The sequence below is a fragment of the Astyanax mexicanus genome, chromosome 13 (assembly GCF_023375975.1).
Source record: "Astyanax mexicanus isolate ESR-SI-001 chromosome 13, AstMex3_surface, whole genome shotgun sequence".
In the NCBI taxonomy this organism is placed as follows: domain Eukaryota; kingdom Metazoa; phylum Chordata; class Actinopteri; order Characiformes; family Acestrorhamphidae; genus Astyanax; species Astyanax mexicanus.
Genome location: NC_064420.1, coordinates 9,457,631 through 9,529,719, shown reverse-complemented (window position 1 = coordinate 9,529,719; position 72,089 = coordinate 9,457,631). Strand labels below are relative to the sequence as shown.

The window sequence follows — 72,089 nt, the reverse complement described above, 5'->3', positions numbered from 1 at the left end:
GTATACATATTTTATTTATTACCATCATTATCACCCTTTCTCTTCCACTTAATTTAGCTTAAATTGTTTGCTTTTATGCCACTGCTCTGAAATAGACCCAAAAGAGTGCATTTCAATGAATTATTAAGAGTTGGCATCTGTACCTTAAAGGTGTACCACAAGGTTAATTTTTGGTCCAGGTTTATTTAATATATATATACATAAATTATAGTGCTGGCTCTGCTTCTCAGATTGCAAACTTTACCATTATGCAGATGAAACAATTTTATATTGCTTAGCTGATTTTGTTTATGCTGGAGCTAGAAAATTTCAGAATGCATTTGCTTTATAGGTGGCACTGTATAAGCATGAAAACTAAATTTATGCTGTTTTCCAGATCTTTTCTAGTCTAATTTAATACTATACAGAGAGAAAGTAAAGCAAGTTCTTCATTGCAGAAGGTAAAGCATATTGAAAGCAAAATAGAAAGCTCATGTTTTCAACATTTGATTATGTCTCCTTATCAGAAAAATACCAAATTCCCTGTAGCTTGAAATAGATGCAACACTGCATTTCCTTAGAAAATAATAATAATAATAATAAAAATAAGGTCTTTCCTCACTGTTTTCCGAAATCTACTATCGCTCTTAAGATAATCAAAATATTAACATAGACGGATATCCATGAGATCATAGAGAAATTAGATATTACATCTGTCTTATATAAGTGTCATTCAGCTAGCACTGAACTCAGATCAGTCTGAATAAGAAACGAATAGTATGATAATTGACTAAATCACCTTATAGAAAAAGCTGTGTTTTGAATGGCAAACTTATTAACACATTCACTATTCACTATGTAGAATTTTTCTATTTATTGAACTGATTATTTAAGAATCAAACAAGAAACCATGTTTATTTGTCCTGCTCTGAGTACAGCTTATACAACAGTGCTGCATGGCATAGTATATTTTGGAATTTCTAGCATACATCTTCTGTACAATATTATTATAATATAATTTAATTAATAGGGAACTATATGGGGGGAAAAAATGTACTGCTAAGTTTCGACAGAGCATTGTAAAAATGGCAAATCCAAATTGCTTAGTATTTCTGCAATAGGAAACGATTCCGAAACAGCCACACACCTTCATTATGTTCATTATTAGATTTGCTTATATAATATAGAGTTAGACATATGTCCCTGTTAGGTTAGGGCCCCCAAGATATAGTCTAATACCCAAGATTAAGGTAATTATGGTCCTCAATTCTGACTCCCCTTTTTCTTTTTCTCTTTTACTTTGTATTTGTGTTGCTAACCAACCCCAAACTCCCTTTATTAAATTCTCTAAATTCTCTAATTATGTATCCAGTCACACACCATTATTCAACAACTTAATTATCAATATTAACCTTCCCCAACCTCGCTTACATTAAAGTACACTGTACTCATGATTGGGTATTCACAGTTTCATATTTTCATTTTAGAACTGTCTTATAACCTATGCATATATTATATTATATTATAGTTATATTTAGCATCAGTCACTTTCGTAATCGATGTCATCACACTTTACTCTTTTATTTATTGAATTATTTATGATCATTAGTAATATCTACTGCACTGCTCCGTTTACAGATAGATCTTTACCTTGTATAGTTAGGTTTTGTATATCCTTATATTTATATATATATCTATCTACCCATACAAAAGCCTTTTCCCCCTGTTCACCTCTGTCCCACATATTAACTGTGTATTACTCTATTTCCCTACTGAACTGATGTTCTATGTTCTATGATGTCTCACAAGTGTTAATTCACAAATAGCCAACCTCTCAGTCTAAAGCCAATAGACTGGACCAACTCCACCTACTTCACCTTGGACTCCTCCCCTGCAGTGGGACTCATCCATTCCTATTTCGTTTACACACAAGAGTTCGTACACTCAACCAATCACACCGCACACACAGTTCCACACACAGTCTAACACATACGCACACACATTTCAGTAGCACTCACTCTGTCTCACACACACTGTAACGCATACGCACACACTTTTGTTGCATTCAGTCTGTCTCGCTCACACTGTAACGCATACGCACACACTTTTTCCAGTCACTGCCACACACACATTTTCTGTGTCTCCGTCAGGAGAACTGGACACAGACGCTTTCACACAGACCGGTACACTTTTTAATTTTTATAAAATGAATACGAAAGCCTGCTACAGGCCCGGGAGATCCCTCAACCGTCTTTGGACAAACACAAAAGCCTGCTACAGGCCTCGGGAGATCCCTCAACCGGATTAAATAAACACGTAAAATAAAAAAGAGCCTGCTACAGGCCTCGGGAGACCCCTCAACCGGATTAAATAAACACGTAAAATAAAAAAGAGCCTGCTACAGGCCTCGGGAGACCCCTCAACCGGATTAAATAAACACGTAAAATAAAAAAGAGCCTGCTACAGGCCTCGGGAGAACCCTCAACCGGATTAAATAAGCACGTAAAAAAAATTAAAAAGAGCCTGCTACAGGCCTCGGGAGAACCCTCAACCGGATTAAATGAACGTAAAAATAAAAAAGAGCCTGCTACAGGCCTCGGGAGAACCCTCAACCGGATTAAATGAACGTAAAAATAAAAAAGAGCCTGCTACAGGCCTCGGGAGAACCCTCAACCGGATTAAATGAACGTAAAAATAAAAAAGAGCCTGCTACAGGCCTCGGGAGAACCCTCAACCGGATTAAATGAACGTAAAAATAAAAAAGAGCCTGCTACAGGCCTCGGGAGAACCCTCAACCGGATTAAATAAACACGTAAAATAAAAAAGAGCCTGCTACAGGCCTCGGGAGAACCCTCAACCGGATTAAATAAACACGTAAAATAAAAAAGAGCCTGCTACAGGCCTCGGGAGACCCCTCAACCGGATTAAATAAGCACGTAAAAAAAATAAAAAAGAGCCTGCTACAGGCCTCGGGAGAACCCTCAACCGGATTAAATGAACGTAAAAATAAAAAAGAGCCTGCTACAGGCCTCGGGAGAACCCTCAACCGGATTAAATGAACGTAAAAATAAAAAAGAGCCTGCTACAGGCCTCGGGAGACCCCTCAACCGGATTAAATAAACACGTAAAATAAAAAAGAGCCTGCTACAGGCCTCGGGAGACCCCTCAACCGGATTAAATAAACACGTAAAATAAAAAAGAGCCTGCTACAGGCCTCGGGAGAACCCTCAACCGGATTAAATAAACACGTAAAATAAAAAAGAGCCTGCTACAGGCCTCGGGAGACCCCTCAACCGGATTAAATAAGCACGTAAAAAAAATAAAAAAGAGCCTGCTACAGGCCTCGGGAGAACCCTCAACCGGATTAAATGAACGTAAAAATAAAAAAGAGCCTGCTACAGGCCTCGGGAGAACCCTCAACCGGATTAAATGAACGTAAAAATAAAAAAGAGCCTGCTACAGGCCTCGGGAGAACCCTCAACCGGATTAAATGAACGTAAAAATAAAAAAGAGCCTGCTACAGGCCTCGGGAGAACCCTCAACCGGATTAAATAAACACGTAAAATAAAAAAGAGCCTGCTACAGGCCTCGGGAGACCCCTCAACCGGATTAAATAAGCACGTAAAAAAAATAAAAAAGAGCCTGCTACAGGCCTCGGGAGAACCCTCAACCGGATTAAATGAACGTAAAAATAAAAAAGAGCCTGCTACAGGCCTCGGGAGAACCCTCAACCGGATTAAATGAACGTAAAAATAAAAAAGAGCCTGCTACAGGCCTCGGGAGAACCCTCAACCGGATTAAATGAACGTAAAAATAAAAAAGAGCCTGCTACAGGCCTCGGGAGAACCCTCAACCGGATTAAATGAACGTAAAAATAAAAAAGAGCCTGCTACAGGCCTCGGGAGAACCCTCAACCGGATTAAATGAACGTAAAAATAAAAAAGAGCCTGCTACAGGCCTCGGGAGAACCCTCAACCGGATTAAATGAACGTAAAAATAAAAAAGAGCCTGCTACAGGCCTCGGGAGAACCCTCAACCGGATTAAATGAACACGTAAAGATAAAAAGAGCCTGCTACAGGCCTCGGGAGACCTCTTGCTCAACCGGCTTAATGTATTTTAAATAAATACTGTGGCACGCCTCGTGCCCCACTCCGCACAACCGCCAGACGGCCGGTCCACCCAAATTTAAAATCACCAATATGCAGAATTAGATTAAACAGGCTCTGCTCACCTTTTCTGAGGTTCGGCCGTGGGTGGATCAGCGTCCGGTGCTGTCCTTCTGTCAGACTCGGCGGGGTCCAAAATGTCGGGGGTCACCAACTGTTGTAGAAATGAAAAATGAAAGGTGGGTCCGCACCCACCTCTCGCCTTGGGCTACAACTCCCTTACGCGTTCGTTGAATAGAGGAGTCTAGACAGATGGAGTGAAGTTAGAAGCAAAACAAGTATTTATTGCAAAAGACTGGATCCAGGAGAACATACAAAAGAACGGTTATCCACCGCTCCAACATACGCTCTGACCCCCGTAATGATCTGACTCCATGTATATACGAAAAATGACGTGATATCTGCCGATGAGGCGTTGCTAAAATCATCTCCTGTCAGCATGCATGGTGTTACGTGTTAGCGCTCAAGATTCGCTAGTCTTTGGCCTTGAGTGTGCGCAGACAGTCCGGCATTTGTTCAGTAATTAGACAGTGTTGCACTCCCTGTGCGCATCCCCTCCTCAATTTGACAGGTGAAGGACTTTACGTGCACGGAGAGAGAAAGACCGTATTGTTTGCCCAGAAGCCTCCTTTGTATTAAGTTAGGTCATGCAGAATGCACTATCTGATAATTTGTAGCGGTTAGTGAGAAAAACATGCAATCACACAATGGGTTTCAGTGAGGTGTCAGTGGCGCGTGATTCGTCCGCCATACAATGGGTCTATACGTTTATGTATCATGTGGTTTAGTTTGTCAGACTAAGGCCTGTGTTTAGTCACATGCTTGTTAAAAAACAATGTTTCACTATATACGTGAAGAATACATGGTGGTTAATGGTTAGTTTTCTATATAAATGTGTGTAAGATATACTGTGAGTAATAAAATGGTCAATATGGTGTTAATATAAATGTGTGTAAGATATACTGTGAATAATAAAATGATCAAATGTGGTGTAAGTATTGGTTAATGCATACAAAATACAGGGTTTCACAGATGATTATGTAATTTTAGATACCAAGATAAGTAATCATGATTGTGAGATACTTGTCAATATATTCAAGGTAAAACAAGGTTTCTTCGTAAGATTTCCCACAAACCTTAACACTTACACATATAAGGCTATAAGATAACAGGTTTGCTGGATAGTGGGAAACTTAGAGGGGAAACACATTTCAGGGTTTAATAATGGCTTGGTACGGAAAAAGGGGGTGGGACAGGTCAAGATACGGACATTATAACGAATCAGCATTTCCTCTAGTTATTCCAATATGGCTCCAGATAATCATAACCATTACCATCATGGGTATAATGATAATAACACTGGCCATTGTCTCCAACCAAGAGCAACTAACAACGGTAGAAGGAACAATTGTAAACACTTCGGCAATCGTACGCCCGACAAACGCAACAACTACAGACCAACCCACACAGCTTAATAGAACCAAACGATCAACCATCAGCCAGTCTAACTCAAAATGCATCAGGCGCTGGGGAGGTATAGAATTAGACTATCATTGGGGGGAGACGACCGCATGGACAGTAAACTTATGCGACGTGGTTACTTGTGGTAAGCAGGGGTCCAAGAGGGAAGCGGTGTACTTGTGTTGGTCCCGTGATGATAATCTCAAGTGCAACCATAACTCCGACCAAGCAGCTTATATGGCCAGACCGTGTAACAAGTGGGAACACGTAATTAGGTCGACACATGTCTATTGGGATCCAAGCGAACGCTGGGCTACTCGCGAGCGGGAAAAATGGAATAAACTTAACATACAGAGAGATAATGACCCAATAAAGAATCTAATAACCATCGCACTAGAGTGGCAATCCGATCCTAATGGGGAAAAATCTTCATCATTTTTCATGGGGTCGGGGTGGATGTAAATGGTAACGACCCTGTGGGATGGATCAAAGTTAGAGCTACAGATAAACCGACCATTGACACCGACGACGCTGAAAAGACTGCAGTAGACAATAATGGGAGGGATGGGTCAATACTGGGAACGGATTATTCTACATGGACAACTGAACAGATCGTAAAGCTAAGTACAGGGTTTGAAGGGAGCAATTTATGGATAAAATGGATAAATGCACAAGCCAGAGAAGCCAACATGGACGGGTGCGTAGCCTGTGCCGCAGCTAGACCTACATTATTTCTAGGTCCAGCGCCACTTTTTCCAACAGAAGACCCGATAGGATTCCAGTGCATGATCAAGTTAACACGTATGCCTAACCCCGCTAATTGTACCGCCCTGTCACATATTTTCCCAGTCATAGCCAACAACACCGGCTCAGGACAATTTCAGATTCCCGATTCAGGTAACTTTACCTGTTTTAACCACACTGCAGGGGATGAGACAAAGAACCCGAAACACTAATTTGTGTCACACTATATTAAATGGCGATTCCGGTAACTCCATAGGCCCATGGGCTAGAGCGGGACTGTATTATTATTGCGGAGGATCAAACTTACTGTTGAGGCTGCCCACACGTAGTCAAGGCCTCTGCGCTATGGTAAGACTAATCTCGCCAATCACTATGTACGGCGCACACAAAAACGCTAAGAACTATAATAGACCTAGGAGATCAGATGCCGATGATTTCGACTTGACCAAAAATACACCTACATACATAGACGCAATAGGCATACCTCGGGGCGTACCGGACGAGCATAAATTAGTAGATCAGATAGCCGCCGGGTGGGAAAGTATCTTAATTTGGATCACACCAAACAAGAATGTCGATAGAATTAACTACGTAAATTGCCAAGTAATGAGACTGGCTAACATTACCGGAGCAGCAATAACAGGCTTATCAGAACAGTTGTCTGCAACTTCGCTAATGACCATACAAAACCGTATTGCCTTAGATATGATACTCGCTAATCAGGGTGGCGTCTGTCATATGTTTGGAGACGTATGTTGTACCGTAATCCCTAATAACACGGCCCCAGACGGAAAAGTAACTAAAGCGTTAATTGCCCTAAAGGCACTGTCTAGAGAAATGGCAGAAAACACGGGGGTAGATAATCCGATCACTCAATGGCTGGAGAGAACCTTCGGGCAGTGGAAGGGGGTAGTTATATCTATGGCTTCGGCAATTGCTGTATTCGCTGCCATTTTAGTTACATGCGGATGCTGCTGCGTGCCATGTATTAGATCCCTGATAGAAAGAACGATAACACGAATGATGGAGGGCAAAGACGATAAACCGCCATATATGTTACCTATACTGGAGTGTGAGGAAGAGCAAGAGGAACTGCTGTAAACTAACCAGTCTTGGGGATGACTTTAAGGCAACGATGTCACTTCCTCCTTGATAGGGTTAACCTGGACCGCCTGGGGGGCAGAGGGGTCGTGGGAGAATTTTTCCTGTCAAAAATTGGTTGGAAGGCTGCCTCACAGGTTTTCGCTCCCACATTTTAGTAAAATGTTCATACACATGTTCTCAAGTGTTGAACATATGTAAATACATGATTTGGAGGAATTACGATTTGTTGACGTATCTGTTTGATACGTCAAAAGGGGGAATTGTGGGAAAACTTATGAAGAAACCTTGTTTTACCTTGAGTATATTGACAAGTATCTCACAATCATGATTACTTATCTTGGTATCTAAAATTACATAATCATCTGTGAAACCTTGTATTTTATATGCATTAACCAATACTCACACCATATTTGATCATTTTTATTACTCACAGTATATTTCACACACATTTATATAGAAGACTAACCATTAACCACCATATATTCCTCACGTACATAGTGAAACATTGTTTTGTACGAGCATGTGACTAACACAGACCTTAGTCTGACAAACTAACCCACATGATACATAAGGGGTTTACTAACGTATAGACCTATTGTATGGCGGACGGATCACGCGCCACTAACACCTCACTGAAACTCATTATGTGATTGCATGTTTTCTAACTAACAGCTACAAATCATCAGATAGTGCATTCTGCATGACCTGACTTAATACAAAGGAGACTTTTGGACAAACAATACGGTCTTTCTCTCTCTGTGCACGTAAAGTCCTTCACCTGTCAAATTAAGGAGGACATGCACGCATGGGAGTGCAACACTGTCTAATTACTGAAACAATATCTACTGTCTGGCTGAACACAGCCAAGGCCAAATACCAGCGGTCCAGTCAGACAGTGAAATCTTGAGCACTAACACGTAACACCATGCATGCTGACAGGAGATGATTTTAGCAACGCCTCATCGGCCGATTTCACGTCATTTTGGGTATATACATGGAGTCAGATTAACAGGGGGGTCAGAGCGTATGCTGGGACGGTTGATGACCGTACTTTGTATGTTCTCCTGGATCCAGTCCTTTGTAATAAATACTTGGCTTGCTTTCAACTTCACTCCACCTGTCTTGACTCTCTATTTAACGAACACGTAGGGGAGTTGTACCCCAGGCGAGAGGTGGGTGCGGACCCACGGTTCATTCTCATTTCTACAACACCGCCTACTCATTTAAATAACCCCGCCCCTGAGGGCTGCCTCGCGGTCACAGACTGCAGAGCGGGGCGGAGCGGAGCTGACTGTCTGTTATTGGTCCCGCCCATAAGCAGCCCTTTTACCATAACCACACCTTTTTTGAATAGAGCCGAATAAAGTTTTAAAAACCGAATTCTGTGGGGATATAAAAATTTGACAATATAAGCAGAGGTTACACTAGCTGCTGCATTTAAATAATGGACTTAGAATTACAGTATATTAGAAAAAAACGTGATTGAAAGTTGTCTGTTTTGCCATTGAAACCTATGGGGATGGGTGGGGTTACACAGCTTTCTGCAGCCGAACAGCAGGGGGCGCCCGACCTGTGGTGGCTTCACTTTTAAGAGACGATGCTCTGTCCAGCTATACACAGTCTATGGTATTTCCATACATGTCCATTACGCATGTCACAATTGCAGACATACAAAAACACAGAAGACTCAAGCAGCAGTGTCAAAGTTCCCTTATACCCCAATCGGTTTGATTGATTGATTTTTCAGGATTTTGAGTTTTAAAGTTGAATAATCATTTATTTAATATACAGTAGTATTAGCCAAATATTATATATGACCATTTAAGGAACAAATAATACTAATGGATTGACAGTAAGTACATAAATAATAAATACATTTGTTAATAGAAAACCTTTATTCTTTAATATATTTTTATATTTCCTAGATTAAAAATGTTTGTGGAGCTTTTGGTGTATTTTATTTCAAAATGTTTGGATTTTTTAAGAATAAAGTGTTCAGCGATAATTATTATTGAATAGACAGTTTGTTCAGGTTTTTCCTCTTTAAGTAAAAATGTCCCCAGGGTTCTAAGAGAGTCCCAATAGTCAATAGGAGAGCACTGGCAGACGCTTTTTTATAAATTACATCATCATAGTCCAGCACTGCTAGTATAGTTGCCTCCACTGTTCTTTTTCTAGCGTGCACAGGTAAACAGGACAGGCTTTTGTCTGCACTTAATGGCGAGTTTGTCAATATGGAATTTAAAAGAATGTTTTAGTCAAATGCCGATATATACATGACGTTTTCCTATTGCAGCATGTGTAGAACCTGCTGAGCAGTATAAGATTGAATCATCTGCATAAAGGTGTAATTTGCAGTCTACGGTAGAGGCGCCAAGATCATTGATAAAAATATTAAATAAAACTGGACCCAGGATTGAGCCCTGTGGGACTGTTATGGGCTGTAGTTCTGATTTATGGTTACCAATAGACACACATTGCTTCCTGCCAGAAAGGTAATCCTGGGCCCACAGGGTTGCATTATTGCTAAAACCAATCTTATGTAAAGAACCTAATAGTAGATCATGAGCAACATCATCAAAGGCTTTTGTGAGATCAATAAAAATGGCAGCACAGTACTTCTTCTTGTCTAGGGCCATGTATAGATCATTTAAAACCAGAGTGGTTGCAGAGATGGTACTATGTCTTTCTCTAAATCCAGATTGATAGTTATGCAGGATAGAATTTTCATAAAGAAAAGACTTGAGCTGGTTATTTACTAGGGATTCTAAAAAGTTCTCTCTCCTCCTTTATGCAGAGGAATAACATGAGCTGTTTTCCAGATACTGGGAATTCTGCAAGATAAAATAGAAAGATTAAAAATGTATGTAATATGTACTAAAATAACTGGTGGTCAGAGATAAAAAAACTGTTAACTACAATTTTAGTTGGGATTTGTTGGGAGTTGTTTTTGAGGAAGTTTACTGCTTTCCACAAATCTTGTGGATTAGAGGAGCTGGTAATTAGGTCGAGAAAATAATCTGATTTGGCTTTTCTAATTGCAGAGGTGCATATGTTTCTCAATTGTCTAAATGTAAGCCATTTTTTTACCTTCCCCTGTGCATCTGGCAATTGACCAGGCTTTATTTCTTGACTGTAGCAGTGAGGAAATTTCTCCTGAAAACCAGGGGCTAGATCTGTCTCTTTTCCATAAGGGTGTAGGAGCGGGTTTGATATTGGGGGGGACACATTTGCTGATATGAACCAAAGCCCACCCTATAGTTTCCCAGAGCAACATTTGTGGAATTACTTTTAATCACAAATAATCCATTTTTCTGTATTCTGTGTATTACTGGAACATCCAAGTAAAGGTGATTTTACAACCTAAACATGTTACTCCACATTACATTTACTGTTGTTAGAAAAAAACATGCGTGAAATTTCTGAATTACATACATATGATAAAAACTGATCAATTATCACACAATATTTAAAATAATATAACAACAGATTTGGTTATTATTATTATTATGTATTGGCATGTCAATTCTGTGGTATATTTACATTTTCTTACAAAAAATTAGTAGCATTGGGTCCTGTGTTTTTATTTTTTTCTGCTGAGAGCACGATGGTGTCCTTTCATGAAAAAGAATGTAACTTTATGTTTCATAGACATTTTTGGCAGAAGTTAATATAAACATTAGACGTCAGGACCTGTGTTCTTACTGTGAACTACAAATGAACAAAAGTCACGTTAGATCGTACATATTCTACTGCATATTCCCACTGTTCTGCATATTGTAGAGCTGTTTAGAGGCACTTAATAAATTAAGTGTTGGTATGATGATATATATAATGATAAATTAAGGCTCCATAGGCGAGCTACATTTTAACAGGTAGGGGGATTTTAACAGGTAAACTCAAAAAAAGATTGTTCATTAGCTGATCAGCTGGAAAACACACAATTTTAGTCTATCCACAACATCCTTTTGCAGTAGATCTCGCCATCTTTATCAGCCAGAGTGGTGGATTCCAGACCCTTTCCGCATTTAGCACAACGGAAACAGCTCCTATGCCAGGACTGGAGGAGAGATTACAGTTTTTTTGTAACCAAACAAGTAAAAGCTGAGTAATTATAAAAAAACGCTTGATTGCTGTTGTTGCTACTAAGGGTGCTACACCCAAGTTATTAGGTTTCGGGGCTAAACACTTTTTCACACAGGGCTAGATTGATTTGGATAGTTATTTTCTTTTAATAAACAAAATTATCATTTGAAAAGTGTGTTTTATATTTAATCAGGTTTTCTTTGTCTGATATTTACGTTTGTGTGATTACTATGATTTAAAAACAAAAACAGGAACTCACGCCATTTTTTCACGCCATTGTATAATGCACTAAAGATTGTTTTATACTAGAGAAAAGGTGATAATTCACCTCAGAATATTACTGAGTGTGAGTTTTCACAACTATTATTTACCAAAAGTAGTTTATTTTGATAGTTAATTTTAGTTCTACTGTTACATCAGTGTCAAAAACTTAGTTTCACACTTACATTTCCTGCTCCTATGACCTTCTCAGCTGCATACACAGCTTTGCTACAGCGTGGGCATATCTCAGACCCGCCACACCTCTGGGCAAACTTGGAGCTGTTTGGGTTGTTAGTGGGCTGGTGCGGTTGAGCACTGCAAAATGGGAAGAAAGATTTTCATTGTCTTTTAATACCCAACCCATTGGATGTTTTCCAATTTTATTGCATTTATATATTAAGTTTTTTTTTAAATCCAAAAATACACTTTTTAACGTCAAAGTGAAAACAGAAATGTTCAAAATATATGTATAATATGAAATAAATTATATAAATTATTTCCTTCTTCTTTTATTTATTTTAAGTATAATCCATTTTAGTTATATATAGTCAATATCATTCAAATGCCATTTTTTAATTACTTTTTATTGTATTTATTATTATTGGGGTTTTCTATTTTTTTTTCTGTTGATCTTATTTGTTTTACTGACTCCTACTTTTGGTTCTATTTATCTTTTTATAATTAAATCTGTGGCCATAATTGATTATAATTGATAATTGATAATTTACTATGTCTTTAATTATATTTAATACTATTTTCATGAATATACTTATGTGTTATGGTGTAGTGTTTGGTGCTTGCCAAAGATACTGTCTATAGAGAGACTTTAGTCTGGCCAAAAAGTCTCATCAGACCAAAGACATTTTTAAGCTTGGTTAAACTCTCCCACATGCCTGTGGGTAAACTGATTGAATCCTTTGCTACTCTCCCATAAAGCTTTGACTGGAAGTGGAAGTTTCTCTTTCACGTTTTGGGAGGAGAAACATGCCTTGAGCCTTTCCTCCCTCCTAGCATCCAATACATACACTGTATCCGCCTGCCTGCATTGTGTTTGGTGATGTAAGCTTCCATGAAGTTCTCTACACTCTACTGTTCTTGATCTAATCGGAAGATCACATAAAGTTTGGAGGTGCACTATGCTCCTCAGCATCCACTGACCCTGCTGTTATTTTACACTGACAGAGCGAGTTGTTTTCATTTCCAGTTGCTTCCACTGTGTTATAATAGCACTGAAAGTTGGCTGTGGAATATTTAGTAGTGAGGAAATTTCCAGACTAGTTGCACCGGTTCTGCATACATCACATTACCACGCTGGAATTCACTGCGATCCTAAAAGCCACACATTCTTTCATTAATGTTTGTAGAAGCAGTCTGCATGTCTAGGTGTTAGCTTTTATACACCTGTGAACATGTTGACTGATGAGTGAATGATTTGGATGAGTGAGTGAATACTTTTGATAATAATAATAGTGTACTATCTATCTAGCATAGGTCTCATACGATAAGGGTTCGAACCTCCACCACCCCACCTCCTCCTTCGAGCTCTGCTATCTTTCCTTCCTGACTCACTAATGAGTGAGGGGGACTGCCAAGCTACTACAAGAACCACCTGCACTCCAGTTATAAGCCCTCCCTGTTCTTTCCCCTCTCATCACAAGGAAGGAATTTGCCATGTTCTACTTTCATTTCTTAATGAGGTATTTAATTAACTTCAAGAGATGATGAGTGACTTTCAAACTTTGATATATTTTCTTTGTGTGGTGTTGTGTGTAGCGATCCCAGCTGAATAATGGTCAAAAACTCGATAACTGATGATTCATGGAGATTTATTGCCTTTAGCTCCAGAATTCACCGTAAGAGCTAGTTAAACCAAAACAACAAAAATAAGGGGTTTAAATTACTATCAGTACAGTTACAGTGCAAAACATAACACAGTATGTTTCAGGATAGAACAAATACATTAACAGTTCACAGTCCCAATAAAGAGAAACCAAATACAAGTCAGCTCCACTCAAATACCCATAAACAGTGGATATGTTTGCCCTTACACATTTTAAATGAGACACAAAAGAAGAAAATTAACTTATACTTGAAAGACCTTATACTCTAAATTAACCTTATGAAATAAAGTTACCTTGTTCGCCAATCAGCTAGGGGCTATTTGTCCTTTTTGAGAGCCTTCCAGCAGCTGTCTGAACACAACTTTTCCCTCCAAAGTCTTTTTACCCAGGCAGCAACATACGTGAGTGGAGAAGCAATACTTGTCAACATAAGAGTCTTTTCTTTTTCACATGAAAAATCCAAAATAAATATAAAACAAAATTAAGATCTTAAATGAGTTACAAAAATAAATCACTCTTTAAGAATCCTTTACACTCCCACCAAATCACGAATGCAATACACTGAAACATTCCTCAGGCATTAGTGATTTCTATAGCTTACAAAGTCTCATGAACCGTAATGAGTCTACATAAGATATAAAACATGTCACATCTTATTTACATTTTACTAACAACTGTTAGAGCTAGACTTTAGGCTTCGCAATGTTGAGTGAGAGAGTTAAAGCAAAACTCTATTCTGTCTCCAACAACAGTACAAGTTTCTGTATGGGTCGTTCAACCATAGATGGCAAGCTGAGGCGCTGACCATTTTTGCTTAACTTCTGGTCACCAAGTTGTATTTTAACTCTCCTTATTAGTCCGTCTTTGGCAATAGTGGTTTCTAAGACCCTACCCAGTCGCCATTCATTTCTTGGCAAGTTGTCTTCTTTCACCATCACTATATCGCCAATCTGCAGATTCCTTTTTGGTACATGCCAGCGCTGCCTAGTAGCAATGTTTGCAAGATATTCCTTTCGCCAGCGGCCCCAAAACTGCTCTGTCAGGTATTGCACATGCCGCCACCTTTTCCGTGCATACATATCTTCCTTGACAAACATGCCAGGTGGAGGCAGAGGTGTAGTGCGCTTCAAAGTAAGCAAGTGATTAGGAGTGAGGGGCTCCAAGCTGTTTGGATCACTGAGGGTGTCGACAGTTAGAGGGCGATTATTTACAATTGCCATTGCTTCATATAGGAATGCACGTAAGGAAGGGTCATCTAATCTACCTGGGGAGAGTGAAAGTGTAGTGTTCAGGACAGCCCTTATCGTCCTGATCTGCCGCTCCCATACTCCACCAGCATGACTTGAGTGTGGTGAATTCATGCAGAAGTCACACTGCTTCTGTGCAAGAAAGGTGGCTATTCTTTCTGTGTCAAGCTCATTCAGTGCTTTCTTTAGCTCATTTTTGGCCCCCACAAAATTGCTTCCCTGGTCAGACTTGATCTGCCGTACCATTCCTCTTATGGCAATGAAACAACGCAGACCATTAATAAAAGCATCCGTTGACATGTCGGTCAGCATTTCCAGGTGCACAGCACGAGAGCAGAAACAGGTAAATAGGAGACCATACCTTTTGTGAATGCTCTGACCTTGCTTTGTCAGAAAGGGACCAAAACAGTCCATTCCACAGTAAGTAAACGGCGGTGATGGTTCCAGCCTTTCTGGTGGAAGGTCTGCCATTTTTTGCTCCTCTGATGGTCTTCTTTGTTTCCTACAGGTTAAGCACTTATGGACAAAGGATGCCACAGTCCTATTGATGCCTGGAATCCAAAAGCCATTGGATCTAATCTCGTTAATTGTAAGACCTTTGCCTTGATGCTGGACCTTTTCGTGGTAGTGAGAAATTATCATTTTTGTGATGGGGTGATTTTTATGAATAATTGCAGGGTGTTTGAATGAATTAGGAAGAGAGGAATCATGAAGTCTCCCTCCCACCCTGAGCACACCATCCTTATCTACGAAGGCATTAAGAGAGTGCAATTCATGATGAGACGGCAGAGAGGTTCCCTTGCTTATTCTCTTCAGTTCACGTTGGTACACCTGGCCCTGCAGAGTCTTTATTATCACATGCTGTGCATTCTCACGTTCAGTCACAGTAGTTAAACTGTTAGATTTGTCTTTGTTGATTCGTCTGAGGATGCGTGCAATGGCTTGTGTAGCCTTTGACCAAGAAGAGAAGTTGGACAAGCGATCTATCAGGCTTAATTGCTCTGCAGCTTCTGTGTTCAGGGTATGAACTACCTTGATTTCTGGATCTCTGATAGGTAGCTCTGATGAAAGGAGAATATCTTTCTCTCATAAGAACCTGGGTCCTCTGAACCAGTTGGAGGACAGAAGTTCACTGACAGTTAACCCTCTCGAAGCATGATCTGCCGGGTTCTCAGTAGTGGGGACGTATTTCCATTGCTGAGATGTTGTGCTGAGGTGAATTCTTTGCACCCTGTTGGCTACAAATGTATGGAATCGCCGTGCTTCGTTGTTTATATACCCTAGCACTACCTTGGAGTCAGTCCAGAAGAATTCTTGAAAATTTGCATTTCCAAGCTCCTCTTTTAGCATATTGCTAACCTTTACAGATACTACTGCAGCTGTCAGCTCTCGCCTAGGAATTGTTGTAAGCTTTGTGGGAGCTACTCTTGACTTTCCAATAACTAGAGCACAGTGAATATCTCCGTCTTCATTAGTGAGTCTTAGGTATGAGCACTGACCATAGCCACTGCTACTTGCATCGGAGAAATGATGCAGCTCTGCTTTCACGATTTTTCCAAAGCTGGCTGGTGCATAGCTACGGGGTATATCGTCAAGTTGCTTAGGTCATTTTTCCAGCGTTCCCACCTTGGCTGAAGTTCATCCTTCAGAGGATCATCCCATCCTGTGCCATGTCTGCACATCTCTTGTAAAATCCCATTGAGCACTACAGGTGCCACAAACCCTAAAGGGTCGTACAAGGAAGCAACTGTTGACAGTATTCCACGACAAGTGGCTGACTGGGGTTTTAGCTCGAACTTGAACTTGAAACAATCGGACTGTGTGTGCCATTGAATACCTAGGGCTCTTTCCAAGGGCAAGTCACCAAAGGCCAGATCCAGCTCCTTCACATCTTTTGCTCGTTCTGATGATGGCAGGCTTTCCAGAACAGCTTTGCTATTTGACACGAACTTGTGTACAGTGAATTTGATGTTTAGTTTATTCATGTAATTGCATTAAATTCTCATTTTAAGGGCAAAGTTTAACTGCAATGTCCATTCCCGCATTCTCTAAAAAGCTAGCGTTTGTGGATATTTTGTTTTCCTTAAATGGCCGTCATTTGGTGTAATTCTGCTCGCTAACTATTACTTACACTAAGTCAAGAGGCACTAACCCTTTTAATGTCTAATGATTTTGGATAGAAAAATGACATAATTTTTGGAGCTAAGGTTAAAGGCAAGATTTAAACCGCTACTCTCTGACAAGTGAAACAAGTATTTTAAGAAATATTTTTTTTCTTTACTAATTATGTCATTAGCGTTCTGTCCAATTTTGACGGTGTATTTTAATGTGTGTTAATATGTGTAATAATAATTCTAACATGGATAATGTTAAATGTGTTGTGTGTGTGTGTGTATATATGTGTGTGTGAGTTGTTTATTTATTTAATGCTATCTCTATATAACATTGAAATAGGTTTAATGTACTGATCTTGCTACTTGTTGTTTTGTCTTTTTTTGTGTGGTTTGTGAGACAGTTATAGGGGAGATGTTTTTTGGTTGGAGCTTGGAGCCCGTCTGCTGGTCGAACGCATACACTGCAGAGATTTATGAATGAGTGAGTGAGAATACAAATCTTTTTACCTGTTTTGTAATGTTTTATTTGTTTACGTGAATTTGGAATATGAGGGCCACATATGGTGGTGTAATTGTGTTAGTTCACATGGATCAGGAGGGTTTTTAACTGAACCAAATATTTTATGTGTAGAGTGAGCGAAAAGGTTTGGGGCAAACCATCGAATAATAACAAATATTTGATTTGTTGTAAATTATTTTCAACTCCCAGCTCAATTTTTGAAGTACTTTAGAGGTACACATTAGTAGAAGTTTAATAACCTCTGTAATTGAGTCCACTTAGTTTGACGAATACACTATAAAAATCGTTTCTATTTGATAAAATATACATGATACACAGTATTCATGCTTCGTGTGTTCCACATTTTGGATTTCCAAAAGCTGATTATTATCCATGAGAACACAGGCTGTCTCTGAGAAACATACTTACTCACTACTACTACTACTACTACTACTACTACTACTACTACTACTACGAATAATAATAATAATAATAATAATAATAATAATAATATTCATATTAATAATAATAATAATAATAAATATTGTTATTATTATTATTATTATTATTATTATTATTATTATTGTGATTGTTGGTGTTATTGTTATTATTTGTAGTATTATTATGGTTGTTGTTGTTTATTTGTTTATTTATTTGACTGTTCCTACACCTCTCTTGAGCGAGAACAATCTGTGATTTAGAGCTTATTGCGTTATATTACGACCCTCGTGTAAGAAGTGAGAGGTTTCTGACCCATAGCTTATTTCAAGAGGTTGCGTACAAATGTGTACTTTTCATCACAACTTGATAAGGACGTTTTTATCTTTTAAATATTACCATATAAAGATAGCTAGATATTCGTTGTCTGTTTTTGTGTGTTTTGACAGACAGTTCTAGGGGAGATGTTTTTTGGTGGAGCTTGGAGGCCATCTTCTGGTGGAACGCAGACACTGCAGGGATTTATGAATGAGTGAGAGAGCATACAAATATTTTTACCTGTTTTGTAATGTTTTATTTTTTTACATGACTTAGGATTATGAGGGCCACATATGGTTGTCTAATTGTGTCATTCTCATGGATCAAGAGAGTTTTTAACAGATTTTAATATTTTATGTTTAGAGTCAGCGAAAATGATTGGGGCACAGTGCGAATTATTGCTAGACATTCGGATCTTAACAAATATTCTATTTGAGTTGTAAATTATTTACAACTCCCAGCCCAGTTTTTGATGTACTTTAGAGTTACACATTAATAGAAGTTTAATGAACTCGCTTATATTGGATAAAACATACATGATACACAGTAATCGTGCTTGGTGTGTTCCACCATTTGGATTTCACACGGCTGATATTTTCCATGAGAACACTGGCTGTGTCTGAGAAACATACTTACTCAGAATACTCCTACTGCTACTACTACTACTACTACTACTACTACTAATAAGTATTATTATTATAATTATAGTTATAATACTAATAATGATTATTAAAGATCTTATTATTAAGTTTTTAGTTGTTTATTTGATTAGTTATTTATTTATTTGCCTGTTCCTACACCTCTCTTAAACGATAACACTCTGTTATTTAGAGCTTATTGTGTTATATTACGACACTCATGTAAGAAGTGAGAGGTTTCTGACCCATAGCTTATTTCAAGAGGTTGCGTACAAATGTGTACGTTTCACCGCAATTAGATTAGGACGTTTATCTTTTACATATTATCATATGAAGCTAAACAAATGAGATTTCTTTATTCAGTTGGTTATCACAATACACATATATGGCCACAAAATTGCCATATAGTACTTTATACTAAAGAGCAGAGGATCTTGCTAGATGTTTTTGCCTCCCTTCCATTTGCTAATGTTGCCCACTGGTGATCCACTAAGCAGTAAATATGTTAATGCATTTTATTGTTTCTATTAGTTTAAAACAGGAAATAAACGAAACTTCCAAAAAAACATATAATAATATATATATCTAAAATAATATATAAACCAAAAAAGAAATAGAAAAAGAAACCCAAAAATATTTATGAAATTATATGTATGTTCATGTATTTATTATTATTATGTGTGTGTGTGTGTGTGTGTGAGAGAGAGAGTGAGGTCGTGTATAACCATAATATGCAATATTTATTCTTTAGGTTATTTCTCTTTTCAAACCACTTTCTTCAGCTTGTCACAGCATTTATTTTGTATTGGAGAGAACAGCATGAAAAGATAATAATATTAAGACATTTTGAAACTCAATCACGTTGTTCCGTAGAGCATGGTTGTGTTTTTGAGGCCAGGGACTACAATCCCCAGCACTATACAGAGTACAAACGCGGTGACGTCACGGTACGCGTGGCGCATCGTCGTGACGTTTCGGAAGGCTATTGGAAAATAGAAAAAACAGCAACCAAAACATTAATAGTTCAGCCGTAGTCTTTTTGATTGACAAAACATAATACGTTTATGTATTTTTTTTTATACTATCTCCATGTAACATGTATATATATTAAATGTACTGATGTTGTAACTTGTTGTTTGGTTATTTTTGTGTTGTTTGTGAGACAGTTATTTTGTGTTTTTTGGTGGATCTTGGTCGCCATCTGCTGGTCGAACGCAGACACTGCAGGCATTTATGAACGAGTGAGTGAGAATACCAATCTTTTTACCTGTTTTGTAATGTTTTATTTGTTTACATGATTTAGGATTATGAGGGCCACAGATGGTTGTCTAATTGTGTTAGTTCACATGGATCAAGAGAGTTTTTAACTGCAATATTTTATGTGTAGAGTGAGTGAAAAGGATCGGGGAATAGAGCGATTTATTGATAGACATTAAAATATGAACAAATATTTTATTGGATTAGTAAATAATTTACAATTCCCAGCACACTTTTTTTGAAATACTTTAGAGGTACACATTAGTAGAAGTTTAATGAACACCGTAATTGAGTACACTTAGTTTGACGAATACGTTTTAAAAAATCGCTTATATTTGCTAAAACATACATGATACACAGTAATCGTGCTTCGACTTCGACGTTCCACATTTTGGATTTCACAAGGCTGATTATTATCCACGAGAAGACAGGCTGTCTCTGAGAAACATACTTACTCACTACTACTACTAATAAAAATAATAATAAATATTCTTATTCTTATTCTCATTACTATATTTGTGGTTGTTGAAGTGAGAGGTTTCTGACCCATAGCTTATTTCAAGACATGGCGTACAAATGTGTACTTTTCATCGCAATTTGATTAGGACATTTATCTTTTAAATATTATCATATAAAGATAATAGAATGAGATATCTTTATTCAGTTGGTTAACACGATCCACATACATGGCCCCAAAAGTGCCATATAGTGCCAGATGTTTGTTTCCCCCTTCCATTTGCAAATTGGCCACTGATGATCCACTAAGCAGTAAATACGGTAATGAAGGATTTTATTTTATTTTATTGTAAATTTGAAGGGACAACATGAAACAGGAAAAAAATGAACCTAACAGAAATAAATTTAATAAATTATATATACATAAAATAATATAAATAATTCAAACAAGACATAGAAAAAAGAAACAACTGCTACATATATATATATATATATATATATATATATATATATATATATATATATATATGTGTGTGTGTGTGTGTGTGTAATCATATATATGTTCATGTATATATTCCAACATAATACATTTATTTATTTATTTTTATTTAATGCTATCTCCATGTAACATGTAAATAGATTTAATGTACTGCTGTTGAAACTTATTGTTTGGTTATTTATGTGTGGTTTGTGAGACAGTTCTAGGGGAGATGTTTTTGGTGGAGCTTGGAGGCCATCTCCTGGTCTAACGCAGACACTGCAGTGATTAATGAATGAGTGAGTGAGCATACAAATCTTTTTACCTGTTTTGTAATGTTTAATTTGTTTACATGAATTTGGATTATGAGGGTTGTCTAATCCTGTTAATTGTCATGGATCAAGAGAGTTTTTATTAACTGATCTAAATATTTTCAGTGTAGAGTGAGAAAAAAGGATTGGGGCATATTCCAAATAATTGATAGAAAATAAACAAAACTCCCAGCACAAGTTTGGAAGTACTTTAGAAGTACACATTCAAAGAAGTTTAATGAACTCGTAAATAAAATTAATACACCTAGTTTGACGAATACACTTTCCAAAATCGCTTATATTTGATAAAACATACATGATACACAGTAATCGTGCTTTTTGTGTTCCACACTTTGGATTTCTCAAGGCATATTACTATTATTATTATGATTATTATGATTATGATGATTATTATTATTCTATTTTATTTGCTTTTTTTGTTTGTTTTATTGAGTATTTTGGACTGCGCCTACATGTCGATCACACTACATGAGCTCCTACATGAGCGATAACACTCTGTGATTTAGAGATTATGTAGTGATATATCACGGCACTATTTATTAAGGTGTTTTATATAATTTTTTCTTCCCGGCATATAGGCTTTATAGAAATGCATGAGTACGATACTATTTGAATACATATTAATATGTTTAATTCATGTTAATGTTTGTAAATTAGCTTAAGGTTCACACAATAGTACATTCATATACAGTCAGCTAATCTATTCAGATGTTAATTAGACATTTTATGTGCAGGAGACCAAACCATAACATGCTGCATAAAACACACTTGCTTGACTGTGACACTGTGTCCCACATGGTTCAGTGCATCATAAAGTGTGTCTGGCAAGATGTAATATTCAGCATTCATTGGTGTAAGATATCTGCAGTTACTAATTTCAAGCAGGTTCATTTCAGCAGATATTGTATATAATCTGTATTTCTGTAGCGCTCTAGTGTATGGGGGCGGTGCAGACGGCCACACTGTGAGGGGCCACCCAGCTGCTTTGTACTGGGCTCCGCCTATCTGTCCTCAACTAGGTCCGGTAGAGTAGAATATCAGGCGCTGGCTGGCCGATGTAGCTTCATTCTTTCTTCTCGATTACAGGGAGCAAGAGCAGCTACGATGTCCGGCCGCTTTTGCTTTTGAGTTGAGGAGAGTGAGCTGTAGCTTAGACCGAGGCGCCTCGCGGTTGCCGCGGTCCGCTATTTCTTCTTTTGTTTTCCCGGAGTGAGGAATCTGTTGAGTCGCTGCTGTGAACCGCTCCGCCAGGGTGACGCCGGGGCGTCTGCTGGCTGCTGTCGGCGGCCGTCTTCGCCGCCATCATGGCGTCCCGCATGGCTGGTGGATTAAACATGAAATACTGGGTTAAAATCACCTACAACGGACCGGGTGAACCACCAAACCGAGATTTTTTAGCGGATTTAATTTTCCAATCACAGTGGCTTCAAGTGCAGGATATCCATTCCTTTATCAGTCTTCCCAGCAGAAAAGACTTTGAACTCTGTTTCAGAACTGAAAGAGCTCTGAGAATTTTCTTGGATGTACATTCTCAGAATGAGAGGCTCTGGAAGGATCTTGAGCTTTTTTCACCAGTCAAAAGTGATGAGAAAACGATCGTGAAATTCTGGACTGGAAGGATATCTGATGAAGACATTGAAACTTACCTGCGGAGGTTCTGTGAGATTCTGAAACCCGTGGTTAAACCTGTGGACAAATATGGGCTCTGGTACGGAATTAGGAAGTACCAAGTGAAGATGAAGAAGGACAATCAAGGAAATGAAACCTCTCTTCCCAACTCCATCTCATTTGGACCTCACAACGGCAAAATAACATATCATGGACAAGTATCAAGATGCTTTATTTGTCAAGACTTAAACCATCAGGCGAAAGAGTGTGGGAAAATCAAGTGCTGGCAAGGGGAAGCAGTGCACCTTCACTGCTAACTGCACTCTGTGTGGAGCTTAGGGGCACAATTACTTCATGTGCCCCAAATCCTATACTAATATCTCCAGAGTGGTATCCAGACCCAACCCAGAACCTATCGAGGTGGTGAGTGAGAGTATGGAGCAGGAGGTGAACAGCAGCACTGTGTCTGATGCTCGGATTGTCCGTCCAACGACCCGTTTCACACCCAATCACCCACCTAACACAGCACAACGTGTCTTCACAGAGGACCCTGAAGCAAGTGGTGTATCCTGCATTGAACAGGAGGGGGTGGAGAATGAAGAGGAGAGTCACGACGAGGAGTCACGCAGCAGCAGCGACAGTGGCAGTAGTGGCAGCAGCGGAGACACCGACAGAGAGGATCACGACACCAGCGCTTCGTCTGAGGGAGAAAACAGCGATGAGTCCGAGGCAGCACCGTCAGCAGACATGAAGGAGGATCAGGCTCCCCTTTCACCATCTTCTGCTCCTTCATCCGGTTCCAGACCTGCCCCCGCGCTCTCAATAACGGGCACACCTAGGAAAAGAAAGATCAAGGCAAGCTTCTATGGTGCCTGGTGCTGGAAACCTGGAGCAAGAAGCAGACGGTTTTACATCAAACAAAAAGAAGAGAAAGATACCTGGGACTAAAGGTATGAAAATAGTTGAAAAAAAGAAAAAGAAATGAATTAGACTTTTATGACCTCTGTCATATTTAACATCGCCACCTGTAATGTCAGAGGTATACAGTCTAGAAGTAATAGAAAAAGTAAATTAGATGTATTAAGAAATGAAAATTTAGATGTTTTATGTGTAGCGGGTCCAAACGGTCAGGAGCCCCGCCACCGTTTCTCTGCGTTGTGTTGTGTGTTAGGAAGAAATACCCGAGACCTCTGTTGTTGGTACCAATCCGGGAATCTTTTATTATCTGGATGTACAAGATAGAAAGCTGTGAGAAATAGCATCCAGCCTCGTGTCTGCCTGCACAAATCACTCTCTCCAGCAGAGCTCTCAGCCAACTGACACAGTATATATTATTTCAGAGAGTCAAGAGTATTTAACAGTATTTGTATAATAGTAATTTGCAGTATAGTTACATATACAATTCACTTACTAATAAAATAAGAAAATGTACAAAAATGACAGACATAGCCAATAGAAAAATATATTTAAAAAAATTATAATAGTAAATATAATATTTTAGTATGAAAATGACTACTTATAATACACATTCGACAGATTAACTTCATAGACACACTAAAACAAGATTCTGATATAAAAATATAGAAATACAATGGGATATGTGCAATATTACTTATTTATCTTTTAACTTAAAGGTCACCTTCCGTCGTTTTTTCTTTCATTTTAAAATGTCTAGTTGTGGTCTCTAGTATGAATGAATGACATGTGAGCCGTTTTTGTAAAAAAAGTGCTCAGGTGTCTCTGTATAGCTCTTTTTTAATGGACTGTTTTAGGGGTGTGTCCAAAATGACCGGATTCCAGCTTTGCTCATGAATATTCATACATGCAAACAGAATGCAAATATCTCTCCTCTGATTGGCTAGGAGCACTGCGACGCCCCTCCACCGCTCTGCCGCTCACTGCCTCCCACCTCCTAACTGATGAGCGGTGATGTTGCGTCGCTTCAGCTCCGCCTCTGGGAGTTTCTCGAGCCAAGGTGGGCTGGTCTGTGAGTTTCTGCCTACGTAGGCAGAAAGATAATTCAAAATTCACCCGTTTTTCGGAGGGGGGGAGGGGGATTTCTTTGCTTAGCTCCTGCAGACAATGGGGGCTGCAAAACAGTTTAATGTGCAGGTGTACACATTCAACTCGGAGAGACCTACTGTATTCCACAAAAAACAAGAAAAATCGGATTTTCGCGGAAGGTGAGCTTTAACTTTTTAACTTAACCTTATATATAATATTTTAATAAATTCCATTTTTAATACCAACTTTTTAATGTATTTTAATGTAAAACATTTTTAAAACCTGAAAACCGATCAAAAGAGCTGACAACTTTAAACTTATGAAGCAATAAAAAGCATACCTGGATGTACAAGATAGAAAGCTGTGAGAAATAGCATCCAGCCTCGTGTCTGCCTGCACAAATCACTGCATGATCCCCAAAACCACACAAAATGGAGGGAGAGTTAGGACTGAACTAAACACAGGCAGCTGTAGCTAACTAACACTTCTCAAACATACACTCGAAGATTTAGTTAAAAATACAGATCATCCATCCTTAAAACATCCAGAATATTACATTTAAAGGCCTTACGCTTCATATTAACCTTTTTTTTTTATCACTTTTTAACACAAATTGAACTCTTTTTAGACACTTTTAACCAGAGACTGAATTCTACCAACCACTCTCCAGCAGAGCTCTCAGCCAACTGAGGAGAGACTAGCTAAACACTAAAAGACGCTGCGCCCCCCAGAGGAATGGAGAAAAATAACATACAATAAAATAAAATAATAAAAGTCCTGGAAAATAAATATATTTTTAACCAATCTTTTGTAAATAAAATATAGAAAAATGCTAGCATGTAAAATATGAAGATTTTGTTTGAAAAATAAATAAACAAAATAAAACCTGTTACATTCTCCCCTTCAGAATTCACCAAAATCTTCTAACGTATGTGAAGATTCTACTCTTGAACCAGGCTTAAGAATACATTATTTTTTTTCTGCAATGAGTGCAACCTCTTAATCTAAAGGTTAAGAAGATATTTAAGGTTGATCAGGCCTTAATTAACTCCTAGAATAATATGATGCCGTGTACATCATACAACCTCTTAGCCTATAAAAATATTCACCAATACATAAACCGTTCAGTAATACAAAATAAAATGTAGTAACCTAAAATGAATCAATGAATTACCCTATTTTTTTCTGTTTAAAACAATGTAAGTAAAGACTGAGATCTTTTGCTCACTGAACTTTTGAGGCTCTTTAAATTGAACTGTTTTTGTGCCATTGTCTCAATCAGGCGATTGACTTTTTTGACTACTCTACCAGTGCGTGTAACCTGACAATTTGTGTTCTCTACATCTTGGGTGTCTTGGACTGTCGTCTGACTGGGTACTGACTGATCAGGAATAGATCCTAAGTTATCTGGTGGGTCTACATTTGGACTGCTTGGACATTGTCCCTATTTTCTGAATCAGCTTCAGCTTCAGTGAAAGGTTGGGGACATTCTGGAGTGAAACTTCTGTGATCAGGAATTTCTTCACACTGACTAAGGGTCTGTCTAGACATGTGGTGGTCTTGACTAAGCACAGAGTTGCTCTCACAATAAGAGTCTTGGTTTTCGGTGGGGTTTGATCCTTCCATGACCCACAAGCTTGTTCTGTCACCAGAGTTCTGTTCTCCCAGAGAATCAATCATGTTTGAGGCTTGCGAACTGGTGTCACAATTCTCAAGGCTCTCAGAGCCACAAACTGAAGTTTCTACACTTTGTTCAGAATCGAGTCCAACAGGAAGGTAACTCACATCCAGCAAAAGATTGCAATGTACCACTTTTGTAGCTCCATTCTCACTCTGCAACTTGTAGGTGTGTGTTTGTGGATTTCGATCAACAATTGTGTACACAGTTGGTTCCCAATGGTGTGCAAGCTTTCTCTTTCCTCGCTCGCCTTTGTTGGCAACTAACACACGATCTCCCACATTAAGGTGAGTACCTTTTGCTCTTTTGTTGTAACCTTTAGCTTGCTTCCTTTGCTCCTTCACGGCATGCTGCTGCGCAATTTTTAGAGCTTCTTGAAGATAGGACATGAGGGTTTCCACATAGGCATCATATTCAACAACAACAGGGTCTTTGAGGGCATGTTGGAACATTACATCCACGGGAAGTCGCGGAACTCTTCCAAACATCAATTGAAATGGAGCAAATCCTGTTGTCTCATGGACAGTAGCATTATATGCAAAGGTCAGTGTTTGGATTTGTTGAGGCCACTGATGTTTAGCTTTTAAGGGCAGAGAGCGCAGCATATTGCCAAGAGTGCGGTTAAATCTTTCTGTGCACCCGTTACCCATTGGGTGATATGCGGTGGTGTGTGATTTTGCAACACCAGACAACTTCAGCAGTTCAGCGATTAAGTCACTCTCAAAATTTGCTCCTTGATCACTGTGTAATCGCTGTGGAAAGCCATATACACAGAAAACATGGTCCCACAGTTTTCTAGCTACCTGTTTGGCTGTTTGGTTTGTGCATGGGAATGCGTGAGCCAGTTTGGTGAAGTGATCTGTGACCACTAATACATCCACTGAATGCTGCTTATTATCTTCAGCACACCAAAAGTCTAAGCACACAAGTTCCATAGGTGCTGATGTTTGGATGCTCTCAAGTGGTGCCCTAGCAGAAGGTTCTGGCGTCTTAGCAAGAATGCACCTTTTGCAGCACTTTATGTACCTCTGGATGTCTTGTTCCATTCTTGGCCAATAAAATCTCCGTCTAGCCAACTGAATGGTTCTTGATCGCCCTTGATGCCCTGCCAAGTCATGGATGCCACTTAGTGCCCTGTCTCTTAAGCTCTGAGGAAGAATGTACTGATATCTGTGTTGCTTGTTCAAAGGATCTTTAGACACTCTATACAGTATGCCATCTTGGATTCGAAGCTTCTCCCACTGCTTAGCTAAAGCAAGGGAGGTTGAAGAGAGCTTGGCTTTCTCTCGTCTAGAAGGACGTCTTTTGCGCATGACAAAAATCAGAATTGAGGCTATGGCGGGGTCTTGTTCTTGGTGTTGCTGGAGTTCTTGTAAGGAAAATGATGGTAGTGTGTCTTGACCAGATACTGAGAACTGCTGTACTGACTGCACCCACTGCACTGCACGGGTCTCTGTTGCTATCTCACAGCTGCTATGGGATTCATAAAGAGCCTGTACATTCTCCACACTAAGGGAGTTAGGACAAGTGACAGTTTGAGATTTTGAAGCTGACGTGACTGATACTTTTGCCTCATTACACTGCACTTTCAATCGAAATGCGTCTTGAACTCCATCCTCACTGACACCTTCAGCTTCACTTAGGAGGTTGCTGTACTGCTCATTAAGAAGTCTGTGCCCTACAGTCTTGGCAAAGGGGTCTGTGCATCTGCCACAACATTATGTCTGCCGGGAATATGCTTTATGTCGAACATATATGGAGCCAACTTGGCAACCCAGCGTTGTTCACAGGCATCCAGTCTGGGTTTTGTCATTATGTACGTTAACGGATTGTTGTCCGTCCATACAGAGAATGTGTGTCCCTTAAGCCAATGGCTAAATTTCTCGCAGACACTCCATTTCAGAGCTAAAAACTCCAGGCGGTGCACTGGGTACCTTTTCTGTGAAGCACTTAGGGTTTTGCTGGCAAAGGCAATAATCAAATCAAATCAAATTTATTTGTATAGCGCTTTTTACAACAGGTGTTGGCACAAAGCAGCTATACAGAAACATGATTACAGGACAAAGAATCAGGCAAAACATTAAACATAGAAAATACAGAATACAGAACCCCCAGTGAGCGCGGAGGCAAGGAAAAACTCCCTCAGAGCTGCAGGAGGAGGAAGAAACCTTGGGAGGACCAAGACTCACATTTGAGGGGGGACCATCCTACCACTGGTCAAACGGCTTTTAAATTAAAATTTAAAAAGTCTTTTATACATCCATATAGGTTTTATGTACTCAGGAGTGTAATAGCGCCACTAATGGCTTGGATGTAATCTGTAGTGGAGAGTAAGGTGGTCGATGAGCAGCTGATCTGTGGTGGTGGTGGAGAAGAGCTGACCTCAGAAACTTCCATCAGTCTGGCCGGACAGGAGACACGAGAGCCTGACGGTCCAACATCGGTATCGGGTCAGACAGGTGGGCAGTCAGTAACTCGGAGGAAAGCAGAGAGATTTAATTAGTTTTGACTGGATTTATGCAAAACTGAGAATATTAAAACATTATCAGAGTGTGGCAAATGACTCCGGCAGAACTGAATAAAACAGCCTAACTAAAGGCAGAGAGCCAGAAGGTAACATAGACATGGAGGCACCCTGAAACACCGGCATCCACCCACTCCACCGTCCACAAACCTGAGTGACCGTGTGCAGTGGGAGAACAACAGCACCAGCATCTCAGTTTACCACAATTTCCTCTGTCCATGAACCCCTGAATCTGCAGCCTTATCTAAAGGGAAAAACATTAATTACCAAAAGCTAAACTAAACAAGTAAGTTTTCAGTCTAGACTTAAAGATTGAGACTGTGTCTGAGTCCCGAACATATTCGGGGAGATTATTCCAGAGTTGAGGCGCTTTATAAGAGAAAGCTCTTCCTCCTGCAGAGCTCCTCTGAATTTTAGGAACTACTAATAAACCAGCACCCTGAGATCTGAGTAATCGCGGTGGTTCATAACAGGAGATGAGGTCTTGTAAATACTCAGGAGCGAGTCCGTGTAGGGCTTTATACGTTAACAGGAGAATTTTATAGTCTATGCGGAATTTGACTGGAAGCCAGTGCAGTGCTGATAGTACTGGACTAATATGTTCAAATTTTCTAGTTTTAGTAAGGACCCTGGCTGCAGCATTTTGAACTAGCTGAAGTTTATTTAAGTTACTGCCGGAACATCCAGACAGTAGCGCATTACAATAATCTAGCCTTGAGGTAATAAAGGCATGTACTAATTTTTCTGCGTCATGCAGTGATAGGGCATTTCTTAGCTTGGCAATATTACGGAGGTGTAGAAGAGCTGTTCTAGTAACATTAGATATGTGTTTATCGAATGCTAGATCTGAATCTATGATAACTCCAAGGTTTTTAGCTGCTGAACCAGGGGTGGCTGAGAAGTCAGCCAGATTTAGCATTAAGTCTTATAATTTATTTCTAGCAGCTTTGGGGCCTAATAGGAGAACTTCTGTTTTATCAGTATTTAATAGGAGGAAGTTGTGCGACATCCATGATTTTACATCTTCTACACAATCCTCGATTTTCTTTAATCTCACTCTGTCATCAGGTTTGGCTGATATGAAGAGCTGCGTGTCATCCGCATCACAATGAAAATTCACATTGTGTTTTCTAATAACTTTGCCCAGTGGGAGCATATATAATGTAAATAATAACGGTCCTAATATAGAGCCTTGTGGAATTCCATATCTTACCTTGGTATAACTGGAAGACATATCATTTATCCTCACAAACTGATAGCGATCGGTTAAGTACGATTTAAACCATGCTAAGGCAGTTCCGGTTACACCGACCATGTTCTCTAGTCTTTCTAAAAGAATAGTATGATCTATTGTATCAAAGGCTGCGCTCAGATCGAGAAGTACCAGTAGGGAAACACAGCCTTGGTCGGCGGCTATAAGTAGATCGTTTGTTATTCTAACTAAAGCTGTCTCAGTGCTATGATAAGGCCTAAATCCAGATTGAAATTTTTCATAGATCTGGTTTCTTTGCAGGTAAGAGCAAAGTTGTTGGGCTACAGCTTTTTCTAAAATCTTAGAAATAAAGGGTAAGTTTGAAATAGGTCTATAGTTAGACAGTACACTAGGATCAAGATTTGGTTTCTTGATCAGAGGTTTAATTACAGCTGTTTTAAAGGCTTTGGGTACATGGCCCAGGGTGAGCGATGAGTTTACTATCATTAACAGAGGTTTAATTATATCTGGCAGTGCCTGTTTTAATAATTTTGTGGGAACAGCATCAAGTGTGCAGGTTGTGCTGTTTGAAGAGGAGAATTTTCTCTAGTTCTAGCTGTGGAAGTGGGTTAAAGACTTCCAACCTAACTTCAGTAACAGGGTTTTGTTCTAGATCAGCCAGACCAGATGACAGAGAGGATGTAATATTTATCTGTTTAATTTTGTCCCGAATGTTTTCAATTTTACTATTGAAGAAGTCCATAAAATTGTTGCTGGTATGAATGGCTGGAATCTGAGGTTCAGTACCTGCCTGGTTTTTAGTTAATTTGGAAATAACACTAAAGAGAACTCTAGGATTATTTTTATTTATCTCGATCTGTGAGGCCAGATACGCTGAGCGGGCTTTATTTAGTTCTTTTCTATATTTAACAAGACTGTCTTTCCACGCAGAGTGAAACACTTCCAGTTTAGTTGATCGATATTTACGCTCTAAATTTCGTACTAACTGCTTTAAGGTACGAGTTTGATCATTGTACCACGGTGCGAGCTTTTTCTGTCTCTCTATTTTGTGTTTAAGGGGTGCTACAACATCTAAGGTAGAGCGAAAGGTATTTTCTAAACCTTCGGTTAGTTTGTCTAGTTCTACTGGGTCTATAGGAGAGTACATTAGAGTTGATAAGTCTGGAAGCTTATCTGTAAATTGTTGGGCTGTAAAAGGCGTAATTGAACGTTTTACAGAGTAGCTAGGGGATGTACATATATTATGACTAATATGTAATTTAAATGAAATAAGGTAATGATCTGAAATTGCGGAGGTTTGAGAACGAATATTCGGGTTATCTATGCTCACACCCAGGGTCAAAACTAAATCCAGAGTATGATTACAGTAATGAGTAGGTCCTGTTATATTTTGAATAATACCAACTGAGTCTAAAATCGATGTGAATGCCTTTTTTAATGGATCATCCAATTTTTCGAAATGAATGTTGAAATCTCCAACTATAATCACTTTATCATTACTTACTGCTAAGTCTGTGACAAAATCACTAAATTCTTTTAAAAATTCTAAATAGGGCCCTGGTGGTCTGTAGATGTTAATTAAAGAAAATGCATTCTTTTTTGTAGCTGGATTAATTATACTGGTGTAAAGAAGCTCAAAAGAAGTAACATTTTCATAGTGTTTCTGATTGCTAACTAAGGTACTTTGGAAAAATATGCAGACCCCACCTCCTCTACCGGACAATCTCGGATTGTGTATATAATTATAGCCTGCAGGGGTGGCTTCATTTAATGCTACATATTCATTTGGCCTAATCCAGGTTTCTGTCAGACACAGAACATCGAATTTCTGATCAGTTTCATTTCATTCACCAGAACTGCTTTTGAATTTAGAGATCTAATATTAAGTAAACCAATCTTTAGGCTTGAAATGTTAGTACTACAGTCTGGATATGATTGTTTAATATAAGTTAAGTTATTTAGATTTACTGTTTTAGTTTTTTGATGTTTTTGTTTGACTCGGGGGACAGACACAGTCTGAATACATTGGTATCTAGGTAACGTCTCTTTGCAGCTCGCAGACGGTCGGTTAAGCCTCTCTGTCTGCGGCCTGGTCCCGGCTCTGGATTGTCAGCAGCTTCTAATACTACTCTGCCGACTAACTAAAAGACTATGAGCTATGCTGCATGAAAGTAATGCAGCACCCTCCCGCGTGGGGTGGACACCATCCCTACCTAAAAGACCAGGCTTGCCCTCAAAGTGTAGCCAGTTATCTATAAAGCCCACATGATTTTCTGCACACCACTTGGACATCCAGCGGTTCAGCGAAGAAAGCCTGCTGTAAGCTTCATCACCACACCTCATTGGGATGGGGCCAGAGCAGATTACCTCCTCGGACAGCGTCTGGGCTTGTTTAATCACCTCTTTAATATTAGCCTTAGTTACTTCAGACTGCCGCAGACGAATATCATTGGCCCCTACATGAATTACTACCCTCGCTTTAGTCTCACCAGGTGGTATTTGCGAGAGCACAGCTCCTAATCCATCCAATGGAGAGAATCAGAGGTCTGGAGAAGTCTGGGTGTACCAAGACAGCACAGTTCAACAACATCTCTTTTAGGACTTCAAAGGCTTGGATACATTCAAGTGTCCAATCATCAGGCTTGAGCCTTCTGAAAGTACCAGCTTTGACTGACCGCTTCTTCACGTTTCTTCGTTTCTGTCCAGCGGTTAGAGCGAAGAGAGGTTTTGCAATAGCTGAGCAGTTTGGGATGAAGTGTTGATAATAGAATATCATCCCTAAGAAGGATTTTATTCTCTTGGCAGATGGAGTAATGCCATCATCCTCCATGAGATCAGCTGTGGGAATCTCAGATATGGCACTGACCTTCTCAGGATCCACAGCTACACCATTACCACTTATGACGTGCCCCAAGAACCGGACTGATGTGCGCAGGAAGTGACACTTTTTCTGACTCAGCTTCAGATTATGCTGACGGAGTCTCTTAAAGACTTCTTCCAGTCTCTCTAATGCCTCGTTCTCCGTGGGTGCAAAGACTAAGAGGTCATCCAAATAGCACAACAGGCTACTAAAGTTCAAGTCGCCAAAAATGCTTAACATCATCCGCATAAAAGAGGCTGGACTATTGCACAAACCTTGCGGCATGTGATTGTACTCATGTAGCCCAAGCGGCGTGGTGAAAGCTGTATACTTTTTGTCCTCCTCCTGCATAGGGATGTTGTAGAACCCAGATGTAAGGTCCATAGTGCTGAAGTAGGTATTACCACCCAATGCGCCTAAACAATCTGACTGGTGTGGCAAGGGATGTGCATCCTTTAGAGTACGAGCATTAAGCCATCTGAAATCGGTACATATCCTCAGTGAGCCGTCTTTCTTCCAGACCATTACAAGCGGAGAGGCATATTCACTTACAGACTTCCGTATTATGCCTTGTTCCTCCATCTCTGTTAAAGCCTGCCGCAGTTTCTGGTAATGTGCAGGAGGAACCCTTCTGTATGGAAGACGGAATGGCCTCTCGTCCACTAACCGAATGCGATGAGTGAACCCTCTGGCCTCGCCACAATCCAAGGCATGTTTGGAGAACACATCATGGTAATCAACAAGGAGCTCTAAAAATGTCTGCTTGGTGGAATGGCTGACTTGGCAAGACTCAATGTCGATATCCTTCAAACCAACTTCCTCAAGTCTCCTTTTCAGGTCTCCAGAGCTTGTAACAGCACCAAACTCTGATGAAGTATTTCTAACAGAACTGGAATTCTGGAACAGACATGATGGCTGGGTTGTCCAGATGGAGAGAGGAAGAAGACATGGTGAAACATCTGCCAGTTTGCAATTCCTCTTTAATGTGATTGGCTTGTCTGACAGATTCACGACTTTCATGGGGACCCATCGATCATGCCACATGGACGTAATGATGCGGCCTACCATAATGTTCCGTGGCATTGTCTTTGACAAAGTGGGCTCGACAACCACAGTACTTCCGGGCGAAACAGGGACATTAGCTGGCAGCCTACCAAACACAAGGTGTTCCTTCTGAGCAAGAAGAGTGACAGCTTGGGTCAGCTTAACTGTTCCAATCTTGGATGGTATTTCTTCCTCTCTCCATCTGGACAACCCAGCCATCATGTCAAGGAACTGAGCAGCATCACTACATGATGAATTGTTGTTCTGAGAGACCAATCTCCAATAATCATCACTGCTCTTCAAGCGCTGCATGATGTACTTGATCACGTTGGAGCCGAGAATGAGGTCATCCTTCTGCCCAGGAACCACAAGGACTGGAACAGAACAGCTCAAGCCATATACTTCAAGTTTCATCTCATAAATGCATTTTGGACGTGTTTGGTGACCTCCACAGCCAACCAGGATAATTTGTTCACTCATTTGTCGCTCTTTTGAAATGACATTCTCATTAAGCATCTTTTGTTCTGTCACTTCGCTTAATGTACAAGCCATCGAACCAGAGTCAATCATGCCTTTCACCTGGAACACGTCATTCACAATGACTGAGGTATAGAAAAGTTCACTGTATGGTTCAATCCTCTGAGAATTCTGCAGAATCACTTGGACATCTTTGGGAGCTGATGCACACATTTTTTCATACTGTTGCTCCAGAGTATTGTTCTCAGTTGCTTTGAGGGTTTGATCGTCACTGCCTACACATCCCCTCACCGAATGTAGGCTTACTTGTTTAAAGATTGGTGCCCTTGAAAGACCTGTGTGCTAGGATCAGGAATTCTTGATTTTCGATTTCTACACTCTTTCTTCCAATGCCCTTGCTGAAAGCATGCCAGGCACAGTTCATCTCGTCTACAATGCATGGTGGTAGAATGCTCTGTAGCGCTGCAGACCCTACATGGCCTTCGAAATGGCTGACTATGTTGAATGGGGTAAGAGGCGTTAACTGTTGCTTGGTTATTCTGCTTTAACACACGATCAAGGAGACCAATGAGGCTCTGTACAGTACTATTTTCGGTTGACACAGAAGCTCCAGACGTTACTTCAGTCTGTTCTGGGGTATGCGACAGGATACAAGGCATTTCTGGTTTGGCTGAAACTGATGTTTGTGAGTTTGCAGTTAAACATTTCCCTATGATACTGCGTCCTTGCCTCGCTTGCTGCTGTTGTGCCCTGCACTCAGTCTGGCTAACATCGAGACGCTCCTGGATTTCAGTCGCTGTCCATCTATCAGCAGTTTTAAATTTCCAGATTGCTGACAGAGCAGGATCAGGACAATGTTTTATGAACATCATGATCACTTCTTTACAAGGATCCTCAAGCTTCCGGCCCTGTCTCTTTAAGCACTCCTCAGCAACATCAACAGCTTTGTGCAGACGGATCCAGTAATCCATGGCATACTCTCCAGCCATAGGCAAGGTTTCATAGAAGTCAGCAAGGGGCATTGATGAGTAGATTAACTCACTAAAGTGTTGCTTCAATATATCAATGATCACATTTGGGTCTTCGCTGGGTTTTAGAGATGAATTGTTGCGAAGTGTGACTCTAATCACATCTCTAGCTTTCCCAGACAACCTAGACAGGATCTCCTGAGCTTATTCTTCTAATGGTATACCTCTTTTCCTCAAATATGTGTTCATTTGCTCCTCCCACCCATGAATTGATAATTTATCAGACCCATTTCCATGAAAGTTTGGAGGTTCTTTTACATCTGCCAGGACTACCAGTTTTACACCTGACAGATTAAGTGTATGGGAATCAGCTGGAGGATGCTCTAACTGTGTAGGTTGAGCTGGCATTACCCCTGACTCTTTAACCTCACAGACTTTCTGTAACTGAACAGTTATAGAGTGGCCTATCTGGTGAGCTAACTGAGTGATGAGATTGCTCAAATCTGGAGAAGACATGTCTGAGTTAGGAGACTGATGACTAGCAGGCATACGAGTGGAGCAGAACTCGGGAGAATTGGGCACCCCTCTAGTGTCTGGTGTTTGAACTATCTCCCTCTGAATTCCTCCCATTCCAAGTTCTACATCATCAGAATGCATCACATTCTCATTTTCAATCACAAAAGTATACGACATGTTCACACACAAATTGTTACAGTTCTTATTCAATGCAAATGGATTTTTTTTTTTTTTTTTGGAGTTCCCTTTTTGCTTTTAGAAGAGTCTGTGTGAGATGAGATTTTTTTTTTTTTTTCAAACCAGTCACTATGTTGATGAGCAGATGCGGCAGCACCTCCCGGCGGTCACACTGGCGTTGATCCTTCTAAAGAATCTGGGTCACGGCACCATTGTAGCGGGTCCAAACGGTCAGGAGCCCCGCCACCGTTTCTCTGCGTTGTGTTGTGTGTTAGGAAGAAATACCCAAGACCTCTGTTGTTGGTACCAATCCGGGAATCTTTTATTATCTGGATGTACAAGATAGAAAGCTGTGAGAAATAGCATCCAGCCTCGTGTCTGCCTGCACAAATCACTCTCTCCAGCAGAGCTCTCAGCCAACTGACACAGTATATATTATTTCAGAGAGTCAAGAGTATTTAACAGTATTTGTATAATAGTAATTTGCAGTATAGTTACATATACAATTCACTTACTAATAAAATAAGAAAATGTACAAAAATGACAGACATAGCCAATAGAAAAATATATTAAAAAAATTATAATAGTAAATATAATATTTTAGTATGAAAATGACTACTTATAATACACATTCGACAGATTAACTTCATAGACACACTAAAACAAGATTCTGATATAAAAATATAGAAATACAATGGGATATGTGCAATATTACTTATTTATCTTTTAACTTAACTTTTTAACTTAACCTTATATATAATATTTTTAATAAATTCCCTTTTTAATACCAACTTTTTAATGTATTTTAATGTAAAACATTTTTAAAACCTGAAAACTGATCAAAAGAGCTGACAACTTTAAACTTATGAAGCAATAAAAAGCATACCTGGATGTACAAGATAGAAAGCTGTGAGAAATAGCATCCAGCCTCGTGTCTGCCTGCACAAATCACTGCATGATCCCCAAAACCACACAAAATGGAGGGAGAGTTAGGACTGAACTAAACACAGGCAGCTGTAGCTAACTAACACTTCTCAAACATACACTCGAAGATTTAGTTAAAAATACAGATCATCCATCCTTAAAACATCCAGAATATTACATTTAAAGGCCTTACGCTTCATATTAAACTATTTTTAACACTTTTTAACACAAATTGAACTCTTTTTAGACACTTTTAACCAGAGACTGAATTCTACCAACCTCTCTCCAGCAGAGCTCTCAGCCAACTGAGGAGAGACTAGCTAAACACTAAAAGACGCTGCGCCCCCCAGAGGAATGGAGAAAAATAACATACAATAAAATAAAATAATAAAAGTCCTGGAAAATAAATATATTTTTAACCAATCTTTTGTAAATAAAATATAGAAAATGCTAGCATGTAAAATATGAAGATTTTGTGTGAAAAAATAAATAAACAAAATAAAACCCGTTACATATGCATACAAGAAACCAGACTATCGAGCTATAATGATGATGTTAGACAGAGATGGAATAAAGGGGATTCTTTCTTTTCTATTGGGGAAGACTAAGCAGACGGGATAGGGATTTTACTCTGTAATGATTATTTTAAAATTATTAATCATAGAGATATCATCCCTGGTAGACTAATGTATGTTGATTGCTTTTATAAAAATAATAAAATAAGAACAATAAATGTTTACACAGTGCAGGAAAAGGTGAAAAAATACAACTTTTTAAAGAATTAAAGGTTTTGATGTGTGTAGGTTTTAATGTAATAATTTGTGGAGATTTTAATACTATCACAGATCAAATAGATAAAATATCCAATAAAACATCCGCTATTCGCCAAGAAGGTATTTTTCTAAAAAAAAATGATGGATGAGCAAAATATTAACAACTCTTTTAGAATACTTTTTCCAAATAAAGTAGATTTTACAAGGTTTAGTACATTATCTAAAACCCGTATTGATAGAATATACACTGCTCAAAAAAATAAAGGGAACACTCAAATAACACAATATAACTCCAAGTAAATCAAACTTCTGTGAAATTAAACTGTCCACTTAGGAAGCAACACTGATTGACAATCAATTTCACCTGCTGTTGTGCAAATGGAATAGACAACAGGTGGAAATTATTGGCAATTAGCAAGACACACTCAATAAGGGAGTGGTTCTGCAGGTGGGGACCACAGACCACGTCTCAGAACCTATGCTGTCTGGCTGATGTTTTGGTCAGTTTTGAATGTTGGTGGTGCTTTCACACTCGTGGTAGCATGAGACGGACTCTACAACCCACACAAGTGGCTCAGGTAGTGCAGCTCATCCAGGATGGCACATCAATGCGAGCTGTGGCAAGAAGGTTTGCTGTGTCTGTCAGCGTAGTGTCCAGAGGCTGGAGGCGCTACCAGGAGACAGGCCAGTACACCAGGAGACGTGGAGGAGGCCGTAGGAGGGCAACAACCCAGCAGCAGGACCGCTACCTCCGCCTTTGTGCAAGAAGGAACAGGAGGAGCACTGCCAGAGCCCTGCAAAATGACCTCCAGCAGGCCACAAATGTGCATGTGTCTGCACAAACGGTTAGAAACCGACTCCATGAGGATGGTATGAGGGCCCGACGTCCACAGATGGGGGTTGTGCTCACAGCCCAACACCGTGCAGGACGCTTGGCATTTGTCAGAGAACACCAGGATTGGCAAATTCGCCACTGGCGCCTTGTGCTCTTCACAGATGAAAGCAGGTTCACACTGAGCACATGACAGACGTGACAGAGTCTGGAGACGCCGTGGAGAGCGGTCTGCTGCCTGCAACATCCTTCAGCATGACCGGTTTGGCAGTGGGTCAGTAATGGTGTGGGGTGGCATTTCTTTGGAGGGCCGCACAGCCCTCCATGTGCTCACCAGAGGTAGCCTGACTGCCATTAGGTACCGAGATGAGATCCTCAGACCCCTTGTGAGACTGTATGCTGGTGCGGTTGGCCCTGGGTTCCTCCTAATGCAGGACAATGCTTGACCTCATGTGGCTGGAGTGTGTCAGCAGTTCCTGCAAGATGAAGGCATTGAAGCTATGGACTGGCCCGCCCGTTCCCCAGACCTGAATCCGATTGAGCACATCTGGGACATCATGTCTCGCTCCATCCACCAACGTCACGTTGCACCACAGACTGTCCAGGAGTTGGCGGATGCTTTAGTCCAGGTCTGGGAGGAGATCCCTCAGGAGACCATCCGCCACCTCATCAGGAGCATGCCCAGGCATTGTAGGGAGGTCATACAGGCACGTGTAGGCCACACACAATACTGAGCCTCATTTTGACTTGTTTTAAGGACATTACATTAAAGTTGGATCAGCCTGTAGTGTGTTTTTTCACTTTAATTTTGTGTGTGGCTCCAAATCCAGGCCTCCATTGGTTAATAAATTTCATTTCCATTGATGATTTTTGTGTGATTTTGTTGTCAGCACATTCAACTTTGTACAGAACAAAGTATTCAATGAGAATATTTCATTCATTCAGATCTAGGATGTGTTATTTGAGTGTTCCCTTTATTTTTTTGAGCAGTGTATATTAATAATGAAATAGATGTACAGTCATATAATACCAAAATGTTAATAAACTCAGATCACTTAACGGTTATATGTAAATTTAAACTAAAAGGAGAAATTAAGAATAATTATTGGAAATTAAATATAAAACTATTAGAATATGATTATCTTATGAAAAGTCTAAAAGAAGAAATTAAAAGAATAAAATCCTTAGAAGTCTTCTCAATAAATAAAAGTTATTTATGGGAAACATTTAAAATACAGATTAGAGACTTTTTAAAGATGGAATCACGTAAACTATATATAGAAAATAATAAACAGTATGATGCTACCTTGAAAAAGTATATTGAATTAAAATGTAAACCCACTAAAACAGAAGAAGAAAATGATTTATTATTAGATATGAAAGAAGTAATTATTAAAATGAATAAAAATTTATATAATAATCTAAAAGTCTTAGCTGGAATGAATCCTGAAGAAATACATAATAACGAAACAATCATTTCACTGTATAAAAAGAGAAAAGAAAGTTCATATATTCAAGAAATTTTTAGTGTAAATAAAGAAATTCTTACAGATCAAAAAGAAATAAGAGAAAGCATTAAAACACAGTGTGAAGAAATGTATAACGAAGTAGAAATTGACAAATATAAGATGAAATATTTTTAAGATACAAAATATGATAAAGTTTTAAATGTGTCTGATAAAAATATATTAGAGGAAGAAGTAATTGAAGCCATAAAGCAAATGAATTAAAAAAAAATCTCCAGGTAAAGATGGTCTCCCTGCCGACTTTTATTATAAATGTATTTCTGATTTACCTAAAATGCTAACACAGGTGTTTAATGAGGGGATTGAAAGAGGGTACATGCATGATTCTTTTTATGAAGGTGTTTTATCACTATTGTATAAAAAAGGAGACAGGAAAGACATTAATAACTGGAGACACTTGACACTCATGAATGTGGATTATAAAATCATGGCAAAAATTATTATGAATAGACTTTGTAAAGTTCTTGATGATATTGTAACTGAAGAACAGACTTGTTCTATCAAAGGTCGCTGGATGTGGGACAATTTAAATACTTTAAGAGAAGTAACATGTGATAAGAACAAAGACTCATTTTATATTGTTGCTCTTGACCAAAAAAAAGCATTTGATTATGTGTCCAGAGATTATTTATGGGAGGTCATGAACATTGAATGAATTTTCCACCAAATTTTTATAAATATGAAAAAATGTCTTTATGCCGACTCTAAAATTCAAATCAATGTAAACGGAAATTTAACAAATCATTTTAAAGTGTGTAGAGGAGTAAAACAAGGCTGTCCTCTTAGTGCAGCTTTGTACATATTAGCTATAAATCCATTAATTTAAAAAATTAAAAACGATAAAAGGTTAAAAGGAGTACAAATTGGCGATAAAAAAATGGTAATATCAGCATATGCAGATGACATAACAATCTTTATTAAATCAACTGATGAGTTTAATATTATATGTGAACATTTTAAAATATATGAACAAGCTTCAGGTGCAAAACTTAATATGTGCAAATCAGAGTGTTTGGATTGGTGATGTAAAGAAAAAGTTTCCAATTAATATTGAAGAAAAAGAACAAATACAAATACTAGGTATATGTTTTGATAATAAACAATGTATAGATTATAATTGGGAACAAAAAGAAAAAGAGATAAAAGAAAATATTATTAAATATACAAATTATAATCTAAGCTATAAAGATAGAATTAATATAATTAAAACATATATAATTTCTAAAATATTATTTTTATCATGTATATTTCCACCAACAGACACATGGTCACGTAAATTAAATAAATTAAACTGTAATTTTATATGGGGTACCACAAGGGAGGTGACTAAAAGAAACATACTTTTTAAAAGTAGACATCTCGGTGGGTTAGGGGCTGTAGATATTATTAGTCTAAAAACAAAAATTGCAGCATGTAAAATTATAGCAAGTGGCATCAATAGACAAGCTGCCTGGATCGGCAACCTAACAAACTGGAAAGAAAAAAAAGGTAAAACTCGTTCACAATTTCCCTATTTTAAAATTCTGTACTCTGATCTTAAAATATGAAATTTAAAAAATTAATTGGGTGTCAGATTCAAATAAAGATATATATAAATTAATTTCTGATTATGAATACGGTGATAATATTAAATATAGAGATTTAGATGAAAACGAGCAAACAATGACTGTTAAAAATATTTTTAATAAAAGTTTATCTGAAAAAATACGAGACATTACCTGGTTAATAAGTGTAAGACGGTTACCGGTAAGAGCAGTTGTTAAATGGAGCTGCTTTGTCAAAACCATAAAATGCCCCATGCCTAACTGTAGTGAAGATGAGACCTTAGAGCACTTCTTATTAGATTGTCCGAGGGCTAAATCAGTTTGGGAATATATAAATGAAATTATAACTATAAAACTTTTAATAAATATTAAAACAATAGCTTTTGGTCTATTAGAAGATTCTCTATCTCAAACAGAAAAAGATATAGTCTGGCTGTTAATATGCATTACAAAATATAAATTATGGCAATCACGATGTAAAATGACCACTGATCAACTGTTTATATCACCTGAATGTCTTTTTAAACAAATTGTGAAAGAACTTAAACGAAGACGAACTTTAGATAATAAAATGAAAAAAGGACATTTATGGACTATTTTGAAATTATAATGGAAAAAAAATTATGTTTACACTATGTATATTGCATTGTATTGATACCTTTTCTTGTATATCATTGAATTAATTAAATAAAAACGTTTAAGCAAAAAAAAAGCAAAGGAGGCAAGGGGCTCGGGAAAGGAGGCGCCAAGCGTCACCGCAAAGTTCTTCGCGATAACATCCAGGGCATCACCAAGCCCGCTATCCGCCGACTGGCGTGTCGTGGTGGCGTCAAGAGTATCTCCGGTCTGATCTACGAGGAGACCCGCGGTGTGTTGAAAGTGTTCCTGGAGAACGTGATCAGAGACGCCGTCACCTACACCGAGCACGCCAAGAGAAAGACCGTCACCGCTATGGATGTGGTGTACGCCCTGAAACGCCAGGGACGCACTCTGTACGGATTCGGAGGTTAAACGCTCGTCTCGAACACCGCTAACAACAACGGCTCTTTTAAGAGCCACCCACAAATCCACCCAAAGAGCAGTTTTCCGTGTTGGAATAAGATACAGTAGTTCACTAACACTTAATTTCCCTATATAAAACATCCCACTGCCCATGAATTACAAGATAAAGTGTGGAAATACACTACGAAAGATATGTAAGGATATCAGTATTGTGTGTGTGTGTGTGTGTGTGTGTGTATATATATATATATATAGAGAGAGAGAGAGAGATTATTGATACATATATGCCTACGAGTTGTGTGTGTGTGTATATATAAAATGTATATGCACGTGTGTTCTTAAAGCATAAGTTTAAGAAGATGTAAATAACAGAGTCTGTGATTAAGAAGCGTCAGTTTAAAGGCACATATTTCTTTAGTTTTAGGTTGTTTTAAAGGAACGCCGTAGGATCTCCCGTCCACTCAACTGAACCAGACATTAGTTCACATGAAGGCTAACTGATGAATAAACATACAGCCGCGTGTTTGTGTGCGCTCACAATGCGCGGATGTGTTTATTTGTCCGTTTCAGAGCTAACGCATATGAAAGCGTCAAATTTTTTAAAGGTTTTTAAGGTTTTTTAATGTATAAAACGCTCTTCGCAAAGGGCGTCACCGCTGTGTGCGCGGGAAGGCACACAAAGAGCAGGCTGCAGCAGCGGGGGGAGGGAGAGGAGGGGTATTAGAGTGGAGCGAGTTGTGTTTGTCCAATGGTGGTTTGACGGCATTTGAAAGGCGTGACTCATGTTAATTAGACTGGCAGAGTGCAAATAACATGGGGGTTAGTCGCCTCCCCCTCATTCTTCAGTCTAACTCGAAGAGAAGCAGGATGCCTGAGCCAGCCAAGTCCGCCCCGAAGAAGGGCTCCAAGAAGGCCGTTACCAAGACCGCCGGGAAGGGAGGCAAGAAGCGCAGAAAGTCCAGGAAGGAGAGCTACGCCATCTACGTCTACAAGGTGTTGAAGCAGGTCCACCCCGACACCGGAATCTCCTCAAAGGCGATGGGTATCATGAACTCCTTCGTGAACGACATCTTCGAGCGCATCGCCGGTGAGTCTTCCCGCCTGGCTCACTACAACAAGCGTTCCACCATCACCTCCAGGGAGATCCAGACCGCCGTGCGCCTGCTTCTGCCCGGCGAGCTGGCCAAGCACGCCGTCTCCGAGGGAACCAAGGCCGTCACCAAGTACACCAGCTCCAAGTAAAGAGCGAACCCGCTCTGTTCAAACCCAACGGCTCTTTTAAGAGCCACCCACGTTTTCCCCTAAAGAGCAGCGTTCCGTGTCCTTTTTCTAATGTTTTGATAAAGAAAATATGTATAAATATACATATCTATATAGTGTGTGTATATAAGTATAAAAATTGTTGTAATGAATTGATTTATATGTAGAAACAATAAATAAAATTATTTACACTTACATAATTGTGTGTATATATATATATATAGAGATATATAGATAAAGATATAGATATATAGGTATATATAGATATAGATATATATACACACACACACATACATATGGATAGAGGGGAAAATGGAAGGCGAATGATTTCCCATTATGTGACTAGTGACTAGTACATAGGTGGTCAAGAAATCACAAAAATAGTACAGCGGTAGTGTTAAAGAGCTTATGCTATGCATGGGGAAGTAAGATATTGCACAGTTTATGCCTAGAGGAGAGAAAAGTACACATATTAATGTACACATATTTGCCATGTGTAAAGTGCTATAATTAAGATAAAGTTTACCTATAACTAACAAATTCCCAACGATATGTGTGTAAATGCTCTGCCCTATGACACATACTGTGACAAACTCTGTTGTAATTTGTTTCAAGAACATAAATAAAATGAATCTAGAAATACACCGAAACCAGCTCCACGTGCGCTGCATTTAAACAGATGATTAGAAATGATTCATGTTAAGTGTAACCTATTAGTGATGTTACAAACTTATTCTTGCATCCACAAACTGAAAATCAGCTGTGAGACATACAAGACACACCCTACACGGCTGCAGGTCCAACCTCTGAGCTTCCACACCTGATGCTGCAAATGAGAGCCGCGTGTGAACGATGAGAGCCAGGTGTGCGTCGTCTAACAAAGGCATAAATAAGCCCCCTCCCAAGTCGGCAAACGAGGCCACCATTTTGCCGTCACGTTTGTCTTAACAGGCAGAAAGTAGAACCAGAGCAGGGTAGTCGAGCGACACGCTTACTGTTTGGAGTAGAAATTTAGCTTGTTATGCTGCCGCACACAGCTAGGCCTCAGAGTTCTACAGGTGCTGGTGGAATGTGTACGTGTAAGACCTATAGCTAGGCAACAAGGTTCTAGAGCATGTAGAGTGTGCACGCAGGTAAAAGTAGGCACTAGGCCTCAGTATTACAGTGCTGCTGCAGCATGCGCAGGTATATTTATATGTTAGGCCTCAGCAATATAGTGCTCCTGCAGTGTTTTTAGGTATATTGATAAGTTAGGAATCAGTTATGTAGTGCCGCTGCAGCGTTTTCAGGTATATTTATATGTCAGCTGCGGTGTGTGCAGGTATATTTAGGAGCTAGGCCTCAGTAACACGGTGCTGCTGCAGTGTTTTCAGGTCTATTTCTAAGTTAGGCCTCAGTAATGTAGTGCTTCTGCAGTGTTTGCAGGTCTATTTATATGTTAGGCCTCAGTAATGTAGTGTTTTCAGCTCTATTTTCACTTTTATTCCCACAATAAAAGTGTGTCCTCGTGCTCATTTTTTCCTTCTGTATTAGGGTTATGGGACGTTGGGGTCATAATGAATTAGGGTTATAGGGGTTTAGGGTTGTCATGAATTAGGGTTATAATAAATTAGGGTTAGGAGGTTTAGGGTTAGAATAAATTAGGGTTAGGGGGTTTAGGGTTAGAATAAATTAGGGTTAGGGGGTTTAGGGTTAGAATAAATTAGGGTTGGGGGGGTTAGGGCTAGGTCGAATTAGGGTTAGGGCTGGTGGAGGGCCGGTGTTTGGGGGATTTAGGGCTCGTTAACGGAGCGGCGATTCGAATCAGGTGCGCCTAACGAGCCGCACCCGGAGCCCGGGCCCCACAAGAGCCAAGCGCCCCACGAGGAGCGCCGATCCGAGTGCGGGGCGCCGGCGACGAAGACCAGACGGCGACAAAGACGCGTGGGAGTCGACTGCGGGAGTCGCGGGCGAGCACTGTGCTTTACGCACTCCACAAGGGCGCCCCGCAACACCAGCTAAACTACGCACACGCGCCTCACACGCCCAACAAGCTCTCGCCCACACTTTCCTCCAACGATGCCCACGCCGTTCGCCCCGCTCACGATACCCTTTCACGACATTATTACACGATAAGCACGCCAAGTCCGCCGTTGCCCGTTCGGAGCGCGGCCGGCTCGGCACGCTTCGGGGAGCGCCGCGAGAAACGCGCCGTCCGCACGCCGCCCTTTCCGCCTCCACGGCACGCGAGGGGGCCTCTCGGAGGCGGGAGAGTGCTTTAACGCTCGCCAAGTTGGCCACGCGCGCGGATTTCGTGCGAGAAACGCAGCGAGAAAACACAACGCAAGCCTGCAGCTGCGCCACAGCTGCGCAGCGCTGGCCGGGTTGAGTCTACAACGTTCTCATGCGGCGCTTAAGGGCCGCCCCCCTCGCCGCTGATGGAGGTTCCACAGAAGGCTACTAGAGGTGGGCGATACTGGGAATTTTGGTATCGATCCGATACCAAGTAAATACAGGGCCAGTATTGCCGATATTGATACCGATACTTTTTTTAATATTTAAGCTTCATAGTTCCAAAGGATCGAAAATACCTAGGATAGAATTTCACCAAACATTGTACGTGACAAAACAAAATACTTTATTATCACAACATTCTTGTTTAGAAACAATGCAACAAAACATTTGCCTTAACATTAGGAAAATAAGAAAACATAATACAAAAATAAAATAAAAAATCTCCCCTCACTAGACATCTTTTCCTTTCTTTGTTTTTTTTTTTTAAAGGTTTCTTCCTTTCAGTGCAATTTTCTTAAATAAACAGAGTGTAAAAAATAACTTAAAACAAAATCTCCTGAGATAGAGGGCTGACAAACCACAATACAGCAAAATTAACACACTACAACAAATACTGTAAACAGTTTCAAACTTATTCTGTTCTTCATTCATTTCTTCCCTTCAGTGCACTTCTGGCTTTAAACAAAATAAAAACAATAAGTGAAAATTAAATAAAGAAAGTATGAATAAAGAATACGTTTAGGGCCTACCGCTACACTGTGGGCCCTCCCCCTGTTGAGAACAAAGGATTAGAGGTTTTTATTTAAGAACAGTATCATGTTCACATTTTTGGGTTTCAGTGCACATCGCCTGTTGCTCAGTAGCTGTCCAGCCTTTGAAAAAAGCCTCTCAGCTGGCACGGAGGTTGCAACAACCCCTAAATGTCTCTTTGCGAGTTTGCTCAGACTAGGGAATGTTGATGCATTGTTTTTCCACCAAAGTAGTGGATCCTGGTCCCTTGTAATAGGCCTTTCTTCTGTGTATCTGCGCATTTCAATCAGCGCATCAGTGCTAGCTCTCCGGTGGTGCTGAGACAAACATACTTCAGAGTCAAACTCTGCCCAAATCCCACCTTTTGCTGCAGATGTAGAAGTTGCAGGAGCTGGGGCAGAGCTGGTGGCAGAGCTGGTGGCAGAGCTGGTGGCAGAGCTGGTGGCAGTTGAAGGGGGTGCTGAGGTTATAGGTTCAACATTTGATGAGTCACGGAAGCCCATATTTTTGAACCTGATGTCCAAGTAAGTGCTGACGGCAAGACCATAAAATGTTTCTATGGTCCTGAAACGGCGATGACTTTGAGCTAACAGCTCAGCAGCTAGCTTGCTGCCTTCTTGCTCAGATCCAGATAGGGTTCTTTGAAGCAGTGACACCAGGGGTATGACTTTTGAAATGGAAATATGTTTTTCAGCCGATATTTCCCTGGTTACCTCCTCAAATGGTCTTAGTGCATTCAGGGAGAGACTGATTTCAGACCATTCTTCCTGAGTCAAGCAAAGAGAGCTTTTGCCAAGCAGACAGAGGACCGTGGTAACTGCATCTTTTTGCTCGGACAGTCTCTCCCACATGTAAAATAATGAGTTCCATCTGGTCTCGACTGATTGAAGTAGTTTTTGCTCAGGAAATTTCTGCTGCTTTTGAACTTCCTTGAGCTTGGATGTAGCAGTGGTGCTGTGGTGAAAGAAAAAAACTATTGCACTTGTTTTCTTTTGGATCTCAACCAAGTTTGGGACAGCTTTGAGCGAGTCTTTTACGACCAAGTTTAAGGTGTGAGCAAAACATGGGTAATGTGCCCAACCTGCCTTGCGCACAGCAGCAACCATGTTGGCCCCATTATCTGTGACCACTGCCACAATCTTGCCCTTTATGCCCCATTCTTCCACAATTCTTGTGAGTTGGGAACAAATATTGTCAGCTGTGTGTTGTCCGGGGAAAGCACATGTTTCGAGTACAAATGCTTGCATCTGCCAGTGCTCATTTACAATGTGGGATGTGACTGTTAAATAACCTTCTGTGGTTCTTGATGTCCACATGTCAGTTGTCAGTACAACATTATCCACTTCATTCAATGCCCTTCTAACCTTGGAAGAGCAGTCTTTATAAAGAGCCGTCAGTTTCCCCTCGCTTAAAGATTTCCGACTTGGAATTCTATACTTCGGGTCAAGGGTCTTCACAAAATCCTGAAAGCCCTTATCTTGCACAATGGAGAGAGGTTGCAGGTCCTTTACTATCATTCCTGCCAGGCCCCTGGTGATCTCCTCTGCTCTTGGGGAATCAGCTAAGGGAAATAATAATATAGTAAGTCTTTAACCTGTATGTAATCATTCTGTATTTATTTCACATGTAACACAAAAGGGTACTATGCAATCAAGTCTGAGCTGTATCATATTTAGAATATTTGTTTCAATTTCAGAACGTCATTATTCTAATTTTTTGTTCTAATGTTATGTTTAAATGGCTGTGTAAACATTCCTTGGAGTTAAATTGTTCTGTTCATAATGTTTTTTCTAGTCCACCTTATATTATATTATATATTCAATCATTATGTATTTTTGTTTGCACTGTGTGCACTTGTCTGTTGCTTTAATTCTATAAAATTCCATGTTGTGGGATTATTAAAGCTTTATCTAATGTTATCTTATTTTAGATAACACTTTGCAATGGAATAAATGTACTAGGTTATTTCAATGTCTTAATTATATATAAATAAATGTATATATATATATACATTTATACATATATATATATATACGTATATATATATATATACGTATATATATATATGTATATATAATATATGTATATATGTATATATTTATATATAATTAAGACATTGAAATAACCTAGTACATTTATTCCATTGCAAAGTGTTATCTAAAATAAGATAACATTAGATAAAGCTTTAATAATATATGCTGAAGATGACCACTCTTATCTACCTGGATATTCTCTGCTGCTAGACTGAAATGCCTCTGCGTGTCTCTCGCCGCCCTGAAGAAAGCCCTGGCCGCCGGCGGCTACGACATGGAGAAGAACAACTCTCGTGTTAAGATCGCCGTCAAGAGCCTCGTCACCAAGGGCACTTGCGCGTCGGGCTCTTTCAAGCTCAACAAGAAAAAGGCCGAGGCCAAGAAGAAGCCGGCCAAGAAGGTTGCTCCTAAAGCCAAGAAGCCCGCCGCCAAGAAACCGGCTGCCGCGAAGAAACCCAAGAAGGTAGCGGCCAAGAAGCCCGCCGCGGCCAAGAAGTCTCCCAAAAAGGCCAAGAAACCGGCAGCGGCTACGAAGAAGGCGACCAAGAGCCCCAAGAAGCGAAGAAGCCGGCGGCTCCCAAGAAAGCCACCAAGAGCCCAAAGAAAGCCAAGGCTGTCAAGCCCAAGGCGGCTAAGCCGAAGAAGGCTGCCCCCAAGAAGAAGTAAACGGTGCCGGTTACCTTCATGTTTTGTTCCTCTCTAACAACGGCTCTTTTAAGAGCCACCCACAGTTTCATTTCAAAGAGCTTCCTTCATATCATGTATCGAAAGCACATAACGGTGTTTAATGCGTATGATGTATGACACTGTTTATCATTACAATTCTCATTTTAACATACAAATAAGGCTCCCATCGAGGTAGCTGTCATAGCACGACCTCAGCCACTGTAGGTATTCGTTTCATCCGTTTGTTTTATTTATTATTGTAACTTTGGTTTCATTTGAGCGGGAAGGCGAAAGTCTCCGTCTTCAGCCATCGGTCTCTGTCTCACACACACAAAGCAGGCAGCACGAGGAGGAGGGGGGAGTGGGGGCCCAAAGCGAGCAGCGGAGGGCGGGCGCTAGCGTTTGACGGCGGACACGCCATTGGCTGTCGCTCCGCCAAGCGTTTACACTAGAGGCTGCACGAAGAGGAGGGGGGAGCGGGCGCTGGAGTTCGACGGCGGCAACGCCATTGGCTGTTGCTGCGCGAAGCTTGTAGCCAATAGGAACGTAGGCGCTTTTGCTTTATCAACAGCTCCCGGGAGCCCGCTGCTTTACTTCAGTATTGTTCAGCGAACACATCTGAGCTGAATCATGAGCGGAAGAGGCATTTAACCTCCGTTTAACTAAGCGTGTGTGCCCTTGGACTCACATATTTTCCCATTTCCTTGTATTTGGCTGAAAAACGCCTTCGGGAAGAAAGGCTTTGTTTGAGTCGCGTGTGTAATGGCCACACACAATGCCTCCCCGCCAGTCGCGGGGAGGCACTGGGCCAGGCTGCGCTATGAAGGAGATGGAATTCCCCCTACTAGAAACGAAGTTGGCTCTCAACTTTTGCAAAGCCAGTGGATAAATGCTGCTGACATTTATTCCTTCATCACCTTACCTAATAAAAAACAATTCGAGATAATCTTCTTACATGAACGTGCTTTGCAACGTTTTAATCAGATTTTCGAAGCTGGATCAGGACAAGGTTTTTGGAATAACTGGGAGATTGACACCTCTTCACCACAAGATGAAATTCTTATCTATGTGAAGTTTTGGACTGGAAAGGTTGCAGACGGTGATGTGGACCAGTATATTCGCAGGTTTTGCGATATACTACAACCAGTCCAGAAATTATTGGATCAATTTGGTCTGTGGTACGGTGTTCGCCGCTACAAGGTAAAATTTAAAAGAAATCCTGATGGAACCCGTATGCAGATTCCAAATTCTATTGCAATGGGTCCATATAATGGAAGGATAACGTACCAAGGACAGACCCAAAGGTGTTACGTGTGTCACTCTACAGACCACCAGGTCAAAGATTGTGAAGTAACTAAATGCTGGAAATGCGGAGAACTGGGTCATAAAGGAAAAGAGTGCAAAAATACTGAACTGTGCAATCTGTGTGGCAATCAAGGTCACTCTTATTTCAACTGCCCTAGTTCCTAAAGCACGTGCACCAAAACCACAACAACCAGGAAGACAACAACCAATAGAGAACAACACTGAACATAATGAAGTTGAAGAACCAACTGAGATCCAAGAGGTTACTCCAAAAAACAACGATAAAATTCCTGCAGGAAGGAGTGAAAACCAGCTGGAAAAAGAAGGAGAAGAAATGGAAGATGGCTCTGAGAGCAGCACTTCCAACTCGGATTTCAGCACCTCAGATGTCGAAGTAGACGATGGAGATTCACCAATGAAGGGGAGATCTACGCAGAACTGTGAATTCAACAGCTTCATCTTCATCCAGATCCTCTACTTCACGGCAATCTTCGAGGAACAGCTGCATTTCGGATACATCAGGTGAACTTCCAGGATCCATCACCATGGCCGTAAGAGACAGTTGCAACCTTCAAGAAAAGGTAACTGACTTGCGTTCTTCTGCTGCGAAGAGGAAAAAAAAACTTTATTAGGTGCTGAATCCAGCAAGAAGATTAAGGACTAATGTTTATTCTTATGCTAATTTTTTTTTTTCTGTTTCTTTATTAATATCATGCCCGCTATTGTCACTATGATTCTAATCATGGTGTTTAGATTAATGAGATTAATAGATTAAATTTATTAAATAATTATCCATCATGACAATTAATTTAATATCAATAAATATGCGAGGCATAAAGTCAGAAAAAAATAGAAAAGAAAAAATGGAAGCTTTGATACAAAAAAGGTGTGACATTATTTGCGCACAGGAACTACGGTTAAAAACAATGGATGATGTTAATCAGGTTAAAGATATGTGGAAGCTAGGACCTGCAGTCTTATCTATTGGTGCAGATAGTGCGGACGGTGTTGGGATATTTTTTAAACAAACTACGGAAATAAGAAAGATAAGGGAAATAATACCAGGCAGATTACTACTAGTTGATTGTATTTATAAAAATAATAAATTGAGAATTATAAATATTTATACCCCACAGGATAGAGCTGGAAAGATGAGAGTTTTTAATAAACTACATGAAGTATTGTGTGTTGGTACTGGAGTCATTTTATGTGGTGACTTCAATACGATCACACATGAAAACGATTGTATACCTAAATTAACAAAAGAGATAAGTAGGGAAGGAAAAATGTTAGGAAATATAATCAATTCATGTCATGCAGCCCGACTCTCCTTCCACACCGCCGGACTCCATTTCCCAGAATCCTTTGGATTATGACGTTACCGTCAGTCGCTCTCCTTCGCCCAATCACGTTACGCTCCGACGCTCAGACTCACCTGTGTTCTGAGGAAGTTCCGGGTTATGCTGATCATGTTTATGTATTTAAGGCAGCACTATGTAAACATTCTTCGCGAGGTATTGTCGACTTTTGTTGCATACTAAGCAGTTCTTCTATGTTTTTCTTGTGTGATCTCTCGTTACGACCCTGGTTTTTGGTTTATTGGTTTATGTCTCTGGATTTGCCCCTTTTGAATTTAATGCTTGGCTGGACTGTCTTTTGGTTTCGAACACGGACTGTTTATACGACTACGTCTTTTGTATCTGGTGAGGTTATTGTTTGTTTGGCTCTATTGTTTATAACACCTGGTTATCAGCCTGCAAGTAAACCAGTCTGTTCATTTTACTCGGCTCGCGTCTCTCCCCTCTATCTGGCGTTACATAATACCTCGCCGCGAGGGACTATGGCTGAGTTTAATGATTTACAGCAGGCTGTAGGGAATCAGGGGAAGGTTCTCGAACAACATAGTCAGCTGTTTGAGAACCTAGCTAACACCGTTACAGTTCTTACCACTCAGCAGTCTGAGCAGCATTCCCAGCTAGCTCAGATTACCACGAGCCTACAGAGTATCGCTTCTCAGCTTGCCCAGCTAAGAGTGGCTAACCCCGTTAGCTTAGCCTCAGCTAGCTCGCCTCCAGTTAGCTCTTCCACCCCGTCGGCAGCTACTTTTCCTGTGAGCAAGCCTGATAAATATGATGGTTCTCCTGATTTGTGTAGAGGTTTTTTGTTGCAGATATCTCTTTTTTTTGCTAACTCCACTGTCGGTCCTGATTCAGCGCGTATTTCATTTTTTATTTCGCGTCTCACCGGTAAAGCCCTCGATTGGGCTACTGCTATGTGGCCTAGCATGGAGAGAGCTACATATGAAGATTTCCTTAGTGAGTTTAAGTTAGTTTTTGATCACCCTCATCATGGTCAGTCTCAGGGCGAGTTGTTGGTTAGGCTACGTCAGGGAAACCGTTCTGTGTCTGATTATGCTCTTGAATTTCGTACATTGGCCGCTGGTAGTGGGTGGAATGAACCGGCTTTGCGAGTTATGTTTCGCAATGGGCTCAGGGCTGATGTGCTAGCGGAATTAGCCTGTAAAGACGATGGACTACCCTTAAATGGACTTATTTCTCTGGCCATAAGACTGGATCAACTTAAACAAGGTGCAGTATCAAATCGTAAGGATACTATGCCACGCATGTCTGGATTTGTATCTCGTGTCTCTGCCTCCGCTCGACCTACGGTCTCCCCTCGCAGCGACGAGGAACCCATGCAAGTGGACGCTACCCGGTTGTCAAGAGAGGAACGTTTACGACGATATCAAGCTGGATTATGTTTTTACTGTGGCGGAGCTGGTCATGTGTTGCGTAACTGCCCGACATGCCCCTCTCGAGCTAGACACCAAGAGGAAGCTTCAGGTTCGTCCCACGGTGGGCAATCCCATGGTCTCCATGGCAACCCGGACCGTCCATATGAACCACCTGCTACTAGCTCGGGAAAGCGTGTGGAAACCCCTCGGATTCCACACGCTAAAGGGGTAAGCAGACTCAATTCTGACATGTTTTCTAAATCTTTCATGATCTCAGTTATACTGTTCTGCCAGTCTGTTGCTTCTGTGTGTTCAGCTCTGATAGATTCCGGCGCCGAGGGGAACTTCATTAATGAACAACTGGCCAGACAACTCCTGATTCCTTTTGAGAGCTTGGAGGATCCCATAAGACTGTCTGCTTTGGATGGATCTCCTGTCGGGAGAGGAACCATAACCAACATCACCACCCCTGTTCAGATGAGCGTCAGCGCACTTCACTCTGAAGAGATCAGGTTTTTTATCATGAAAGACACTAATTATCAGATTATTTTGGGACTCCCATGGTTAAGAAAACATGATCCTGTGATTACTTGGTCAAACAAGGAAATTGCATCCTGGTCTCCCTACTGTGTAAAACATTGTTTAATGGTTCCTAAAACTAAGATCCAATCCACTTCTGTTGAAAGTCCAGGGTCTGAGTCCCTTGCACATATTCCTACTACTTACCAAGACTTGAACGAAGTTTTCAGTAAAACTCGTGCCACCCAACTTCCTCCACATCGTTCCTATGATTGTGCCATTGATTTGATTGATAACCAAATACCCCCTAAGTCACGTATTTATCCTCTTACTCAGACCGAGGAACTAGCTATGGAGGAGTATGTGCAGGAGGCTCTAGCACAGGGTTTTATCCGCCATTCTACTTCTCCTGTTGCTGCTCCTTTTTTCTTTGTTAAAAAGAAGGATGGCGGTCTCCGGCCCTGTATTGATTATCGACAGCTTAATGCTGTAACCCAAACCAACCCTTATCCTCTACCTTTAGTGCCTGTAGCTCTTGAACAACTGCGTGGAGCCTCTATTTTCACTAAACTAGATCTTCGCAGTGCTTACAACTTGGTAAGGATTAGAGAAGGAGATGAATGGAAGACTGCCTTTTTTACCACTAGAGGGCACTATGAGTACTTGGTTATGCCGTTTGGCCTAAAAAACGCACCCTCTGTTTTTCAGTCTCTAATCAATGATGTGTTGCGTGATATGCTTGGCAAGTTTGTCATTGCATTTATGGATGATATTTTGATTTACTCCTCTGATCTATCCATTCATGTATCTCATGTACGAGCAGTTCTAACCCGACTTCTTCAGAACCAGCTCTTTGTGAAAGCAGAAAAATGTGAGTTTCACGTGTCAAAAGTAGCCTTTTTGGGGTATGTCATCAATGCTCAGGGTGTTTCCATGGATGATAAGAAGGTTCAAGCAGTTGTTAATTGGCCCCAACCTAAGTCAGTAAAAGAATTACAGAGATTTCTAGGTTTTGCAAATTTTTATCGACGCTTCATCCGCAACTACAGTTCTATTGCGGCTCCACTCACTAATCTGTTAAAGCGCAACACCAGAAATTTGATTTGGTCTGAATCCGCTGTCGAGGCTTTTAATTCTCTCAAAAGAATGTTCACTACTGCTCCCCTATTAAAACATCCAGATCCTAGAGAACCTTTCACTGTAGAAGTTGATGCATCCAGTGTAGGGGTAGGGGCTGTTCTCTCGCAAAATTTTGGTTCTCCCAGTAAATTGCATCCAGTAGCATATTTCTCTCACAAACTCTCCCCAGCTGAACGAAATTATGGTATTGGGGATCGTGAGCTTTTGGCCATTAAATTAGCATTAGAGGAATGGCGACACTGGTTAGAAGGAGCATTGCACCCATTCGTGGTTTTAACTGACCACAAGAATCTTGAATATCTTAGGTCTATGAAAAGTTTGAATTCACGACAAGCACGTTGGTCTCTATTTTTTGCACATTTTGATTTTGTTATTACTTTTCGACCTGGATCCAGAAATACTAAAGCTGACGCACTTTCCCGCATGTTTGAAGACAATCTAGAAGGTCCAGAAAACGCACCTATTTTAAAGCCAGAAATTGTTTTAGCTCCCGTGAGATGGGAAATTTCAGAAGAAATTGATCAGTTTAATTCTGTAACTTTCCCCCCAGCTCAGTGCCCGCCAGACAGAACCTACGTACCAGACCAGTGCAGAGCCAGATTAATTACATGGGCTCATACTTCTCCTTCGTCAGGACATCCAGGGGAGACTCGGACCTTCCAATTGTTAGAAAATCGTTTTTGGTGGGAGAATATGCGTTCAGATATTCATGATTTTGTTTCCTCTTGCTCAGTCTGTGCTCAAAGTAAAACTCCTCGTACTCTACCGGCCGGTAAATTAGTTCCCTTACCGGTGCCAGCTCGACCTTGGTCTCACCTAGCAGTTGATTTTGTTACCGATCTCCCTGTATCCATGGGTAAAACTGTTATTATGACTATTGTGGATCGTTTCTCTCGTGGTGTAAGGTTCATCCCCTTTAGCAAACTACCCAATGCGCTAGAAGCGGCAGAATCTCTGTTTAATCATGTGTTTCGTATATTTGGTGTTCCAGAAGATATTGTTTCGGATCGAGGACCTCAGTTTATCTCTCAAGTCTGGTCAGCATTTATGAATGCGTTAGGGATTTCTGTTAGTCTATCATCAGGTTATCATCCTCAGAGTAATGGACAATGTGAGAGGATGAATCAAGAATTGGGTAAATTCTTAAGAATTTATTGTTCAAATAATTTCCATGACTGGGCCAAATATCTCCCCTGGGCTGAAGTAGCTCAGAACTCACTCATTAGTTCTACGACTAAGTTGACTCCCTTTCAATGCTTTTTAGGTTACCAACCCCCGCTCATGCCCTGGTCAGCCGAACCCTCTAACATCCCCGCTGTTGATGATTGGATGCGTCGGAGCGAGGAGGTGTGGAAGGAGACTCACAGACGTATTGAGGCAGTCTTAGAGCGGCATAAACAACAAGCTGATCGTTTACGTCGTAAAACCCCCATTTATTCTCCAGGAGACCGAGTTTGGTTATCTACCAGGGATTTCCGGCTGTCTGACGGCAATAAGAAACTTTCAGTTAAGTATATAGGCCCCTTCAAGATCTTAAAGAAAATCAATGAGGTAACCTATCGTCTCGATTTACCTTCTCACTACCGAGTATGTCCCTCTTTTCATGTTTCTTTGTTAAAGCCGGTTATCCCTGGTCCTCTGGATGAGACGTCGCTTGGGTCACTTCCTCCCCCGCCTGTGGATATGGAAGGTGGTCCTGTGTATGCTGTGGAACGTTTGCTGGACTCCAGGAGGAGAAGGGGAGCCCTGGAGTACCTGGTGGACTGGAGGGGTTACGGACCAGAGGAGCGAAGTTGGGTCCCAGCGGCTGATGTCCTGGATCCCTTATTGGTGGAGGACTTCCATCGGTCTCATCCGTCCCGTCCGGCACCACGCCCCAGGGGTCGTCCTAGGAGAGGGTCTCCAGGTCCTAGAAGGGGTAGACGTGGTAGCGCGGGCTCTGTCCGGTCCCTCAGTTCCGTCCACGGCTCCAGGAGAGGTCGTCCCAGGTCCAGGGCTCCTGTCCACTCAGTTCCTGCTACCAGGCCATCTGCCCAGATCTCCACTGGGTGTGAGGGGGCGGTTCCCTTGAGTCGTCCTCTGTCTACCGTTTCGGACTCTTTGGGGGGGAGTACTGTCATGCAGCCCGACTCTCCTTCCACACCGCCGGACTCCATTTCCCAGAATGCTTTGGATTATGACGTTACCGTCAGTCGCTCTCCTTCGCCCAATCACGTTACGCTCCGACGCTCAGACTCACCTGTGTTCTGAGGAAGTTCCGGGTTATGCTGATCACGTTTATGTATTTAAGGCAGCACTATGTAAACATTCTTCGCGAGGTATTGTCGACTTTTGTTGCATACTAAGCAGTTCTTCTATGTTTTTCTTGTGTGATCTCTCGTTACGACCCTGGTTTTTGGTTTATTGGTTTATGTCTCTGGATTTGCCCCTTTTGAATTTAATGCTTGGCTGGACTGTCTTTTGGTTTCGAACACGGACTGTTTATACGACTACGTCTTTTGTATCTGGTGAGGTTATTGTTTGTTTGGCTCTATTGTTTATAACACCTGGTTATCAGCCTGTAAATAAACCAGTCTGTTCATTTTACTCGGCTCGCGTCTCTCCCCTCTATCTGGCGTTACAATTCATGTAAAATGGTGGATGCTTTCAGAAAGAAATTTCCCCATCAGCCTGGTTTTACACGAATAGATCAACGAGTTAAAACAAGAATTGATAGAATATATGCTTCAAATAAAATAAATATTTTAAATTATAAAACAGAATTTTTAATTGAATCAGATCATTTAGCTGTATCTGTTTCCCTTAATCCAGATTTTTGTGAAACCAAAGGATACTGGAAATTGAATACAAAATGTTTAAAAAACAAAGATATGTTAACAGACTTAATTAAAGAAATTAAAAGAATTAAAGATTTAGATATTTTAACATGTGATAGTATTGAATTATGGGCAATTTTTAAAAACAAATAAAGGATTTTTTAAAAATAAAATGTAAAGAATTAAATAGAAAACGAAATTAATATTATGAAAATTTAATGGAAATATTAGTTGAACTACAAAGTAAACCTCATAGGGATTCAAATGAAGAAAATCAATTGTATAGAGTCAAATCTGAATTAACACAAATTAATGATGAATTATTTTTAAATGTACAATTGCAAGCCGGCTTAGGTCTAAATTGGACTGGAAATCCTCAATCTGTAGTTGAAAAACTGCATCGTAGGAGAGAAAGTAAATTTTTAAAGGGTATTAAAAATGATCAAGGTGAAATTATTGAAAATGAGATAAGAAAGAGAAATGAAATCAAATTACAGGCTAGTAAGACCTATGAACATGTAGTTATTGATAAAGAAAAAGTTAACATCTTTTTAAATTCTTGTCCTAAAATAAGTGTAGAAAATTCTAATGAAATGACTAATCCAGTAACAGACGAAGAGGTTATTAAAGCCATTGAAAGTCTAAATGATGGAAAAACTCCAGGCCCTGATGGCCTGCCTGCAGAACTGTATAAAGTATGCTCTTCTGAAATTGTAAGCCTTTTGGTAAATTATTTTAATGAAGCAATTGAAAAAGATCTTTTAAACGATTGCTTCTATGAAGGAGTGATTTCTTTAATTTACAAAAAAGGGGATGAAAATATTTTAGACAATTGGAGGCAAATCACTATAATGAATGTTGATTATAAGATCCTTGCAAAAATTTTGATGAACAAATTGGAAGGAAATCTAGAAAAAATAATTGAAAAAGAACAAACATGTGCCATTAAGGGCAGGTATATGTGGGACAACTTATGTATTATTAGAGAATTAATTTCAGACGAGCATGCTAAAAACTTTTTTCTCATGAGCTTGGACCAAAAAAAGGCTTTTGATTTTCTTTCTCGGGACTATTTGTGGAGTGTCATGGAATTTTATGGTTTCTCTAAAAAATTTATAAATATTTTAAAATTGTTATATAAAAAAACAGTTGTGCAGATTAATGTTAATGGAGTGTTGACCGATAAATTTGAGATAAAAAGAGGTGTTAAACAAGGCTGCCCATTGAGCGCTGCCCTTTATATAATGGCAATTAGCCCCTTACTAAACAGAATTAAATCAGATAAAAACATTTTAGGAGTTAAATATTTAAATGATTATGTTAAAATTTCTGCCTATGCGGATGATATTGCCGTTTTTATCAAAAACCAGGGAGAATGGCAGATTATCCAAGAACACTTTAAATTTTATGAAGAAGTGTCAGGGGCTAAATTAAACACAAATAAAACAGAAGGTATATGGATGGGTGAAAAAGACCATCCTCAAATCGAAATTGAGTTAAAAGAAGAGGTCAAAATTTTAGGTTTAATTATTAAAAGAAATAATTGTAATGATTTTAATTGGGACAAAAAAAGTCAAGAAATTAAAAATGAATTAGGTTGGTGGAAAATCGCAAACTACAAAACAAGAATTAACATTGTACTGTTCTTAAAGCCAACAGCCAGCTAAACTCATCTCTCCAAAAATCCCCCAAGGAAGAGGCAGGTCTTGTAGTTAGCGAGATTTATTGAAAAGAAGGTAAAACTGAAATAAATACAAATAGAAATACAATAGGTAAGTATAAATAATGTCTAAACAGCAGATAAGTATCAAATAATAAGGTAAGTATTACAAATATCTACACAGATAGGCCAGATAGGTAACTAAATGTTACACTTAGCTTAGCTTCAGTGTTAATCAGGTCTATGGTAATTTACACAAAGGAATTGCTAACATTAGCTGAGTCATACCTCACTTCTAGTACAAAAAATGCTTTACACTTTCCACATGAATTATGAATTCTCATGAAATGTTCGATTAAACTATATATTTATCCATTAGCTTCTTCCTTTTACAGGTCAATCAACATAAATGTACTTACTAGCAATGCCACACCAAAAGAGAAAGATAAGTTTCAGAAGAGCTGAGCTGACATGTGTCCTTCACCTTGAACAACTGAAAAGTGGCTACACCCAGGAAGTGACATCATACCACAATTAGAGAAATTACTGTGTCAAAATAAAAGCTTTTTTCAAAATATGTGCCCCGTGGCATCACACTCCCCGCCTGGCATCACTAGATGCCAAACCTCCTTAACCTAAACAGTCTCTGCCTCTAGGAGTAGGACCACGTCAGAAACAGGTCTCAGGTAAGTCTTCGGCGGATGATGCGATGCGACATTGACATCCACTTTTCTGACAAGTCCATCATCACTTGGAAAGGTCTTCATGATCCTTCCAATGGACCACTCATTCCTTCTGGCTTGCCTGTCTTTCAATAACACTATATCTCCTTCCTTGAGGTTCCGTTTCCTTTCGTGCCACCTTTGCCTGGCTTGAAGTACATTCAAGTACTCCCGCCTCCATCTTGCCCAAAATGTCTCTGCTAATGCCTGTACTCTCTTCCACTGATGCTTCAACAGACTGGTTTCTGAGCCGTCTGCAGGAGGAGCTGGTGGAGTACCACTCTTCTGCGTGAGCAGCATCGCAGGAGTATCAGTGGAGCTTCAGGATCTGAGGAGACTGGTATTAATGGCCTGGAGTTAATTATAGCAGTGACTTCAGCCATGAACGTGCATAGGACTTCATGAGTGACCTTTGACCTTCCAGCTTGGAGCAACATTGAATCCAGGATACGACGCGCTGTACCTATCATGCGCTCCCAACTTCCACCCATGTTGGAGGCGTGCGGCGGGTTGAAGACCCAGGTGCACTTCTGAGAGCACAGGTAAGTATTCACACTTTCTTCCTCGGCTTCCATAGCAGCGTCCAAGTTGGAGTTGGCACCCACAAAGTTGGTTCCTCGATCGGAACGTAACTGTCTTGCTGGTCCCCTAATTGCGAAAAACCTGCGGAGGGCATTGATGCAGCTTGAGGCACTCATTGTCTCAATCACCTCTATGTGAACTGCTCTTGTGGACATGCACGTGAACAGAACTGCCCATCTCTTACTGTTCGCACTACCACCTCGTGTCCGTCGGGTGACGACTTCCCAGGGTCCGAAGACATCTAACCCTACGTAGGTAAAGGGGGGTTCCTGCTTTAGGCGCTCTTGAGGAAGGTCTGCCATTTGCTGTTGTTCCAATTTGCCACGTAACCGCCTGCATATCACACACTTGAACACCACGCTGGAGATGGCTCGCTTGGCTCCCACTATCCATAGACCACTTGCACGCACTGCTCCTTCAGTGAAGTGCCTTCCTTGATGTTGCACTCTGAAGTGGTGGTGACGGATGAGCAATGTGGTGACATGGTGCTTGCCAGGAATAAGAAGTGGGTGAGTCTCAGCAGTAGGCAAGTACGAGCGAGTGATTCGGCCTCCAACGCGTAGCAGACCCTCTGCATCTACCACAGGGTGAAGCTTCTTCAGAAGACTCTGTGCAGGTAAGTCTTGCCCCTGTTGGATACATTTGATCTCATCTGCGTACACTTCATGTTGTACAGTTTTAATGATGACGCGCTCTACGGCAGTAAGCTCTGAAGATGTTACTCCTTTCTTGCAGAGATGCCATCCGACACATCCCGTGTCAGGTGTTGGGTTTTGGAAACTTTGGGCTATGTGCCTTAGACGTGTTACAGCTCTAGTCAAACGTTCCCAGGAAGAGAACTTCTCGAAGCGTTGAGAGTCCCTGCAACCTTGGTCAGGAAAGTTGTGGCCTCAGGACGAAGTTCTGGGTCTGCCTCTGGATCGATCAACTGAAAGCCATCGTCAGGTGATGAGGAGCTGTGTGGCTGTAGCAAGAACTTAGGTCCGGTAAGCCAATTGGTTGCTTGCAGCTGGCTTGCAGACACAGACCTTGTGGCATGGTCTGCTGGGTTGTTCTTGGTGGCAACATACCTCCACTGATTCGGGTGAGTGGACTGCCAGATCCGGTGTACGCGATTACTCACAAACACATAAAACCTTCTGGACCTGTTATAAATGTAACCCAATACCACCTAACTGTCAGTAAAGAATGTGATCTTGCCCAGTGCTTGGCCTAGTTCTTCTTTGACCTGGTCTGCGATCTCTGTAGCTGCACAAAGCTCAAGTCTGGGGATGGTGAGCTCTGCCAGAGGTGCAAGCTTGGCCTTGCCTAACACAAAGCTTACTTCTGTGTGGCCATTCTCATCCTCTACCTTAAGGTAAGCTACTGCTGCAATCGCCTTCACCGAAGCATCCGAGAAGACGTATAACTCTGTGCACTTTGCTGTTGTTACTGGGAAGGAAGCATAAGTGCGAGGGATGTTCAGTTGATTCAGCTCCTGCAGAGACTCCTGCCATCTCTGCCACTTAAGGAACTTCCCATCAGGTAACGGCACATCCCAGTCTGTCCCTTGGGACACTAGTTCTCTCAGTAGGAACCTGCCTTGAATTGTCACAGGTGCTAAGAATCCGAGCGGATCAAATAGGCTATTAATTGTGGAGAGCACGCCTCTGCGTGTAAAAGGCTTCTGAGACGCAAGAATGGTGAACGTGAAGGTGTCCTTAGTCATGTCCCAGGCAACACCCAGACTGCGTTGGACAGGTAAGTCATCAACAGCAAGATCTAGAGCCGTGATACTCTTGGCCCGATCGTCTGCGGGAAAGGCTTCCATAACCTCTGTTTTGTTGGAGGCAATCTTGTGAAGCTTGATGTTGTAACCTTTTAGCAACTGCTGAGCTCGCATAAAGACATCCACTGCTTCTGCCTCTGAAGGAAAAGACCGGAGGACATCATCGACGTAGAAGTCAGTCTTGATGAACTCACAGACGTCGCTGCCGAAGTCCTTCTCTCCCTCCTGAGCAGATCTTCTCAACCCATAGGTTGCGACTGCCGGTGACGGGCTGTTCCCGAACACGTGAACTGTCATGCGGTAGTCCACTACCTCATTCTCAGGGTTGTTGTCCTTGAACCACAGGAAGCGTAATACATCCCTGTGTTCGTCCTTCACGTAGAAACAGTAGAACATCTGTTTGATGTCTGCAGTAATTGCTACCAGGTCTTTCCGGAATCTGAGAAGCACTCCGAGAAGGCGATTGTTGAGGTTGGGACCCAGAAGCAAGACGTCGTTCAGGGACTCTCCCTCAAACCTGGCGCTTGAGTCGAACACGACCCGGATCTTCCCGGGCTTCTGGGGATGGTACACCCCGAAGATAGGAAGGTACCAAGCTTCTTTTTTATTCTCTAAAAGTGGCGCCAGCTCTGCATGATGGTTATCCAGAATCCCTTGCATGAACTCGATGAAGTCTTTCTTCATGTTGGGTCGTCTCTGGAAATTGCGTTGCAGTGACATAAAGCGTTCGTAGGCATACCTTTTGTTGTTAGGGAGTGGTTTCCTTGGAGTCCGAAACGGCAGTGGGGCTATCCAGCTTCCGCTTTTATCCCTGACAAATTCGTTGTCCATCAGCTGTAGGAACATCCGATCATCAATAGATGGCGAAAGATGATTGTCCTTGTCAGACCTCAAGAAGACTGTTCTACCCAGGTGGTCTTCTTGTTGCACTGTAGCACATGACCAAGGGATAACTTCCTTGAAGCTCTGACTCAAGTCTTCCTTGACTTTGACAGCATTAAGACAAGGATTCATGTAGCTTGGACGACCGTTTTCCATGAAGCATGTTTTGAATATGTTCACTGTTTTCGGAGAGTGAGCTCCACTCAAACAGACATCGCCAACAATCACCCACCCAAGGTCGTGCTTCTGGGCGACGGGTGCACTTGGTGGGCCATTGTATTGCTGACGCACTTTGTGAACCTGGAGTATGTCTCGTCCTAACAGCAGCCAAATCTCCGCGGAGTCATCCAGAGCAGGTATCCTGTCAGCAATGCGTTGCATGTGGCTGTGGTGGTATGCTACCTCTGGAGTGGGAATTTCTGCTCTACTATTAGGGACATTGTTACACTCTATCAGAGTAGGAAGAGGAATGCTCAATTCTCCTGTGAGTGGTTCGACCACATAGCCATGGGCCCTCCTTCCTGTGACATTTGTGACTCCCGCACATGTCATGAGGATGTATGGCAGTAATGGCCCTTTAATGTGGAAAGTGTCAAAGAACTCCGTCTTGGCTAAAGAAACATTGCTTTGATCATCTAAGATCACGTACATCCTCTTCATCTTGTCACGATGACCTCGCGGATATACGTTGACTAGGCATATCTTTGAACAAGACTTTCCTTTGAAGCCCTGACCACACACCTGGGTGCACATAGTCATTGCAGTTGCACTTGGTGTATCATCAGACTGCTCAGACACATCCTTTGACTCCCCGCCATGGTCTTTGGAGGGGCTCTGCACCCTAGGTCCCCTGGGAGTAGACCCTGGATGCAGTGCGGCAAGGTGTTTTTCACTGTTGCATTCCACACACTTTATGGCAACATCACAGTTCTTGGCCATGTGTGAGACTGACGCACAGCAGCGGAAACAAACACTGTTGTCCTTCAGGAACTTTTTCCTGTCATCGAGTAGCATAGCTCTGAAGCTCTTGCATTTTCTTAGTGGATGGGGTTTCTTATGTATCGGGCAATGTACATTTGGGTCCACTGTTTGGTTTGTTCCACTCTCTGTTGTTTCCTTGGAAACATCGGTTTTGTGCACAGCAACGTGGTTTTTGTTATTGAGGTTTCCTGTCTTTTCCTTCTTCAAGGTAGGTGCTGCGGAGCTGCAGGTGTTGAAGCTCGGGTCATTTCTTGCTTTAGCCTCCTTTCTGATGAACTCAGAGAACACAGCAAATGGTGGAAACGCAACTTGTTTGTCTTCCTTATACTTTGACCCAAATGTCATCCATTTCTCTTGCAGATAGAATGGCAACTTTTCCACAATGGGACCGACTCCTCTTGCAGAGTCCAGGTATGCTAAGCCCTGGAGGTACCTGTCTTGTTTTGCGGCTTCAACTTCTAGCACCAAGTCTGCGAGCTCACTAAGCCTGTGGTTGTCCCGGTTGGAAATCTTGGGAAAGCTATCCAGTTTAGCGAACAGTGCCTTCTCAATGGCTTCTGGAGCTCCATATCGTTCCTCCAGCCTTGTCCAAATCAGTCTAAGGGCAGCAGATGGGTGGCCGATACTAACCGATTTCATCCTGCGTGCTAACTGACTTGACTCAGGACCTAACCATTTAATGAGCAGGTCAACTTCATCGTTGACTGAGATATCTAAGTCCTGTAACACCCCGGTGAATGTTGCCTTCCAGCTGAGGTAGTTTTCGGGTTGGTCATCGAAACGACTCAGTCCACTTGTTACCAGTTGACTCCTTATCAGAAATTTAGCTAGGTCTGATATGTTGCCGTTTTCGTTCTGGCTGGGCATATGGTGAGTGGTATGAGAACTGTCCCCTGGTTCTCTTTTGGGTTGAAGATGGTTCCTTCCTTGTGGTGAGTATTGGTGATGTGAGGTGTTAACCTGTAACACGCGTTGCTCTCTGTTAATCTGTTGTGATACAGGAGACTGCCTATGTGGCTGCTGTGGGCCGAAACGTTGCTGCATCCCATTGCCTGGAAGGGGGCTCGGTTGTGCTGGAGTGGAAGCATTGTGCCCCTGAATGTGCGTCAGTTGGGCAGGTGGTTGTGGTGATTGACGGTTTAAATCCAATTCTTCTTCATAATGGCTATGTTCTATGTGAGTGTGGTTAGCAACATATTCGCTGACTTTCTCTTGCACATTCTGTTCTTTGCGTAATGACTCAAAACTTGCCAAGCTACCACGATAACTTCCTTCAGCAGCAGCGGCTTCCATTACAAGAGCTTTGGCAATAGCTGCCTCTGCGTCTCTGTCTTGACGGAGTGCATCCAATTCAGCTTCAAGGCGGGCCTTCTCAATTTTTAGTTCTTTTTCTTTCCTACTGTAGGCTGCTCTAGCCTTAGCTGCTTCAGCATTTGCCCGTGCCTGCGCAGCTGCTATGCTAATCTGTGAAGCCCGTGAGCCTTTGGTTCGGTGAGAGCCGGATACATGGGATCTAACTTCCAATGACTGTTCATCAGAGTCCTTTAATTGCACTGCTTGCACAGAAAGCTCTTTATCTTCCTCCATCTTCTGATGAGAGGCTGCTATTTTACTGTACTGTTCTTAAAGCCAACAGCCAGCTAAACTCATCTCTCCAAAAAATCCCCCAAGGAAGAGGCAGGTCTTGTAGTTAGCGAGATTTATTGAAAAGAAGGTAAAACTGAAATAAATACAAATAGAAATACAATAGGTAAGTATAAATAATGTCTAAACAGCAGATAAGTATCAAATAATAAGGTAAGTATTACAAATATCTACACAGATAGGCCAGATAGGTAACTAAATGTTACACTTAGCTTAGCTTCAGTGTTAATCAGGTCTATGGTAATTTACACAAAGGAATTGCTAACATTAGCTGAGTCATACCTCACTTCTAGTACAAAAAATGCTTTACACTTTCCACATGAATTATGAATTCTCATGAAATGTTCGATTAAACTATATATTTATCCATTAGCTTCTTCCTTTTACAGGTCAATCAACATAAATGTACTTACTAGCAATGCCACACCAAAAGAGAAAGATAAGTTTCAGAAGAGCTGAGCTGACATGTGTCCTTCACCTTGAACAACTGAAAAGTGGCTACACCCAGGAAGTGACATCATACCACAATTACAGAAATTACTGTGTCAAAATAAAAGCCTTTTTCAAAATATGTGCCCCGTGGCATCACAAACATAATTAAATCCTTCATATTACCGAAATTAAATTTCTTGGCTACAATTTTTCCTCCTAAAGAGTCTCTTATCATTAGTTTAAATAAATTATGTGTACGTTTCATCTGGGGGAATAATAGGGAGGTTACTAAAAGGGACCTTCTCTTTAAAAATAAAGCACTAGGTGGTTTAGGTGCCTTAGATTTAGGATTAAAACTAAAGGTAACCTACTGTAAAATGGTGGCACAGGCACTAAAAAGGGAGGCAGTATGGATAGGGGAAAAAAAGTCTTGGGAAAAGAAAAGAGGGAAAGCAAGACGAAGTGTACAGTTTTTTAAATTAATATATAGTGATTTTATATTTAAATATAAGGACCTTAATATAGACTGGTGCAACACATCGAGTAAAGACATTTATGAAATTATAAACAAAGAAGAACATGGTGGTATGTATGAATATAGACATTTAAATGAATTGGAGTGTAAACAATGTATTAAAAATGTAAATTTTAAAGGAATTTCTGAAAATATGAGAGATGTTATATGGTTGATTAGTGTAAGAAGAATTGCTGTAAGATGTGTTGTAAAATGGAGTTGTTTTGTTAAGACAAAGACTTGCCTCTTAACTGCCAAGAAGATGAGACGGTGGAGCACTTATTGATTGAGTGCTCTAGAACTGTAAAGGTATGGGAGAAGGTAAGGGATATTGGTTTTCCATTTGATTTAAATGAAAAAATTATACTGTATGGGATATTTGAAGGAAAGTTACAAAGAAATGTACATGATTTATATTGGTTGATAGTTTGTGTTGTTAATTATAAAATTTGGACAACCAGATGCAAAATGATAATAAACCAAATACAAATAACTGATGATATAGTTTTTAAGCAAATTATATGCGAACTTAAACGGCAAAGGACAATGGACATCAGACACAACAAATATTATCCCTGGACTATTTTAAATTTATAAGCTTTGTAAGAAACTGAATTTATTGAATGTATTGTTATTATGCCCTATTATCTGTTTTTTTAAGTATATATATGTATTATGTGATTAAGTATATGATGTAATGTTTATTATATTGTAATGCACTAATCTTTAATAAAGTCTGTTTAAAAAGCAAAACCGGCGGAAAGGCAAGGGCCAAGGCCATGACTCGCTCCTCCCGCGCCGGGCTCCAGTTCCCCGTGGGCCGTGTGCACAGGCTCCTGCGCAAAGGAAACTACGCCGAGCGTGTTGGCGCCGGCGCCCCCGTCTACCTTGCGGCTGTCCTGGAGTATCTTACAGCTGAGATTCTCGAGTTGGCCGGCAACGCTGCCCGCGACAACAAGAAGACTCGTATCATCCCCCGTCATCTGCAGCTGGCTGTTCGCAACGACGAGGAGTTGAACAAACTGCTCGGAGGAGTTACCATCGCCCAGGGTGGTGTGCTGCCCAACATTCAGGCTGTGCTTCTCCCCAAGAAAACCGAGAAGGCGGTCAAGGCCAAGTAAATCTCCGCTTTCCGCTTCTTTGTCCATACCCAAAGGCTCTTTTAAGAGCCACCCAACTCTACTCAAAAAGCGCTATGTTTCCTCCCCAGTAACAATACACATTATATATGTAATTCCCAAAGGGAAAAGGCTAATATATACACTGTAAAAAACAACCTATAGAATCTACTCAATAAATGTGAGGTAACAATTTGCACTCAGTTTGTTTGGTTAGATTTCACCCCATATATTGAGTAATAATTACCTAAATGTATTAGTTGTGACACACTAAAAGAAATAAGGTAAAACCTACCCAACATTTATCAATACTATTTACTTCAAAAAACTGAGTAATATTAACCTGATTGTTATTTCTTTTTCTACCTCATATTTATTAGTTACATATTATCTATCATATTTTAATCTGACTAGCTAAGCGCTACTTATTCAGATAAGGTTAAATTTACCTAAAATAAATGGGCAGACAATTATGAGGAAAACTTTTTTTTATTTAACTGTGCATCAAAAAAAAAAAAACATACACAAGTTAGAACACTTGGGGTATTTGAGATTGCACATATAAATTACTTTTGCCATTTTTCAACTTGTGCCCATTTGCAATGTATAGGGACCAGCCATTTCATCAAAACCATCACCAGCATAAACACATTTTTGTACAACTGAATGTACAGGATACTTGAGATATGTGAAATACATAAAAGCACATCAATTGTAAATAAAATTTGGTATAAAATATATTCAGTTTTTAAAGTTCGTAAAACAACCACAATAACAGGTCACAACAGATCTCAAACATATAACATGAACAATGCAGGTTATTAAAAAAAAAAAAACATTAAACAGTCTGTGGCTTAATGTGGGTAAAACAGTTCAGTCCTAGTGTCATTAAACATTTAAATGAGTAAATATGGGATGGTTGTCTTTAACATCAAGAACAATGACCTATGAGAATTTAATTGCAGTTAAAATAAACGCTCAGCTTTGTGCTTGTGATCCAGAGGCTTTTGTAGTACCAAGAAGGAAAGCTTCTTCTCTGTCCCTTATTTCCACATGAAAATATTCGTTCTGGCTTAATTTGTACATGCACACTGAATTTAATTTCAACTCCTACAGGGCCATCTAAAAAAAAAAAAATCTTTGAAAAGTTACTTTATTTCAGCAATTCTGTTAAAAATGTTAAACTAATTATATAGATATATTAAAACACTGATCTATTTTAAGCATTTATTTCTTTTATTGTTAATTGAAAATTAGACTATATTATATAAGACCAAATGGTACTTTTGGCAGTGTGGGCAGTGTGCCAAGTCCTGCTGGAAAATTAAATCTGCATCTTCATAAAAGTTGTCAGCAGAGGGAAGCATGAAGTGCTGTAAGATTTTGTTGGAAAACAAAACTGCACTGACTTTAGACTTGATAATAAAACACAGTGGATCAACACCAGCAGATGACATGTCTCTCCCAACAAACCATCACTGATCAGTAAATTTCACTCTAGACCTCGAGCAGCTTGGACTGTGTCTCTCCACTCTTCCTCCAGACTCTGCTCCCTTGATTTCCAAATGAAATGTAAAATTTACTGATGATCAGTGATGGTTTGGAGAGACATGTCATCTGCTGGTGTTGATCCACTGTGATTTATTATCCAGTCTAAAGTCAGTGCAGTTTTCCCGCTAAATCTTACAGCACTTCCCTCTGCTGACAACTTATGGAGATGCAGATTTTATTTTCCAGCAGGACTTTGCACACTGCCGAAAGTATTAATTGGTCTTATATAATATTCTAAATTTTTTGATACACTGATTTTTGGGTTTTATTGGCTGTACACCATAATCATCAATAATAAATAAACACTTAAAATAGATCACTGTGTGTAATACATCTATATAATATTAGTTTCACATTTTGAACTGAATTACTGAAATAAAATAACTTTTTAAAGATATTATTATTTTTTTAGATGGCCCTGTATATAATGTATTTCAAGAGGATATTCAACAACTATTTTTACATGTATCAAGAATTGATTGTTTCAATCACATATTTCCTCTGTCTATTTTCTTATTTACATATAAAAGAACATTAAATGTAAGGAAAATGAGGCATAAAACATACAAAGTTTTTAAAACATTTAACAACCCTTTTAACAGGTCATAACATCAGAGCTCATTCAAACATATAACATTATTAAAAGAGGAAAAAAGAGTATAAAGGTAAACAGTCTGTGTCTCAATGTGGGTAAAACAGTTTATTCCAATAGCTTACTTCTGAGGCTGTGGACCCTCTTTTGGAGTTTTGCTCCGTCAAGCTCCAAAAAGATTTTCTGGAAAACTTCGAAAGTGTACTTGAGCTTCTTTGGATACTGAAGGTTAAGGGCATAGATCAAGCCCATCAACAGCATACATGCCTTGGTCTTGTTTCCACACCCTTTCAGCACTTGGATGCCCTCTATGACAATAGACACATCTACTGGGTCATCTTCAGCGATGGCACTATGAGTCACGAGCACCTTCATGGTTTGATCTGTGTAGTCTTCATGTCCGTTCTCCATGGTAAAAGAAGAAAAAAAAATGCAATTGATTATCATATTAACAATAAATCATTTACAATCCAATGACAAACCCTTTTGCATTAATCAGCACATCAGTACAAACAGATCTGCTACTAGAACACCTCTATACAAGCGTGAAGCATTCAGATTTCAATAATCATGCCCTATCTGTATAATGTAACCCACCTAATGTAATGTAACCCAAATGTGTTTTTAAACAATATTATAAAGAACAAACCAATATTTAAAAGGAACGCAATGTGTACCGTAATACACTGCAGGTTGGGTAAACCAACTGCCTAAAACAGTTCTGTGATGGGCATCAAGAATGAAAATTATATCAGGGCAACCCTGTGTGTACCTTAAAAGAGAACTCCGGTGTAAAATGGACTTTTGGTAAAAGCCTTTGATGAATATCCCACCTCAGTTCTCCCACAGCTTTCCGAATTCCAGCTCTTTTGTACAGTTTGTCCAAACAGACAATGGGAGAAACTGGATTTATAAAAAAAAAAAAAAAAGGTAAAAAGGTAATAAAGCTCCTGCTAGAAAATATGCCAAGTTACATGCGCATCACTCTACTGATCGCTTCTTTACATTAAGATGGCGGCGTCCAGAGAGTCAGCATAGGAGATTGTAAATAAAGGT

General features: G+C 40.3%; 2 protein-coding genes and 1 pseudogene across 2 annotated transcripts; all 3 read left to right on the top strand.

Annotated features, from left to right (window-relative positions):
- The first annotated feature begins 45,202 nt into the window (after positions 1-45,202).
- LOC125780581 (histone H1-like) lies at positions 45,203-50,073 on the top strand (annotated as a pseudogene).
- A 4,463-nt stretch (positions 50,074-54,536) lies between these two features.
- On the top strand, positions 54,537-58,357 carry LOC111195211 (uncharacterized). The gene is made up of 2 exons (XM_022681803.2): positions 54,537-54,624; positions 57,036-58,357. The coding sequence occupies exon 2, from the start codon at positions 57,053-57,055 to the stop codon at positions 58,019-58,021; it is 969 nt and encodes a 322-aa protein (XP_022537524.2). The 5' UTR covers positions 54,537-54,624; positions 57,036-57,052; the 3' UTR covers positions 58,022-58,357.
- Positions 58,358-68,083: 9,726 nt separating this feature from the next.
- On the top strand, positions 68,084-68,949 carry LOC111195212 (histone H2A). Its single transcript, XM_049462953.1, has 2 exons — positions 68,084-68,093; positions 68,508-68,949. Exons 1-2 carry the CDS (start codon positions 68,084-68,086, stop codon positions 68,891-68,893), a joined length of 396 nt encoding a protein of 131 aa, XP_049318910.1. The 3' UTR covers positions 68,894-68,949.
- Positions 68,950-72,089: the final 3,140 nt, after the last annotated feature.

What these genes read in the sequence shown, in the direction of transcription:
- LOC111195211 (XM_022681803.2), top strand. Translation starts at nt 57,053, where the DNA reads ATGCCCTGGTCAGCCGAACCCTCTAACATCCCCGCTGTTGATGATTGG.